The 71,795-nt window shown below is 45.6% G+C and overlaps 2 protein-coding genes across 2 annotated transcripts in view; one reads left to right on the forward strand and one right to left on the reverse strand.

Annotated features, from left to right (window-relative positions):
- Window positions 1–20,775: 20,775 nt before the first annotated feature.
- Window positions 20,776–44,171, reverse strand: RAMP3 (receptor activity modifying protein 3). Its single transcript, XM_054385132.1, has 4 exons — window positions 44,168–44,171; window positions 41,629–41,658; window positions 39,479–39,611; window positions 20,776–21,187 (listed from the first exon to the last, which is right to left on the reverse strand). Exons 1-4 carry the CDS (start codon window positions 44,169–44,171, stop codon window positions 20,932–20,934), a joined length of 423 nt encoding a protein of 140 aa, XP_054241107.1. The 3' UTR covers window positions 20,776–20,931.
- A 26,136-nt stretch (window positions 44,172–70,307) lies between these two features.
- The window catches only part of PDIA4 (protein disulfide isomerase family A member 4), a 12,408-nt gene continuing 10,920 nt past the window's right edge, over window positions 70,308–71,795 (forward strand). Inside the window, exon 1 of the mRNA XM_054384879.1 lies at window positions 70,308–70,404. Within this exon, the coding sequence (XP_054240854.1) occupies window positions 70,308–70,404 (97 nt within the window). The remainder of the gene's footprint in view (window positions 70,405–71,795) is intronic.

Below are 71,795 nucleotides of genomic sequence, written 5' to 3' on the forward strand. Positions count from 1 at the left end.
ACCGTGGCCCAAGTCGCCCAGAGAGGTGACAACTGCCCCATCCCTGAAACCACTCCAAGTCAGGTTGTCTGAGGCTCTGAGCAACCTGAACTAGTTAGAGATGTCCCTGCTCACTGAAGGGGGGGTTGGACTAGATGACCTCTGGGGGTCCCTTCCAACATCAAGTTTGATTTAGTGAAGCTGCAAAGCAATGACAGAGCAGAGGCAGTAGCTGCAGTCACTCATGAAGTTGAGCAGATGGCTGTGTTTTGTGCCAGAGGATGATTTTAAAAGCTCTGCAGTCAACATAAGTTGGTGTGAAACCAGGACCATCATTCACCTGGTGGGGATGGTATCTTTATATCTACCACAGATGACAGGCAAATGGATCTATAGGAAGCAAGGGATTCCTGAGTGCTCCTAAGCCATTGATATAGATTAGTTCAAGGTGCCCTTTCAGCCAAAAGAGATTACACTGAGGAGCATCTCAGCTTCCTAGCCTGCTTTCTGGTTGTAAAATTGTCTTGCTCAAGCACAGCCTCAGCTTCCAGAAAATAACCTCAGCCAACCATTAAGCCTTCTTAGAAGCAGAGCTGCAGGCACAAGCAGTAGGAGTTGGGTAGAAGAATGAGTTTTCTCTGAGTGCTATTAAGCTCACTGAAAGAAGACAGTAAAAAGAACAAAAGCTATGAGATAGCCAAGAAGTTTCTGTCCATCTCTGCTTGCCAAAGAGATAAAGATAATTCATCCTAAAACCTTGGGCTCTTATTCCTGGCAATTCAGGGACTAGAAAAGGGAAACAGCCTTAAAGAAATCCATTATTATTAGCCCTTCTAGTACAATTTCCACTTACTCTGCCATCAATATTTTTGTAAGCTAGTCATAAGAAGAAATGCATAAACCAATCCTGTAAGAAACAAAGACTTTGGGCATAAATCATGTTTAAAATAAAAGGGAAGGGAAATACATCTCAATGTCACTCTAATTCTTAGCCACAGCCAAAAAAATAAAAATACAGCCATAAAAAATACATTTATATTTTTGTTCATTGAAAGCCTTACTGAGTACTGCAAGCTATTAAAGGCAAAGAAGGTGATGAAGTGTCTGGAGATCAAGGCTTATGAGGAAAGGCTGAGGGAACTGGGGTGTTTAGTCTGGAGAAGGGGAGGCTGAGAGAAGACCTCATTGCTCTCTACAACTACCTGAAAGGAGGCTGGAATGAAGCCAGTGTTGGCCACTTCTCCCATGTAACTCCCAACAGGACAAGAGGTAATGGCTTCAAGCTGTGCCAGGGGAGATCTAGATTGGATATTAGGAAAGAAATATTTCCTGCAAGAGAGGTCAAGCATTGGAACAGGCTGCCCAAGTTGGTGGTAGAGTCACCATCAAGAAATGTGTGGGTGGACATTGCACTTTTGGACATGGTTTAGTGGTCATGGAGGTGTTGGGTAGAAGGTTGGACTCAATGGTCTTAGAGGTCTTTTCCAACCTTAATGATTCTATGACTCTAACATTCTAGATGCCTTTTGTTGTGGGTTAAATATTTATTCTGTTGAACTGAAAGAAGAAACCTCCAACAAACAGCAGAATTTTGCTCCCTGAAATGCTTTCACAGTGTATCCCAAGTCACTGCCATCATCACACAGTACCTCTTGTAGATATCAGATAGATTCCTTTTTGATTTAGTACTTGAGTGATGAAATGTGATTCTCCCACTCTTCATCTTCATGTATTTATTCACCTTCTCTCCTCTTTCCATTACTTCATGTATGACTATTTTTGTCCACACTGATATTCTTTTATTCTGGCTTTTTGTGGAGGCAACTCAGCACAGCTGAGAGGTAAATCAGAGGGATGAATCTAGTTAAATGCATTCAGCCTGCCAACAATCTGATCAGATTTGTTCTGTACCCAGTTTTGTCCCTCTTCTCAAGAAGGTCATTCAGAGCCTTAGGAGAGTGTGAACACTTATTCAGTCCCAGGTCAGCAGCTGTTCCTGATATCCTCATCAGTTTTAAGGTTTAAAACAGCTGTTTTGTAAACGCTGGTGCATTTGTGGTTGAGTTGTGTCATGGTAGGGACACTGCATTTTGCTATGTCAGGGAGTGCTCTATCAGTGGTTTTAAATCAGGAATATTCACTCAGATGTAGTCCAGAGCATCACAGGATTGAAAATCAATGGTGCATTCTTAATTTCACCTCCATTCTCACTGCAGCTTGATTTGACCTTGGGGCCATCTAGTATTCTTAGGCATGAAGCTGATCTGAATTTAACCTCTCTGGGGCAAATCTGTTTTACCTTTACACAACTGAGAGTGCTGGAGCACTGGGATTCAGCCTTTCCTCGTCAGAGAGATGCTTCAGTTCCCTCAGCATCTTTGCAGCCTCTCAACAGTAGTCCTCTGTCTTGATCTGGGGAGCCCAGAACTGGAAACAATACTTCAGATGTGGCCTGAAGTAGAGGGGAAGGAGAACCACCCTTGACTTGCTGACCTCACTCTTCTTACTGCATCCCAGGAGACCACCAGCCTTCTTGGCCACAAGAGCACACTGCTGCCTCATGATGCTCTTGCTGTCCAGCAGCACTCCCAGGTCCTTCTCCCCAGAGCTGCTTTCCAGCAGGTCACCCCCTCAGCTCTCTGGGTGCAGGGGGTTATTTCTGCCCAGGTGCAGTTCACTGTGGATGAAATGTAACATGAAATGTCTGTCCTAGTGCATACCCAAAGAGGACTTACACTGTAGGTCTGGAGCCAGAGTGAATCACAGCCAGCACAACAGGAACACCTGCACACAGCTGTAGGACAAGTCTTGGTTCAGGTTCACCTGGAGCAGAGCCTAAGCTGAGCAGCTGCAGCCTGCAGGGTCTGGCACCTGAGATGAGGAGTGTGGGACTTGCACTTGGGAAGTGTAGAAGAGGGAGATGTTTTTCATCCTTTCTCACCTGCACCTGCAGCAGGAGGGTGGAAATTCCTCTAGAAAACCCTTTGAAGCCCCCTCAGTATTTCTGCTGTTGGCTCTCTACACAGCTCAATCTTCAGAGAGCAATTATCATCCGTGCAAAATAATTTATAAAGCAATAACATGGATTTCTCTTGGAAAAAGCTTCTGCCTGTCAGGAATAGCTATGAGTTTCATCTCAGCCTCTCTAACCTGTTCATTACTTAGCTGTTACAAAAACAGAAAACAATGGGAAACAGATGAATAGGCCCTCAAATAACTTCACACCATAGAATCATAGAATTGTTTCAGTTGGAAAAGACCTCTAAGATCATTGAGCCCAACCATCACCACTTTGGTATCATCAGCAAGCTTCACCAGGGTACACCTGATCCCATCATCCAGATCACTCAAGGGAATATGAAACAGCATTGGGCCCAATATCAGTCCCTGAGGGGTGTCACTTGTGACTGGCTGCCAGTTTGCAAGAAGCTATTTGCCACCACCTGTCAGCCAGTTCCCACCCAGCACACAGACCACTTGGTCTAGACTCTAAAGCATCAGATTCTCTAGCTGTAGGGAACCACATCCAAAGCCTCGGAGAAACTCAGGTGGGCAATATGCACTGCTCACCCCACATGGGCTGAGCAGGTTACTTTGAGGGAGAAAGCAATCAGGCCTCGAAGCACAATTTGCCCTTGGTGAATTCATGCTGGCTTTCCCCAAGCACAGGACTCATTTGACTTGTGACAGTCCCTAGGAGGACTCATTCCAAAACTCTAATGAGTTCAAAGTGGCTCGCTTGAGTTTCAGATCAAACACAGATCTTCCTTTAAAATTACTAAATGGCTAAGCTCAAATAAGATGTTTTATGTTGACTTTATAGAACAGTTTGACTAATGGTTTCAGTTGTTCCTCCCAGGATTTGTTGGTTTTGTTGCTTTTGATCTTCTCAGACATTTTGGCAGGTTTTCTCACTTCGAATAATCAGATCTTTCTCTCAGCCCTCAGAGGCCAGCAGCTTATTTTGCACATCATTTTCAGTTTTCTGTGATGTGTTTGCCAGAATACAGCATCATCAGATATCCATAGAATGGTTTGGATTGTAAGGGACCTTAAAGATGATAGAGTTCCATGGGCATGGGCAGGGATACCTTCCACTAGACCAAGTGCTCCCTGGCCTTGAGCACTTCCAGGGAGGGGGCATCCACAGCCTCCAAGGGTCAACCTGTTCCAGTCTCTCACCACCCTCACTGTAAAGAATTCCTTCCTAATATCCAGTCTAAATGTCCCCTCCTCAAGCTTAAAGCCATTAATCTTCATCCTATCCACTACAAACCCTTCTAAAAAGTCCCTCCCCAGTTTTCTTGTAGGACCCTTCAGGTACTGGAAAGCTGCTATAAGGTCTAGCTGGAGCATTCTCTCCTGATTCTGTCCCCACAAAGGAGGTGTTTCAGCCCTTTGATCATCTTTGTGTCCCTTCTCTGGACCTGCTGCAACAGTTCCATGCTCCTTCTTGTGCTAGGAACCCCAGAACTGGGTGGGGTCTCAGGGTGGGGTCTCATGAGAGAAGAGTAGAGAGGAAGAAACCCCTCACTAATCCTGCTGGTCATCACATACCTGTTGCCTTGGTATTCACAGGCATCACTGTTGAAAATGATGGCTTCAGCTGATGCTGCACACAGATTTGAGGTCTGGTCCCCATGTTCACTTGGGAAGAGAGCTGGTGATCCATAATTTTTTTAATTATTTAAAACAGCTGTTTATGCACCTATCCCATCTCTGCCAGAAATCTGAAATGAATAAGCATCATGCAGGTGACCACAGCATTCCATGGACCTGTAAAAGCCTCCAGCTCAGATCTACCTCTCCTCAGTTCAGAGAGCAGAATAGGTCTGTTTTCCACATTCCTACTTAGCAGTTGTGACTCCTCAGTCATTCCAGCTGGAGAGATCTTTTCAAGTGGACTGCTCTGCACATTTCTCCTAACAGTTCCAAGTCGGTGAAGTGCATTTTCCAAAAGAGAGAAGCTGGAAGTGCCAAATCTACGATCTCTGCTCGTTCCATGACCAGAATTTCTCAGCTGTTCAACAGATAGATCAGAACTGGCAGCTGACAAATCTCTGGAAAGACTTTCCAAGTAGACTGAGGCTGCACCAAGGTCATCAAGGCAATGCATAATCCACCGAACTATTAAAAAGTTCATAAATCTTAGCCTAAGAAATGCTGGCATGGCGATCAAATTAATTTTTTAGCTTATTAATGTCATCCCACTGCTGTTAATAACAAGTCCTCCAAGCATCCTCAGTTATTTATTTGTGGGTTTTATCCTTCCTAAAAAATAGCTTTTATATCTCCACTTAATCATTGCTAAGTCAACATCATAAACTCATTACATTTTAATCTGCTTCACCAAACAATCTGTCCAATCTTCAGTGATTGCATGAACAGGGTGGGGGGAAATGAGGTTTTATTCCCACAGGAAAGTGAAAATCTTCCCATCCTGCTCTGGAACAGGAAACCCAAAATCTCAGCAGAAATTATAATGGTGAAACATCTCTAAACTGTTTTGATAACGTTTCTCTTTTGCAAAAATAAACAATAAAAAGGCAATTTGGATGCTTAAACCAGAACTTCAACGTTATCTGCATGGTCTTTTCCTGTATTTTAACATTAAAGAAATAGTTGTTGAAGCTAATCTTTTCCTGCAGGAAATGGAGTACAAGAGATGAACAGCTCCAAATGATACTCAGGTCAACACTGACACTCTTAACTGTAAACCTCCTTTCTTGGAGGTGTGTTGATGTTAAAAAGCAGGCATGGAATCACATCAGGAAAGAGCATCAGGATGGCTCCCACTAGTGTTGAATGGACTAGGGAGCCTGAGCTCGTCGCTTTGGCACATGAGCAAAACACACTCAGAATTAATTGAAATAGGATTTGTTGTGATGTAAACAATGAAACTTTCCTCAAAGACTTTCAGCACAACTTTTAGTTAAGCAGCTAACCAAAACAAGCCTCGAAAAAATCATTGTCACTCCAAACATGAAGGCTGTAGAAAAGAATCGCAGGAGTCAAAGAAAGCTGTTGATGTGTTTAAAGGTCTGGAGAAAGCTCAGCTCCCTGGCTCCTGGAAATGTAGAAAGAAGTTTTGCCACCCAAGACAGGATGTCAGTTTGACATTTTCTTTCTGTACTTCTCTCCAGAATGGTTCCATAGGGAACCATTTCATGGAAAGAGTGCTCAGGCATTGGAATGTGCTGCCCAGGGAGGTGGGCAGCTGGGGGGAGCACAAAGGGAAGAACTGGCATTTACTTAAGAAGGGATGTAGAGAAAGTGGCCTGAAATCCTAGGAAAGAAGGGAAAAGTAACCTTGAGAGCAATGCTCCTGCTCTCCTTCATACCTCACCTTTCCAAACAACACAGCTTTGCTTAGCAGAGCTGTCCCTTGTCCTTTCTTTGTCCTATCTGCTCCTTGCAGTTTGGTCCTCAGTGCTTTCCACCTTTTCACTCTAGCCATCTTTTTCTTTGCTTACCTGCCTCACTGTATTTAATTTGCTTCCCACAAACACTCATCCCTGCAGATTTCCCAACAGCCCTGCAGAACTGCATGGATGTGAGATGCCCAGGGTTTGGGTGGTCTGACCCTCTGGAGCAGACTGCCTGCAGATAAGAGTAATACTGAATTAGCCTTATGCAGTGACTGGTTGGTTCTCTGTCTTGGCTTTCCCAAGTCATTCCCACAGGTTGACTTAGGAAGCATTTCTTAACTCATGGTTTCTACTTCCCCCATTCCTTCCTTTCTTCCTTCAAAGATTTTATTTTCTTGTCATAGTGACACCAAAAAACACCTTAAGATCTTTAACCCATGGACATATTTGTGCTGACAGTGTTGCCTGCTAGCTGAAAAGCAGGACACATACTGCCCAGAGAGGCAGTAGAGTCTCCTCCTCTGGGGACATTCAAAACCTGCCTTGATAGTGTGACCTGCCCTAGGTGATCCTGCTCTGGCAGAGGTGTTGGACCCAATGGTCTTTTGAGGTCCCTTCCAACTCCTAGCATTCTGTGATTCTGTGACATCCAGGCACACATCTTAGCTCAGATTCTGGTCAGCTCTTACTACACATAAACCTCAGTGAGGCTGGTCCCACCATGCTGACCCCACGGCGAGGGAACCAAAGGCTTCAGGAGCCTGGATGTTCACAGCCTGGTTAAAGATCTTCATAACATGGATATATTGCTTAACATGCAATGTAGGTGTATCCTTAAGTCTCACAATAGTTGCTGTACCTCCTTTTCCACTGAGCTATCACCTCCATAAAGCATTTGCAGTGTGTTCAAAGGCTGACTGCCTTAATCAGTCACCCATTCCTATACACTGAACCATTTCCTTCTCTTTTAAACAGGCTGGATCACTTTTTCCCTTGAAAACATCTCACCTAAAGGGATATCACCAGGATTTTCTTAGTAGGAAGATTTATATGAGACAACAGCCATTCTGTGGTTGGGAAAAGCATTTGGAGTGTTGCTGACATCAAGTTTTGAATCATTACATGCAAATCCCTAGGAAATGTTCCTGGAGGTGTCAGGAAATGTGTGGACATGGCACTCTGGGACATGGTTTAGTGGCTATGGTGGTGTTTGGCTGATGGTTGGATCTGATGATCTTTAGAGGTCTTTTCCAACCCAAACAATTCTATGATTCTTTGTGATTTAAAAATACAATTAATATGGCATTCCTGTAATCTGTCATTCTCATTTACCAGCTTCTGACCTCAAAGGCTAGAGTAAAACTAAACAGGGAAGCTTCTACTTCAGAGAGCAGCAGCAGAAAGGGTTAGAGTCTTTTCCAGAGACTATGAGGTTCTCTTAGGTTTACATAAGATCATTAATTTAGCTGTACAAAAAATAACAAGAGCTGGGAACTCTGCCCTTTCCTGTTACTGTTTTTGTTTTTCCTCTCTCCTAATTGTGTGTGAAGTACCCAATAAACCAAGAAGCAACTTTCATCATGTCAGGGAAAACATTATCTTAGCCATATTTAGCCAGGTTGAATGCATGAGGAATCCCATCCCACCCCAAAGACCACAGTGTTATAGTAGCCCTTTCCCCTCTAGTTGTCATCAGCAGAAACAACCTTAGACCCTCCTTAGAAATTAAGAGTTTCTTTCCAAGCTGATTCCAAATTCCACTCCACTCCCCTCCTCCTTTTATCCCTCTTTGTCTTGCTCTATTTGGGATGGCTTTTTTAATTCCCAGCATATACAAATACTTGGCTTCCACACCAGGGTACATAAATCTTCACTGTCCATAGAATCATAGAACTGTTTTGGTTGGGAAAGATCTCCAAGATCATCAAGTCCAATCATCAACCCAACACCTCTATGGTCCCCAGGTGCCACATCCACATGTTCCTTGAACACCTCCAGGGATGGTGACTCCACCACCTCCCTGGGCAGCCTGTTCTGATGCCTGACCACTCTTGCAGGAAAGAGATTTTTCCTAATACCCAACCTAAACCTCCACTGGTGGCAATTAGAGGCCATTTCATCTCATTCTATGTGATACTAGAGAGAAGAGGGCCAGAAGACACAAGAAAGATGGAATATTTTCAGAAAGAGCTTCTTGTGGGTCCCTTGAGACTCAGAAGCATTCTTTCCATGTGCAAAAAAAGCTTTCCATTAACTGCTGAAATATCAGCCAGTTAATTAATTTTTTGATAAAACTGTTACGTCCTTGGCGAATCTGTTCACACTAATGAAACCAATCAGAGGCAGAACAAGACCTGACTGATCTTTGCACTCTGTCTGATGGAAAGTGTGCAGCTCTGGCACTTGAAGCATGAATCGCACATCTCCTTTTGAAGGACTGGTTTTCTTCTTCATGTAGTGAAATTCTGATCTGATCCGATGGCATCTGGGAACAGTTCAGAGCCCAAGACACCATGGAGCAGTGAAGAATGAGAAAGGACAAATAAGCAGGCTTAAAGCAGTTGGGATTTTGTGTGTGCTGCTGCTATCATTAAATAGGTCTCTGAAGAAGGGTGTTACATCATAAAGTATCATAGGATTATGGCATTACAGAATAATTTGGGTTGGAACAGACCTTAACATATACTTCCAACACCCTGACATGGGCAGGGACACCTCCTACTGGACCAGGTTGCTCAAGGCCCCACCCAACCTGCTGTTGAACACTTCCAAGCTTGGAGCATCCACAACTTCTCTGGGCAACCTGTTCCAGTGCCTCATCACTCCCATGGCAAAGAATTTCTTTCTATTTTCTGACCTAATTTGAGCTTCTTCCAGTTTGAAGCCATTGTCCTTTTTCTGCCACTCCATGCCTTTGTAAAAACTCTCTTCCATCTGTCCTGGACCCACATTCAAAAACTGAAAGGCAACCACATTAAGTTTTTTATTACTATAACACTGAAGATTTCAATACAGAATCACAGAATCCCAACATGGTGGAGGTAGGAAGGGACCTCTGGAGATTGTCCAGTCCAACACTCCTGCTAAGGCAGATGGGGCTGCCCAGGATCCCAGTGCCCAGGTGGGTTTGGGATCTCTCCAGAGAAAGAGACTCCACAACCTCTCTGGACAGTCTGCTCCAGGGCTCCAGCATCCTCACAGCAATGAAGTTTTTCCTCTGTTTACATGGAGCTTCCCGGGTTCCAGTTTGTGCCCACTGACCTTTGTCCCCTCCCTGGGCACCACTGAATAGAGTCTCCATCCTCATGCTCCCCACCCTTTAGCTCTTGATGAATATTTTGAAGATTCCCCTCTCAGGCTGCTCTTTTCCAGGCTAAACACCCTCAGGTCTCTCAGCTTTTCCTCCTCACACAGATACCCCAGGGCCCTCAGAATCTTTGAACCCTCAGCTGGACTTTCCAGTAGTTCTCTGTTTCTCTTGCAGCCTGCCAACAAGAACTTACCAAGTTCCCCAGGGAACTCAGGAGCCATTAATCAGTCTGTAAGAGCCTGTCTGCTGCTTACACCAGTTTTAGATCTCTTTGTTCAGGTCAATATGTTCCAGTGTTTTATCTTACATAGTCCAGTTCATTTTGTCACACACACACACCTCCCTCTCCCCTCTAAAAAAACCCAGAAACTATTGGAGGAAAAAGAGACTTTGTTTCCTTAATTTCATGGGAACCCCCAGAGCTTCCAGTTCCCAAAACACAATTGTCATTGTTGTGTGTTAGCATTCGTGTAAATACCAGGGCACTGAATTCCCCTCCATTCCAGGGGAACCTGGAATAGGGATGGAAATGGTAAGGGTTTATTTTCCTCACCACTCTCACAGTCCTGCCCACACTGCAGTAGCTACTGGGAAGGACCTGGTCTACATTTTTTTCTGTCTTTGCTGTTGCAGTGATAATGGTGAAGCCCTTTCTGTCACTTTTGTGTACCTCCCCTTGTGATGCAGACATGATGTGATCAGGCACATTCCTTTCCCACCTTAAAAGATAAATCAGCATTCTCAGCCTTGAAGCTTTGGTCTTCTTACCCCTGAAATCACAGAAACCAAACAAGTAGATCATGTGTATCACAGAATCACAGAATGCACTGGGTTGGAAAGGACCCTCAAAGTCATCTTGTCCAACCCCCCTGCAGTCAGCAGGGACACCTCTAACTAGATCAGGTTGCCCAAGGGCCACAGCAAGTTTGACCTTGAGTGTCTCCAGGGATGGGGCCTCAATCACATCTCTAGGCAACCTGCTCCAGTATTTCACCACCCTCACTGGAAAGAACTTCCTTCTAATGCCCAACCTAAGCCTACCCTGCTCCAGTTTCAAGCCACTGCCCCTCATCCTATCACTACAAGCCCTTCTAAACAATCCCTCCTCAGCTTTCCTATAGGTGCCCTTCTGGTATTGAAATGCAGCTCTAAGGTGGAGCAATCTCTCCTCCAGGCTGAACAGCCCAAACTCTCCCAGCCTGTCCTCACAGGAGTGGTGCTCCAGCTCTGTGATCGTCTTGGTGGTCCTCCTCTAGTCCAATTCCAGCAGGTCCATATCCTTCCTGTGCTGAGGGCTCCAGAAGTGGACTCAGTACTCCAGATGAGTTCTCAGCAGAGCAGAGCAGAGTGGCAGAATCACACCTCCCTTGGTCTGCTGGCCACGCTGCTATTGATGCAGCCTAGGATGCCATTTGCCTTATGGGCTGCAAGTGCACAGTGTTGGCTCATGTCCAGCTTCTCCCATAAGTCCTTTTCTGCAGGGCTGCTCTCAATCTCATCATCCCCCACCCAAACCTAGCTGCAGCACCCTGCACTTTGCATTGTTGAACCCCATAAGATTCTCCTTAGCTCCCTTCTCCAGGCTGTCTAGGTCAAGGTTTGGTCTAGGTGTGTCTAGGTTTGACGTGGCTGACATCAAATCAACGAACGTTTCATTGGATTTGTTCCCTGTTGTGACTGACCCACACAAGATGGTAACATTCAACTTGTGTTCTCAGATCCAAGCAGAGACTTTCTTAGCTTAAAGAGTTGGCTTCTCTGTTTGCAGTCTTTGCTCTAAGTTTTGCAGATGACTCAGAGGGCCTTCCTTTAGTGATGAAGTCTGCCTGCAATTCAAAGAGGGACATGCAGTCAGCCCTTGTCAGAAGTTCAGGTTACATTTGTTCACTTGCAATCCAGAAACTTTGCAAGGGACTTGACTTTGCTTTTAGATGAGAGCAAGTTTCAAGAAGAAAGAGTTACATTATTAAGAAAACTTGAAAAGGTTTTAACACTAAATCTGTGGAAACAGAACTGTCACTGCCTGAAAGACTGAGTGACACCATACCAAGAGTACCTGGCACAGCTCACCTGTCTTTCTCTTTACCAAGCTAAATAGCCCCAGGTCTCTCAGCCTCTTCTCATAAGAGAGAACCTCCAGTCCCCTCAGCATCCTGAAATGATACTCCAGAAAGGCCAAAAAGTATAAAAGAAACTCATGTGGAGTTCTATGAGCTGTGCCCTGGAAATACCTGAAGCTTGCATGGAGTCCATAGATTTTACTTTTTCTTTTTTCTTTTTTTTTTTTTTTTTTTTTTTGTTGACCACTTTTATCCTTTCTTTTCCCAAAAGTACAAAATGTCAGAGGTAATCCAGCAGTCACTGAATCAGAGAGGAGCACAAACTGTTCTGAAGAGTTACATAAGATTGCAGAGGATACATTCATCCACCTCACCTATCCACTTCAGTGGCTTCTGCACAGCAACAGAGGGAAATAGGAGAAATTCTACATCCTTCTTAAAACCCTGATGAATTTTCCACAATGAAGAGACACACACATCTATGCTAGCTGCATAACCATCTGTGGATCCTGAGCCTTTCTGTAAGCCTCTCACAACTTGATTTCATTCTTACCAAGTCTCATCACCTTGCAAGATTGAACCCTAAGATCAAGGGTCTGGAGAACAGGTCATATGAGAAGCTGAGGGAACTGGGGTTGTTTAATCTGGAGAAGAGGAGGCTGAGGGGAGGCCTTCTTGCTCTTTACAACTTACTGAAAGGAGGTTGAGACCAGGTGGGGTTGGTTTCTTCTCCCTACTACCAAGTGACATGATGAGAGGAAATGCCCTCAAGTTGCACCAGGGGAGGTTGAGGCTGGCAGGAAGTTCAACTCAATCCATGATGGTTGCTCGGGGCCACATCAAGTCTGATCTAGGGACAGGGCCTCAGCCACATCCCTGAGCAACCCTTCCAAATGTCCAGCCTAAATCTAAGGTCTCTCCAGAGCTGTGTCCAGCTATGGGACCCCCAACATAAGAAAGACATAGACCTGCTGGAGTGGGTGCAGAGGAGGGCCACAAAGATGATCTCCAGACCTGAAAAGAGGCAGAGATTTGGTGCTGAGCAACATGGATTAGCACCAGACTCAGTGAAGTTAGATAATGGTGTAACTAGATGACCTTGAAGATCTTTTCCAACCTAAATCATTCTATGATTAATGCAGGAATACAGGCATTTCATTACTCCATATCAGCTGCTGCAGATGAAGAATTATTTCACCCAGACTCTGACTCAAGCATGATTTGGGTTCAGAAGGCTTTGTTTTTGTTCACATGCTGGTTGAAAGGCAACAACAGTGTCACAAATGCTTATCTTTGCAGTATTTGTTTGGGAGAACAATGCTCATGGAGGTAATGCACTATCCATCAACCCTGCTGATACTGCAGGGAGCAGTAAAAAAAGAAAGTGGTTTGTTTGAGGCTGATGGAGGAGATAATTTATTGAAATAATGGTTCTTTTGTTTATTTACTTCCCTGCTAGCTCCATTAGGGCACTGCAATGGCCACTTGCAGCCCAGAAGGCGACCCTATCCTAGTCTGCATCAAAAGAAGTGTGGCCAGCAGGATGAGGGAGGGGATTCTGCCCCTCTGCTCTGAGACACCACCTGGAGCACTGCATCCAGTTTTGGGGGCCCCAGAACGAGAAGGACATGGAACTGTTGGACCAGGCCCAGAGGAGACTATGAAGATGATCTGATCAGAGGGCTGGAGCACCTCTCCTCTGAGGACAGGATGAGAGAGTTTGGGCTGCTCAGCTTGGAGAAGGCTTTGGGGAGACCTTAGAGCAGCCATCCAGTACCTGCAGGAGCCTACAGGAGAGCTAGGAAGAGACTTTTTACAATGACTTGTAGTGATAGGATGAGAGGGAATGGATTGAAGCTGGAAAACTGAGACTGGATATTAGGAAGAAATTCTTTACAGTATGGTTGTTGAGACACTGGAACAGGCTGCCCAGGGCAGTCATGGACATCCCATCCCTAGAGGCATTCAAGGCCAAGTTGGACAGGGCTTTGAGCAATCTGGTCTGATGGAGGGTGTCCCTGCCCATGGCAGGGGGAGTTCAAACTAGGTGATATTTAAGGCCCCTTCCAAGCCAAACCATTTAATGACTCTATGATAAACTTCCCCCTTGCAGTAAAGTAGTTGCTGCAGGCAACCCAGTGCCAAGTGGAAGTCTGTCTTTTTGAGGAAACCACAGGCAACTGAGGATTTTGCATTGGGATGCAATCAAACAGCATGTTCTTGTCCTTATCTGCAGGAAAACTACAGCTAAGACACTGATTAAAGCTGAAAGGGTTCCTTTTGCTGGAAGCTTAATCCTTTTAAACTTAGCTTTCATACTGAGTTTGAAGTCTTATTTATTTTCTAACTTTGTGCTGCAGGAAAACAAGTAAGAAAACAAGCCTCTAAGTATTGGTTTTATTTTCTTTTCGACATGTTTCCTTACAGCAACAGAGGTGCTCTTTCAATTTTACTGAATCTCACTGGAAATTTGATTGTGGCAGTGCCATTGCAGCATTACACTTCAGAATCTTTCTTTCTGGTGCTTTTGTTCTGAACCTCCTGGGATTTATAGGTCAGTTATCAACATTTGTTGTGCAACCCCCACATGCCTTAAAGTGACTGAATATCTGTGGGATGCTGTCTGTGCCCATGCTGGAGTGCAGTGCATTCAGAAAGGTTGGAAGTTTCACATAGAGGAGCACATTTCCTTCTTGGAACAAGAGTGAAGAACTCAGAAACAGAGAATCACACACATCAGATTGGAAGGGACCCTCCAAGGTCACTGCTGTCAGCAGGGACATCTCCAACTAGGTCAGGTTGCTCAAGACCCTAGCAAGTTTGACCCTGAATGTCTCCAGGGCCTCTACCTAACCTCTCTGGGAAACTGTTCTAGTATTTCACCACTCTCATTGTGGAAGAACTTCCTCCTAATGTCCAACCTAAATCTACCCTGCTCCAGTTCCAAACCATTGCCCCTTGTTCTATCCCTACAAGCCCTTCTAATCAGACCCTCCCCAGCCTTCTTGTAGGTCTCCTTCAGATACTGAAATGCATCCAGAAGTTATTCCTGGAGCAAAACATAATACTTAAAGACATTGAATCATAGAATCATAAAATGGTAGGGGCTGGAATGGACCTCTGGAGATTGACTCCAACCCCACAGCCAGAGCAGGATCACCTAGGGCAGATCACACAGGAACACATCCAGACAGTCTTGGAAGTCTCCAGAGAAGGAGATTCCACAACCTGTCTGGGCACAGTTGAAAAGAGCCTGGCCCCTTCTTCCTGACACCCAACTTTCAGATATTTATAGCCATTAATAAGATCTCCTCTCAGTCTTCTCTTCTCCAGGCTAAACAGCCCCTGGTCTCTCAGCCTTTCCTCATCAGACATCAGTGCCTCTGCTGGACTCTCTCCAGTATATCCCTGTCCCTCTTGAACTGGGGAGGCCAGAACTGGACAGAGTACTCCAGATGTGTCGTTCTCTCTAGACTCTGTGACGGAATTATAGAATCACAGAAAAGTGGGGGTTGGAAGGGACCTCTGGAGATCATCCAATCCAACCCTGCTGCCAAAACAGGTTCACCTAGGGCACATTGCACAGGATGGTGTCCAGGTGAGTTTTGAAAGTCTCCACAGAAGGAAACAATTACAGCTGATCTGTGCTGCAGTTTTGCTATCCCCATGAAGCCGTCTGAGTAGAGGATTTAAAGCTTAGCTTTACAGCTACTTCAGCTCAACCAGGAATTGAAAAATAAGGCAGCTGTTTTGCAGCATTTTCCAAAAGAGAATGGCTTCCAAGGCAGAGACACCATAAACTCCCTGAGAAGAGTGAAATTACATTTGGATCCAGCTTTTCCATTGTAAATCCTGTAGGAAATTATGGTTTGCAGATGGGAAGTAAATATCTCAGTGAGATATGATCTAAGTAGTCCAGCTAGAGGTTTTTATGAGAAAGGAAACTGAAAAAAAACCTGCAAAGATTTGACTGCTTTTTTGCTTCATTTCTACCCTTCTCTCACACATGTTCGAAGTCAGACTCCATCAAACAACTCTCACTTTACAAAGAGTTTTAATTACTGTGCCACAGAAGAAATGCAACATGTTTTTATTAACCTGAGGTCCCCCAGTCATACAAAGTGATAATACAAGAGGAAATGGCCTCAAGTTGCACCAGGGGAGGTTTAGGTTGGATATTAGAAGAAACTTCTTGACTGAAAGGGTTCTTAAAGACTGGAACAGGCTCCCCTGGTTGAATCTTCATACCTGGAGGTGTTCCAAAGAGGCAGAGATGTGGTGCTGAGGGACATGGTTTAGCACCAGACTTGGTAGAGTCAGAGAACGGTTGGACTCGATGATCTTAAAGGTCTTTTCCAACTAAAACCATTCTATGATTTCATGACTATGTTTGCTCATCACTGAGTAAAATTGCAGGTATGCATCTCATCTTTTCAAAGATTGCTCTGCTGCTGTTTGCAGAGGTACAGAGGAGCCATAGGTGAAGTCACCATGCACACCCATGCACAGTAGTCAGCCAGGCCACATGACAGCACCCCAAGTATCAAGAAGCTTTGAGAGAGTTGCATCACAAATACCTCCGGATGTAGAAGACCACAGACCCCTGCAAAGATACGCTTCATTCAGAGTCTTAAATCATCAGGTTTGAAATCACTAATGGTAAGAGTGGCAATGAAGCTTTCTCTTTCCTCTGTAACCTTCAACTTTCTAATTTCTCAGACCAGAAACTCAGCTTCAGTAGTTAGCTCTCCATAGTCAGGCCAGCAGTGTCCTGGAGTTCATTAAAAAGAGTGACTGACAGATCCAGGGAGGTTCTCCTCCCATTCTACTCTGCCCTGGGAGTTCACATCTGGAGTATTGCATCCAGCTCTGGGCTCCCTGATTCAAAAGAGGCAGAGAACTACTGGAGAGAGTCTGACAGGGAGAGCTCCAAAGCTGCCGAGGGCACTGGAGCATCTCTGTGAGGAGGAGAGGCTGAGAGACCTGGGGCTGTTTATACTGAAGAAGAACAGCCTGAGAGGGGATTTTCTCAATGTAAAGCAAGAGCTAAAGGGTGAAGGGCAAGCGGGTGGGGCCAGACCCTGCTCAGTGGTGCCCAGTGACAGGACAAGGGACAGTGGGTGAAAACTGGCACCCAGGAGGTTCCACCTAAACACAGAGAAAAACTTCTTTGGTGTGAGGGTGCTGGAGCTCTGAAGCAGACTCTGAGATGCTGGCCATTTTAAGGTAACAGGAAATCACACACCACAGTGGTTGATTCTGGGAACAAAACACAGCCAAGTTACAGTTCTGGATTCATTTGACTACGATCACTTTATGTGCTCTCCTTCATGTGTCTCTTTCCCAAGAGATCTACTTCTTTATTTCCCCAAAGGGGTCACGAGAGATGCAAGAACATCAACAGTGGCAAAGGGCACAAACTAGAACACAGGAAGTTTCACTTGAACTCCATGCCCATCAAGTGCATTGTGTAAGTGCAAGCTAGAGCCAACTTTTGCTGGACACTCACCATAGTGTATGGTTGGTCGTTTCTAAATTCCACCAAACCCAGTTTGAACATCCTCAAATACTGAAAAAATGCTCCATAGCAGACACCATTGATTGCTTTTTGTTTGTTTGTTTGGGGGGGGCTTGTTTGTTTGTTTTTGTTTTATTATTCCAAGGCTTTATTTCTGGATAGAGCAAATACAGAAAGGGAAAAAGCGAAACATTCCCTTTATAAGAAATATTTGGAAGATCACCAACCACATTTTCCCCTCCAAGTAATTACACTCATGAGCTAAAATGGAATATATTCAATAAAGAAAATGCTGCTTCTATTTTTGCCTGTGAGCTGGGTGGTACAATGGTGTAGTGCATTGGCCTTTCTTCTCTAGAGAAGGCTCTGGGGAGACCTTAGTGTGGCCTTACACTCTACCTGAAGGAGGTTAACTTTCCCTGCAGAGATTTTGCTATATGAACATAGCATTGTTTTACTTGCCCACCTCAGGAAAAAAGAAAGAAAAGAGAAAAGAAAAGAAAAGAGAAAAGAAAAGAGGAAAGGAAAGGAAAGGAAAGGAAAGGAAAGGAAAGGAAAGGAAAGGAAAGGAAAGGAAAAGAGAAAAGGAAAGGAAAGGAAAAGGAAAGGAAAGGAAAGGAAAGGAAAAGGAAGGAAAGGAAAGGAAAGGAAAGGAAAGGAAAGGAAAGGAAAGGAAAGGAAAGGAAAGGAAAGGAAAGGAAAGGAAAAGGAAAAGAAAAGAAAGGAAAAGAAAAGAAAGGAAAGGAAAGAAAGGAAAGGAAAGGAAAGGAAAGGAAAGGAAAGGAAAGGAAAGGAAAGGAGAAAAAAGAAAAGAAAAGAAAAGAGAAAGACTCTTTTTCCCTTCAAAAATCTCAAGTCCTGGTTACAAATTAGCATGACAATTCAAGCTGCATTTCTCACTGGGGCTTTTCTAACTGCAGTTTTGCCTTCACTTCTGTAGACCTTTTCCTTCTTTGGCCTTCATCCTTGCTATTTTTCTTGAAAGAGGTGGCAGCCCTCTCATCCTTTCTCTTTCTCCTGCTACTCATCATATTCTTCTGTCAACCCTTTGCTGAAACTCTTATAACCCCATGAAAACACACCCCCACCCTGTTGTTCCTGAAAGCAGGAACTCCCACAGCTCGCAGCACTGAAGCAATGTGACCCAGCTGTTCAGCAGGCCTGGCACTTTTCTGGCTCAAGCACTGCTCAGACTCAGCCACTATTCCATTTCTAGGAACAATTTTGTATGGGTTATTTTCTTTGTGTTTGAATCTCTGCCCATCTTCCCCTGAATCTCTGCTGCAACATAGAATCAGTTCAACAATTACAAAACAAGGCAGATTTTTGGTCCCAGACTTGATTAGCTTGGCAAAGGAAACACGCTTTGGGGGATGAAAATGATGAAGAGAGTGGAACATCTTCTTATGAAGAGAGGCTGACGGAGATGAGGGCTGTTTAGCTTGGAGAGGAAGGGACTAAGGGCTGACCTCATGAATGTTGATAAATACATAAAGGGTGAGTGCCAAGAGGCTGGAGCCAGGCTCTGCTCGGCGATGCCGATGACAGCACAAGGGGCAATGGTGGAAGCTGAGGCATAGGAAATTCCATGGAAACATGAGGAAGAATTATTTCCCTGTGAGGGTGACAGAACACTGGAACAGGCTGCCACAACCCAGGGGGGTTGTGGAGTCTCCCTCTCTGGAGATATTCAAGACCCACCTGAACGCGTTCTTGTGTGGCCTGGTAGAGGTGATCCTGCTCTGGCAGGGGGTTGGACTAGATGATCTCTCCAGGACCCTTCCAGCCCCTAACATTCTGTGATTCTGTGAAAGGCAACAAGCTCCATGTAGTAGAAAATATCCCCCAGCTCTGGCTACCACAGAGTACAGGTCATACCAGTCAGTCACCATTCGAGTTCCCTGTGGATGCAGGCAGCTGTTAAGGACTGGACACTGCACATGTTCTCATCATCTCCAGGTGAGGTCTCCCACTCTGCTCTAGTAAGATCTCATCTGGAGGGCTGTGTCCGGTTCTGTGCCCCCAACACAAGGACATGGACCTGCTGGAATGGGTCCAGAGGAGGCCAAAAAATAATCAAAGGGCTGGGACACCTCTGCTATGGGGACAGGCTGTTCAGCCTGGAGAAGACAAGGCTTTGGGGAGACCTCAGAGTAGCCTTCCAGTACCAGAAGGGGGATAGAGGAGTGTTGGGGAGGGACATTTTACAAGGGCCTGTAGTGATTGGATGAGAGGGAACAGATTGAAGTTGCACAAGAGGAGATTTAGACTGGATACTATGAAGAAATTCTTTACAGTGAGGGTGGTGAGACACTGGAACAGGTTGCCCAGGGAGGTCATAGATGTCCCTTCCCTGGAGATGTTGAAGGCCAGGCTGGATGAGGCCTTGAGCAACCTGGTCTAGTGGGAGGTGTCCCTGTCCACTGCAGGGGGTTGGAACTTGATGATCTTTAAGGTCCCTCCCAACCCAAACCATTCTATGAATCTATGACTATTCATTAGCATTCAATTGAAGGACATTTTGTGAAGTGACAAAAAAGTTTTACTACACAAACACACAATTTGGTTTATTTTGGGCATATGATCTTTATTTAAACAGTCACTTAGGAATAACTTTATAGAATAAGGTTTCTCAGTCAACTTTTTTCTCTTTCCTCCTATATCTGCTCCAGGTTCTGATGTTCAGACTTTAGCTCCCACACTCTTCACGGGATGAAGAATTATTTATGTACAAAATTACATCTTGAAAGGCACCTCAGTCAAGACGAGACCTTTGTATTCATTTGTGGGATATCACTTGCACAAACTGATGTGGGAGAGGGGAGCACACAGTGAACACAAGTCGTCAAAAAGAATAATTATAAAAGAGGAAAAATCGTTTGGTGTGTGAAAGTTTCTTCACTACTCCTTAGTAGATTTATAATCCATTTGCCCTCATGTTTTCCAGCTCTGTGAAATGAGACCTCTGGCTCTCCCCAGGGCTTGTTGGTAAGCCATACAGTCCCAAGCAGCCATCCTTAAAGGTGTTTTAGAAAGGATGGTACAAAGTGGCATTGTAATTCCCATGCAGGCACAGTCATTGGGCACAAGGCATTGTTCCTTTGGCAGGACAATATTTTCAGTTCTGGACAATGATGCTTTTGGCTTGCTTCCAGGAAAAGCTGCCATTTCATTAGATCCATGTTCCGCTCCTTTGCCAGGGATCTTCTACCCCAGTCACAGAGATCACAGGTGAAAATCTCGAGTGCCCTGCACACAAACTCCAGAGATGTCACCTGCCCTGCAGTCAGTGTCACACCACGCCTACACACACTCACATACGGTTTTGTGAAACCTACGTTGACAACCAGCATTGCCCACAGGAAAGTCACTTTACTTCTTCTGCAGCTAAAAGGTCCAATCCCCTGGGAACTCTCCTGTTTCTGGGAGCTGCTTCTGAATTCCATGATGATGAGGTCCAGCGGAAGTAGCAAGCTTTGCACCAGCAACACTGATGGCCAAGCTCAGGAGCAGTGACCTTCGGCAGCAGGCAGGCAGCTCTTTGCTCACAGGAGCATTGTCTCTGTCTCAGTATCTCACAGGTCCATGTCAGCAGATCTGAAGTCTTTATGCCGAGTTTCTCTCTTTGTCCTATTTCCTTAGCGTTTTTTGAAGGAGGAAATGGAGGAAAAAAAAAAATCAGCCTTGTGGAAGAGCTCACACCAGGATATCGCTTCTCTTGCTGCACCACACTACCAGTGTTATCATGGCACATGTCAACATGACTGGGATTAAGATCAGAGTGATGAGAATTTCATCTGGTGGATCTTCCCAGTGAACCTTGTCTGAAGTACAGTTTGAAAAGAATTGTTTATGAATTCCAGTGATGAAGCCCTCAGCAAGGGGGTTTGGCCAAAAGCAACTGGCACTGTTGGCTTCACGCTCTGTGCACTGGGTAAAGTTGTCATAATACCTAGGAGGAGAAGAAAAGCAAGAGAAGTTTAAACAGGACACATATGCACTTGGGGAAAGCTACAGAGGGTGCCATGGAATCTGTAAGAGTGGGTTTGTCATGTAGATACTCAAGGGAAGGACCTTTAATAGAAGCTGTGGGTATCAAACACTGTACAATGAGCCAGGAGAACTGATTCACAGTGTGGGAACTAATGCCTGGATGTACAACAGGGAGATTTCATGTGAAATTCTGAGATCCCAGATGGACAGTGGTCGAAACTCTATCCTTTGGGTGCTGTTACTACAGCCAGGACCCCCTAACACTGCTTAACTAGAATTAGAACCCACTCACTAGAGACATCTCCAGGGATTCTCAAAGAGGCTGGTGAGAGGTCTCCAGCACAAGCCTTATGAGGAGAGGCTGAGGGAGCTGGGACTGTTTAGCCTGGTGAAGAGGAGGCTCAGGGGTGACCTTATTGCTCTCTACAACTACCTGAGGGGAGGTTGTAGCCAGGAGGGGGTTGGTCTCTTCTCCCAGGCAACCAGCACCAGAACAAGAGGACACAGTCTCAAGCTGTGCCAGGGGAAGTTTAGGCTCAAGGTGAGGAGAAAGTTCTTCACAGAAAGAATGATCTGCCATGGGAATGTGCTGCCCAGGGAGGTGGTGGAGTCACTGTCCCTGGAGGTGTTCAAAAAAGGATTGGATGAGGCACTTGAAGCCATGGTTTAGTTAGTCATGAGGTGCTGGGTGATAGGTTGGACTTGATGATCTCTGAGGTCTTTTCCAACCTTGTTGATTCTATGACTTTTCACAAGGGCTTGTAGCAATAGAATGAGGGGCAATGGATTTAAGCTGGAAGATGTAGACTGGAGATTAGGAAGAAATTCTTTGCAGTGAGAGTGGTGAGACAGTTGAACAGGGAGGTCATAGATGCCCCCTCCCTGGAGATGTTCAAGGACAAACTGGATAGGGCCTTAAGCACCCTGGTCTAATGGAAGGTGTCTCTGCCCATGGCAGGGGGGTTGGAACTAGATGATCTTGAAGGTCCCTTCCAACCCAAACCATTTTATGATTCTGTGAGCCTATGATCTTTAAAAACCAAATGTGCCCAAGAACAGGACATACTGAGCAAAACATGGGTAATTTGTGCATCATCTGCCACTGGATATGATGTTGTGGTGAAAATGATGTGAGACTAGACTGAGCCGCGACACACACCACTGTGCAAACATTTTCAGTTCTGTTGTAAGAAGACAAGGGGAAAATAAACTCACAGAAAGTTAGCTTGTGACAACCTTTATCTTCTTTCCAATTCCAGCAAATGCCCAGAAGGGGAAAAAAAATTAAAAATATCTAATTACACATTGGCAACGTTCACAAAAGATTAGGAACTCCTGGTAATGCCTGACACTTCATTGCAATACAGCATCTGCTAAGCTTTATAAGAACTCACCATCCCTCAGGAAAAAAAAAAAAAAAAAAAGAGAAAAAGGAAACAATAAGCCTGGACAAGGACTCTGATGGGTTTTGTGGTGTTATCACAAGCCAAAGAAATTCAGGAAGCAAATGGAGTATGGGGGAGGAGACTGGAAATGGAGAAGACATAGGGTGTCTGGTCAGGACATGGACAGGGAAAGAAATGAGGAAGCTGAACGATTGTCTGCTGTGGTTTTAAATATTCCTTTCAGTCCTGCATGACTCCATAAGCTCACTTCAAAGGGAAATTAAAAATAGAAAGGAAAGAGCAAGAAGCCAGATGACACCTCAAGGGACAGCATCCTGCACCGTTATCTGGAGGCCCTGCCCTGCCTTTCAGTAAGCAGAGCTAGGGTAACTCCTGCTGAATGACTCAGTCTGACATCAAGCACCACAGGGCCCTAACATGGAGAGGTCATGGGGGAGGGACATTCAGGGCTTGGGTCAAGGCTAAAGTCCACTGTCTGTTGCCTGTCTCTCAGGGCAAACATCTGCCTGCCCGTGCTACAAGCACAGAGGGTGAGAATACAGGTTGCAAAACAGCTGTGTATCAACCCACCACACAGGGCTGTTCATGGAAGAAGAAAAAGCCCCAGAAAGATCCCTCCGCAGCCTCCTCGTAGTTCTCATTCTCAGGGAGTTTAAGCTGATGCCACTTTACTCATAAGCAAATGAGCTGGACAATCTGAAAACCATACCAGGATGCTCTGGCATACACTTGAGGTTTAACAAAACCAACTGCTGAGTCCTGCACTTGGGTCACAACCACCCCATGAACACTACAGGCTTGGGGCAGAGTGGCTGGAAACAGCCCAGCAGAGAAAGACCTGAGGGTGCTGACTGACAGCCACCTGAACATGAGCCAGCAGCATGTCCAGATGGCCAAGGCCACCAGCATCCTGGCCTTGACCAGCAATAGTGTGGCCAGCAAGAATGAGGTTGAGATTGTTTCCTGTATTCAGCACTGGTGAGGCTGCATCTTGAGTTACAGGGTTCAGACTTGGGGCCCTCGCTCCAAGAAGAACATCCAGATGCTGGAGCAGGTCCAGAGAAGAGCAACGTAGTTGGTGAAGGGTCTGAAGAACAGGTCTTGTGAGGAGCAGCTAAGGGACCTGGGGTTGTTTAGTGTGGAGAAAAGGAGGCAGAGGAGAGACCTCTAGAACTCCAGCTGAAAGGAGGTTGGAGCGAGGTGGGCCTTGGTCTCTTTTCCCGAGTAGCAGGTGATAGAACAAGAGGAAATGGCCTGAAATTGTACAAGGTGTACAAGGGGAGGTTTAGGTTGGATAGCAGGGAAAAAAAAAAAAAAAAATCTTTCTTGAAAGATTGGTCAGACACTGGAACAGGATTCCCAGGGAGGTGGTGGAGTCACTATCCCTGCAGGTGCTCAAGAAATATATGGATATGACACCTGGAGCTTAATGGCCATGGTGCTCACAGGTTGAGGGTTAGACTAAATGATCTTAGAGGTCTTTTCCAATCCAGTCCAACTCTGTGATTCCATGACATATGTACAATGTACATATACTTTAAGCAAAGCTTAAAACTGGAAAGGAAGGTCTTGTGACAACACCAGCAGCTGCAGGGAAATAACAGGAAATAAGCTAAAAATAAAGCACAAATATTAGCTGGGTGTTATTTTTACAGTGTCATTCTTCCGTGTGACCTGGTAGCATCCATTCTTTATGTCCTTGGACTAAATTAGCAGCTGAAAACATCTAGCAGAATGTGGCAGAGACAACCCAAGAGGACCTGAAGAATAATACATCTAAAGGCAAGCCTACAAGGTCTGACAGCGATTCAGAGGCGGCAGAGCCAGCAGCACAGACAACTCAGAGCTCTGTCTGGCACAGGCACCAGGCAGGGCTCCAGAGAACCCCAGGCTCTGCTCCAACCCTGCTCCAGGACATGTTCTGGGGAGGAAGCTTGTCCCATCAACAGCAGCTCCAAGTCTTCACAGCCACCTCATCTGCCCATCTGTTGATGCAGAATACCAAAACTAAGAAGAAACCCAGGTCACCAGAGCAGACTGCACATTGAAGTACTGCATAATTTAATGACAGAAAATGTTTCTTTTTACTTCTTATCTTTCTTTTTATCTTTTTTTTTTCTTTTGTTGTAAAACCCTGTAAAAGTTCCCTGTTTTTCCACCAATTCTGTGGATTTCTTTCATAAATGCTCTTTTGAGGAGCTGCTGAGCTGCTGAGTTTTTAGCCTGGAGAAAAGAACGCCTAGGGGATACTTTGTGGCTCTCTGCAACTCCCTGAAAGGAGGTTGGAGCAAGGTGGCAGTTGGTCTCTTCTTCCAGGTAACAAGTGATGGGATAAGAGGAAATGGCCTTAAGCTGCACCAGGGGATGTTTAGGTTGGACGTTAGGAAAAATTTCTTTCCCCCAGGAGTGGTCAGGCATTAGAACAAGCTGCTCAGGGAGGTGCTGGAGCCACCATCCCTGGAGGTGTTAAAAAAAAAAAAAAAAAGCAGATGGCTCCATACAATGATCTTAAGAGTTTTTTCCAACCTTAATGATTCTTTGATTGTACAATGGTGTAAACAAAAACATTTCCCACTGATTTTGCATTTCTATCACAGCTAGAAAAAGCTGGTTAAATGTTGCCAAAGGCCAGATAAAAATAATGAGGGGATTACATTGTGTTTGAAAGACTGAATCCCTAGAAATGAAAATAAAAGGTGTTATCCTCATAGCTTGAATTCTTCTCAGTTTTCTCTTAATGCCCTCTCTCACCAGAAAAAAATAAAATTAAAAAAACTGCAAAACAACTGTTCCTTCACACAATTGTGAGAATGTAAGAAAGAAAATGGTCTCAACTATTTCATAATTAGATGTCTGCTAGAAAAGCTCAATTCACTGAAATATTTACCTAATTTAGCAATTTAGAGTATCTGCACTGCAACACATAGTTCACCTTCAAACATCCTCTTTGTGGTGTTGGGTAGCAGCTGCCTAAGAAAGGAGCAACTGGATCCTCCTACCTATAGGGTGGGCATTTCCATCAATTCATCTGCAAGTTGTTGGGGTTTTATAAGAGGAGGACAGGGGTTAATAAATGTTTGATTCCAATCAGATTCCATAGAATCATGGAATTGTTTTGGTTGGAAAAGCCCTCTAAGGTCATCGAGTCCAATCATTACCCAACAGCACCATGGCCATTAAAAGATGCCCCCAAGCACCATGTCCACACATTTCTTTAACACCTCCAGGGATGGTGACTCCACCATCTGCCTGGGCAGCCTCTTCTAATGCCTGACCACTCTTGCAGGAAAGAAATTTTTCCTATTGTCCAACCCCAGCATCTGGTTGGGTTGGTGCAGCTTGAGGCCATTTCCTCTCATTCTATCACCTGATACTTGACCTGTGCTTGTGTATCTCTTCAGCCAGAAGAAAATAATGCACCACAAAACATGAGGAAGGAAATGAATGTAGAGCTGAGAAAAGGCAAAAAACCTCAACCCTTACTGGTTTAATGGCAACATTCTAAAGTATAGTTTACTCTCATGCCAGCAAATAAGAGGCACTGTGACAGAGACAGATTCACTCGGGTTGAAAATAAACACAGTTTAGTGTCCTTCACCATAATTACAGATCTCCACCTGTGATTTCACATCAACAGCTGTCTGGAAAATAGAAACCTAACTGAAAACCCTAAAATGTGCACCTCTTACTAAATTGTTGTTAACTTCCTAAAGATACATCAAGAAAATGTAAATATAAAGAGCAACTGTAGAGGCAAGCAGTAGTCTACTTACCTAATACCTATCTCCAATGAGCAACAGAGACTACTACATCAAGCAAATTTGGAAGAAGAGGGAAATGTAGCCTGACATGTAGTGTTATGTAATTAAGATCAGAAATGGAGTAGCACTGGAATTTCACCAAGCCAGAAGCTTCTACTAGAGCAAGTGACTTCTGCCTTCTGCTGCTCCTGAGCTACATTTTAATGACTTCTTAGTTATAAACTCAGCCCATTTGGGGTGACCATCATTTTCAGAGGAGAGGTATTCTCTGAAGCCATCACTACCTCATGTCTGTAGGAGCCAATATGAATTAGACAAAAATCACAGAATTGTTTCAGACCTCAGAGGATCACTGAGTACAACCATCCAAAAAGTAAGCAAAGGCAAATCCTACTCCCACAAAAACTTCAGCATATGTATCCAACTGCTCCTATGCACCTCCTAAGCAGCCATCACTGTCATCAGAGATGAATTGTGATGTCATCTCTTAATACAGGGAAGAGTCTATTCCAGGTTGCAGAAGCTCTCAGCCACTTGGCAAACTCACACCTGTCCTGTCGAGAGAAACGCAGGTACAGGGAATACATTGGGGAGGGCACAGGGGAATGCAGGATGCAAGGGCAGCACATGGATCTGACACCTTGCAAGCCAAGGGCTGAAAAGCTCTGCAAACATCTGCCTTGCCAATGGTTATTCACAGCCTGTGTCCTCCAGAGAAGAGTTGCTTTTGCTCCTTAGAGATGATTACAGCATCATGGTGCTGCTCCGGTGATACCATGCAGTGACTTGGCTCAAGAAGTGTGGTGTTAACACAGTTTGTCTAAACTATTATTTCCTCTGCTATTGCATGAACAATGACTCACATCGGAGCACATTACTTCATCATGAACTCAACAGGGAGAAAGACTGAAATGAAGAAGGCTGGAAATGGCCAAAGAAATCCTTCTTGACCCAGCTTTCAAAGTAACAATGAAGACACCTGAGCTATTTTAGTGGGGAAGTGGAATTCTCTGGGAAGTTGACAAATTGAGGCAAACCCCTTCATCAGTTTCACAGAATCTCAGCATGGTAGATGTTGGAAGATATCTCTAGAGGGCATCTAGTCCAACCCCCCTGCTAAAGCACAGCAGTTTGCCCAGGATCACAATGTCCAGGTGGGTTTGGAATCTCTCCAGAGAAGGAGGCTCCAAAACCAATCTGGGCAGCCTGCTACAGGGCTCCAGCACCCTCACAGCAAAGTTCCTTGTCATATTCAGATGGAATCTCCTGGGTTCCAGTTTGTGTCCATTGTTCCTTGTCCTGTTACTGGCCACCGCTGAGTAGAGTCTGTCCCTATCCTCCTGCCCCTCACCCTTTAGCTCTTGCTGAGGATTGAGAAGATTTTGCTCTCAGGCTGCTCTTCTCCAGCCGAAACAGCCCCAGGTCTCTCAGCCTTTCCTCCTCACAGAGATGCTCCAGGCCCCTCAGCAGCTTTGTAGCCTCTGCTGGACTCTCTTGAACTCCAGATAAAGCTTCATCAGGGCAGAATGGAGGGAAGGAGAGCCTCCCTCCCTGGTCACACTCCTCTGAAATAACTCCAGGAGACAAATTGCCTTCTTGGCCACAAAAGCTCATGGTGAACTTGTTGTCCATCAGTACACCCAGGTCCTTCTGCACAGAGCTGCTTTCCAGCAAATCAACCCCTCACTTGTACTGGAGCAAGGGGTTATTCCTCCTCTTTTGGGGTGCAGGAGGCTCTTCCTCCCTGCTGGTCACAACAGTTACTGAGTTACCATGTCAGTTAACACACCCACCACCCACTTTGCATTTCTGGCTTAAAACTGTACATTTCTTTATGACAAGAACAAGGTCATCTGTGACTTACTGCTTTTAAATCATCACTGCTCAGTTTCTAAAGTTCACTTGAATTATAGCTTTGATGATAGAGCAGCTGATAAAGACCCCAGCTAAAACCACAGCTCATTTCTGTGGAAGCTCCTGAGACACAGCAAAGCTGCTCGTTAACAAGTGCCTTGGTAAAGAGGTCCCCAGGTCTGCAGCAGCAATTCTGCTATCTCCACTCAGGATCAGCTTAACATGGAACAGTGCAAGCAGGGCTGTGGAGTTAGGACTATTTTAGGAAGTCCAGTGCCTGCCCTCTGCTCTGGTCCAACACCAGCAGCTGTGTTACTAACCCTGACATCTGATGGAAAGCAGAATGGCAGGGGGGCCCTTCATTAGGCACTGAAAGCTGAAAGCAAGCAGATGAATTCTTAAAATAGAATTCTGTGTTTTGAGCTAAAAAAACATCTACAGGTCTAAAACTTTGAGGAGAAAGCTTAACCACAAGGTGGTATCTGGATAGAGAATGAGACCGTATGTGGAGGAGAATGTTCTGTCTAAGCATGAACCAGCATCTGCCCAGGTGGCCAAGAGGCCACCAGCATCCTGGCTTGGATCAGCAACAGTGTGGCCAGCAGGATCAGGGAAGGGATTGTTCCCCTGAATGCAGCACTGGTGAGGCCATACCTTGAATACTGGGTTCAGTTTGAGCCCCTCACTACAAGAAGCACATTGGGGTGCTGGAGCAGGTTCAGAGAAGGGCAATGAAACTAGAGAAGGGTCTGGAAAACAGGTCTGGTGAGAAGCAGCTGAGGAATAGAGTTCCTCCTTCACCAAAACATCCTAACCCATCCTCCAATTCAGGAACAAGAAAAACAAAAACACAGCTAAAGCATTGATCTAGAATGGAATCCCTCAACAGCAACCACACAAAATCAGAGAATGGTAGGTGCTGGAAGGGACCTCTGGAAATCATTGAGTCCATCCCCCCTACCAAGGCAAGTTCACCTAGAGAAGGTCACACATCCAGGTGGGATTTCAGTGTCTCTGGAGATGGAGACTCCACCACCATTCTGGGCAGCCTATTTCAGTGCTCCATCATCCTCCTCATGTTTAGATGGAACTTCTTATGTTCAAGTTTGTGCCCGTTACCCCTTGTCCTATTGCTGGGCACCACCGAAAAAAGATTGTTCTCATCCTCCTGCCACCCACCCTTTAGCTATTGATCAGCATTTACAAGATTCCCCCCTCAGTTTGTTCTTCTCCAGACCAAAAAGCCCCAATTTGCTCAGTCTCTTCAGGTAAGAGAGATGCTCCAGACCCCTCAGCATCGTTGTAGCCCTTTGTTTTATTTCTATTCAAATCCACTTCCAGACCCAGGCAAAGGAGGAGCTGTTCTTAGAGGGGATGGACTCCATAGTAAAAAAGCTTCCATGTAAACAATCTACATAATGCTGTCAAAATCCTCCTGCCTTCAGTACCATCAAATGAAAAGAGATTGAACTCTGGCCAAGTAGCAAGATAATTGTTCCTCACTAATCATTCCCTGGAAAGGCCTTTGGTAACCCCTAACACTGATACTTCCCCTGTAATTTATTTAACAGAGGACTAAAGGTTATGGACCAACCATGTACATGCATGGTTAGTCCATAACCTTTAGTCCTCTGGTAAATGAATCTGAAATAAAAAGATGCTTTTTTCTCTCTGCAGATCACTAAGCCACTAAAGCAAGGCAGTGCAATGCTGCAATACCACGGTTAGAAACAGTACAGCCTCCCCAACACACACCTCAAAACAAGCTCATGTATCTCCTTTTGCAGACAGCTGTACTCAGCTCCATTCTCCTGGGGAGTAGACTGGTATCATTCCCAATCCAGATGGTTTTACAGGAAGATGACAAGCTGGGGTTGCTCAGCCAGCAGGTGGCCGAGGGCAGATCTCTTTGCTTGCTACAATTCCCTGAAAGAAGGTTGGAGCCAGGTGGGGGTTGGTCTCTTCTCCCAAGGGGCAAGTGACAGGGCAAGGGGAAAGAGCCTCAAGTTGCCCCAGGGGAGGTTTAGTTTGGACATTAGAAGAAACTTCTTGACTGAAAGGGTTCTCAAATCCTGGAGCAAGCTGCTCGGGGAGATGGTTGAATCTCCATCCCCAGAGGTGTTTCAAAGCTACAGAGATGTGGTGCTGAGGGCCATGGCTTAGCACCAGACTTGGTAGAGTTAAAGAACAGTTGGACTGGATGATCTGAAAGGTCTTTTCCAACCCAGAGGATTCTGATTCTGTGACATTTCACTGCAGCTGGTACTGAGACTTTGTGTGGACATGTCCACCGTAAGGCTCCTTTAGAATCACAGAATTGTTTTGCTTGGACAAGACCTCCAAGATCATCAAGGCCATCTGTCAGCCCAATACCACCTTGCCCACTAAACCAGGGAGGTTGTGAATGCCCCCTGACTGGAAGTGTTCAAGGCCAGGCTGGATGAGGCCCTGAGCAATCTGTTCTAGTGGGAGGTGTCCCTGCCCATGGCAGGGGGTTCAAAGCAGATAATCTTCAAGGTCCAACCCAACCCATTCTATGAATCCATGAATATCTGATGATATCCAGCTCTGAAACAGAAATCACAGCTCAACCAGGCTTCTACTCTGAAAAACTCCCACGGCAGCATCTGCACAGAGGGAATAGGCACTTGAACAAATAAAGCACAAAATTTAGCTGCTTCCTAGCTGAACTTTCCATCATAATTTCCGTAGCCCTCCTTGCATAATGCTGATGAGCATGCCAAGTCTCTGGGGGTTTTTTTCCTGATTATTTATGGAAAATGGGGCTTTTATACACCAATTAAATTCCTGTAAGGACAAACCACATTTGCTTTGTGTGGAGAATGGTAGCTCTTTTCTTCTCCAAGCAGAACACAAACTACAAGAGTTAAAAATGAGGTGATTCATTACAGATCTTAAACTTCAAATCACATCCAATACTCGTTTAAGAACCAGTGATCTTTTGCAGTTTGTAATAATAAAGACTTCCTTTACAGCTGCAATCTGGACATGGACAGTTCACATGTTTCTTGAACACCTCCAGGGATAGTGACCCAATCACCTCCCTGGGCAGCCTGTTCCAGTGCCTGACCACTCTTGTAGGAAAGAAATTTTTCCTAATAACCAACCTAAACCTCCCCTAACATATCTTGAGGCCATTTCCTCTCATTCTATCACCTCATACTAGGGAGAAGAGACCAACCCCCACCTCACTACAGGCAAACACCCATTACAGATTACAGTGCAAGTGATAAATTATACATAACATAGACTACCTTAAGATCATCCTGCTGCTTAACCTATCTTTCTGCAGATAAAAATCAGACTCACAGCCTCAGTGGTTCATGGCCTGGTTCCACAAGCTCTGTAATGGAGGCAGCCACAGAACCCACCTCTAGATGCCAGAATGAACATGACCCTTCCCAAAACCCATCTATGTTATGAACTGATACCTTACTATGAAATAGTCCACGTCAGCAGTCACTGAAATGTGTGAAGGACATTTGTACAACCAAGACAAACATCCATTTCATGGAAGCTGAACAGAATGGTGCTCTCCAATGTTCACCTACACACCATGCTGTGGCAACATTTGTTCATCCCACACCCCTTACAGTTTCAGACCTTATCAGAGAAATAATCTAATGCAAAAAAACCTACTGTACCTCTATTATTTTTCATAGGCATCACAGTCATTTCATTCACTGCCATCATGCTGAGCAATGAAGTTAGCAACATCTGGGTCTGCCCATTGCAAATCACACAGTAGGCTGAAGAAGGTGACACATGTCTTTAAGAGTGGCTGTCTTGGGTATTTTGTTGTCTTGGCTATCTTGTTGTCTTGTCATTCAGAGAGATCTGGCCAGGCTGGAGAGCTGAGCAGAGGGGAACCTCGTGAAGTTCAATAAGGACAATCACAGGGTCCTGCACCTGTGGGAAATAAAAGCCTGCACCAGTACAGGTGAGGAGTTGACCTGCTAGAAAGCAGCTCTGCAGAGAAGGACCTGAGAGTGCTTGTGGACAAATTCACCAAGAGCCAGCAATGTGCTTTTGTGGCCAAGAAGGGTGTATTAAGAAGAATGTGACCAGCAGGTTGAGGAGGTTCTCCTCTCACACTACTCTGCCCTGGTGAGACCACATCTGGAGTATTGTGCCCAGTTCTGGGCTCCCCAGTTCAAGAAGGACAGAGACTGGAAAGAGTCCTGCAAAGGCTACAAAGATGCTGAGAGCACTGGAGCATCCCTCTGAGGAGGAAAAGCTGAGAGCCCTGGGGCTGTTTAGCCTGAAGAGCAGCCTGAGAGGGGATCTTCTGAATGCTCAGCAAGAGCTAAAGGGTGGGGGACAAGAGGCTGGGGCCAGACTCTTCTCAGTGGTGTCCAGTGACAGGACAACGGGCAATGCCACAAACTGGAACACAGGAGGTTCCATCTGAACATGAGGAGAAACTTCTTTGCTGTGAGGGTGCTGGAGCTGTGGTGCAGGCTGCCCAGTGAGATTGTGGATTGTCCTTCCCTGGAGAGATTCCAAACCCATCTGGACATTGTGATCCTCAACAAGCTGCAGTGGGTGCCCCTGCTTTAGCAGGGGGGTTGGACTGGATGATCTCCAGAGGTCCCTTCCAACCCCACCATGTGAGATTCTGTGATACACTTTCCAACTCTGAAGTGCCTACTGTTCTGCAAGGGTATATAATAAAGTTGGAGACTTTTCAATTAACCATGTAAACCACTTTTCTCAGCATGGTTAGATGATACAATTCTGTGATTGCAACAAAGCCCCAAATACAGAACAAATGGGTAGGATTAATTCATACCTTCTTGTGCTGTCAACAGTTAACCACATGACTAATACCAGATGTAGCTTGAAGCAAGAATATCTGGGGGCTTGCCTCTGCTGAGTTAATCTGGGTTATTACATGATCATGGTTGATCCATTTAGAAAACAAGAATGTAGAAACTGTCTTGCAAACCAAAACAGAAGGAACAGAAGTTTTTATTATGTGCTTGCTTTCCTAACACATTTATTTTCTTTTGTATGTTCACTGCCTCTAAAAATCTACTGTTCAAGATGCTTGCACTGCAGAATTGATGCCAGTCTGTCAGCTCACAGAATCACAGAATGGTAGGGGTTGGAAGGGACCTCCAGAGATCACAGAGTCTAACCCTCCACACACACCAAAGAAGATGTACAGTATTGTTTTACCACCAAAAACTTTATGTATTGCTTACTTTGAGATACAATCTTTAACAATAAGCTCCATGAAGATTATTTTGTACTACTGATGTGGCTGCCACAGTGAAATTCAAAGAGGTTATGAAAGGCATTGAAAGGGCACATCAGCTGACAGCCATGAGACCAAACTGCAGAGTCCTTTCCAATATCACCTCTAAACTGCTGGCACAGTTCCTGCAAGGAATACTGCATCCAGTTCTGGAGCCCCTATTACAGGAAGGATCTAGAGGTGCTGGAAGGTGTCCGGAGAAGGGCCACCAGGATGATCAGAGGACTGGAGCTCCCCTCCTATGAGTACAGACTGAAAGAGTTGGGGCTGTTCAGTCTGGAGAAGAGAAGGCTCTGAGGTGACCTTATTGTGGCCTTCCAGTATCTGAAGGGGGCTACAAGAAAGCTGGGGAGGGACTTTTTAGGATGTCAGGGAGTGATAGGACTAGGGGGGATGGAGCAAAAATAAAAATGGGTAGATTCAGATTGGATGTTAGGAAGAAGTTCTTTACCATGAGGGTGGTGAGACACTGGAACAGGTTGGTGGTGGAAGCCTCATCCCTGGAGGTTTTTGCAGCCAGGCTGGATGTGGCGCTGAGCAACCTGATCTAATGTGAGGTGTCCCTGCCCATGGCAGGGGGGTTGGAACTAGATGATCCTTGAGGTCCCTTCCAACCCTGACAATTCTATGATTTTGTCATCTTGAGCTATTTGCTGTTTCAGTTGGTAAATGAGTACTGACAAACTGAGCCCACCTTCTGGGTGCAAGCTACCAGCCACCAGTCCAGTGCATCTACTGCAGTACACATCTACTCACAGCAACCTTACTAAAGACCTGGGGGTGCTGGTTGACAGCAGGATTAACATGAGCCAGTGTGTGCCCAGGTGACCAAGATGGCCAACAGCATCCTGGCTTGGAATAGTGTGGCCAGCAGGAGCAGGGAAGTCATTGTCTCCGTGCACCCAGCACTGGTGAGGCCACACCTTGAGTCCTGGGTTTAGATCTGGGACCTTATAACTACATTTCAATATCTGAAGGGGACCTACAGGAAGGCTGAGGAGGGACTCTTTAGAGGGGCCTGCAGTGATAGGGCAACGGTTTGAAACTGGTGCAGGGGAGATTTAGGTTGGACATCAAGAGGAAATTCTTCACAGTGAGAGTGGTGAAATACTGAAACAGGTTGCCCAGGAATGTCCCTGTCCTTGGAGACACTCAAGATCAGACTTGATGTGGCCCTGGGCAGCCTGATGGATTTGGAGGTGTCCCTGCTGATTGCCAGGGGGTTGGACAAGATGACCTTTGAGGGTCTCTTCCAACCCAATACACTGAATCTATGGATCTGAACCTGTGAAAGGAGAAAATATGAGCATTTCACTGACTGATTAAAAGAAAAGCAGCAACTCTGTCTGTCTGGAAAGCCCAAAGGAAGACCATCCTGTTAAAGAAGTAGAAAATTCCAGCATCTACGACAGCAGTCCCTGGTTTTCAAGGCAAACACCTCATGAGAAATAAACTGCACTGACACGAGGCTACGTAAAGTGCAGGTTCCTTCAACCTTTCTTCACACAGAAACACCTTGACAGGCTTTAAAAGTTTGATCTTAATTTACTGAAGAAAAAAAAAAAAGAAAAAAGTGATCATGTAGTTACTTCACAGTGACTTGCTTGTATTTAATTGGGGAAAAAAAAAGATTTCTGACAACAGAAGGAATTGTACTGTACCAACAAAAAATGTAAGAAGGTGCAATGGCTGCTAACTGGAATCAGACATACTGATGAGAAAGAAAACTCATTTCCCCCTGACTGTGAAGAGCAAACTCTTTGGAACAACTCAGCTGCAGAAGGAATGGATTATTAGTTATCTGGTATCTTTCAAATGAAGAATTGATACCTTCCCCTAAGATACTCCTTCCCTCTCAGGTGGTATAAAACAGTGACTGCTGGGCAGATGACATGGCCTGGATCATACAGCAGTGCAGAGCAGATGTCCCTAATGGCCATCTCTCCAGGCTCAAAAATCACTGAAATGCTAATAAGTACACTCAGAACCATTTCGAAAATGAGGATTCAGAGAAGGAAGGAGATACTGATGCTTGGGAGGAGGCCAAAAGCTTAATGAGCCACTGAGAACCAGCATGAGCACATTTCAGTCCCAGATTTCCAGAGGGGTTAGGGCTGGGAGAAACATGGAGATTTGTTTAGAGACTCTCTGTTCTTGCTAAATTGCTTCCAGGACCTAGTTGGAAGCAGTTAGAAAGCTCTTTCATTACCTAAGAACAGAAAGTAATCCATGCAGCTAAAATAAGGAACACTTCTCCAGGTTCATGGAAGTCAGCTCTGGGCACTCCCATCTTCATCTGGGCTCTTACTTTTAAATATCTAGCTGCTGTTGCTAAATACCCCTGTCCCCTGTACTCAACACTTCTGAGGCCACACCTTGAGTACTGGATTCAGTTTTGGGCCCCTCACTCCAAAAAGGACATTGAGATGCTGGAGCAGATCCAAGAGAAGAGCAACAAAGCTGGTGAAGGATCTAGAGAACAGGTCTGGTGAAGAGCAGCTGAGGGAACTGGGATTGTTTAGTCTGGAGAAGAGGAGGCTGAGGGGAGACCTCATTGCTCTCTACAACTCCCTGAAAGGAGGCTGGAGTGAGGAGGGAATTGGTCTCTTCTCCCTAGTATCAGGTGATAGAACAAGAAGAAATGGCCTGAAATTGTGCCAGAAGAGGTTTAGGTTGGATCCTAGGCAAAATTCCTTTCCTGAAAGAGTGCTCAGGCATTGGAACAGGCTGTCCAGGGAGGTGGTGGATTCGCTGTCCCTAGAGGTGTGTATGAAACATGTGGACATGACACTTTGGGAAGTGGTTTACTCAGCATGGTGGTGTTAGGTCAAAGGTTGGACTCAATTACCCTAAGAGGTCTCTTCCAACTATGATTGTATAAATGTTAAGAACATAATACAGAAGTATTACAGAGATGTTATTATATACACCAAGAATCAGAAGCTTTCTGCACTTCCCTGTCTCCTGGCAAATAAAAAGTCCATTTGCTTTTGTTAACTCTGCAGTTTGCTTTCTCCCACACTTCAGTCTCTGCTTGCTCACTTGCCATGTACCATAATTTCCTGTCATTCAAACCACTCAGCCACCTTTTCATCCTCAGGGCTCCCTCTGAATAGCCTAAAAGCAACAGCAAACCTGTGAATGGCTCCAGCTGTTTTTTGAAGGTTTTACCTTTCTTGTGAAGTATTTCTGGCTGTCCACATTCTGCTGTCCAATCACGAACCACAGAAACTCACAACGTCTAAATGGCTTAAAAGATTGTGAGATCCACTTGGATCCCTCACCATATTTAAGTTTTCAGATACTTTTGACAAGTCTGTCCCCAGCCCTATTTTCTATATTAATCCTCACAGAAAAATGTGAGGACTAATGGTGGATAAAAACGGTGGATGAAAAGCTGGACATGAGCTGGCACAATGTGCTCACAACTTGGAGCCAACCATTTCCATCAAAACCAGAGTAGGCAGCAGGTGGAGGGAGGGGATTCTGCCCCTCTGCCTCACTCTGCAGAGACCTCACCTGGAGCACTGCTTCCAACTCTGCAGCCCTCAGCAAATGAAAGACATGGAACAGTTAGAGCGGGTCCAGAAGATGCCACAAAGATGATCAGAGGGCTGGAGCGCCTCTCCTAGGAACACAGGCTGAGAGAGTTGGGGTTGTTCAGCCTGGAGAAGAGAAGGCTGCAGGGACACTTTAAAGCAGGGTTCTAGTATTTGAAGGGGGCTACAGGAGAGCTGGGGAGGGACTTTTGGAAGAGGCATGGAGTGACAGGAGAAGAGGTAATGGCTTCAAACTGGAAGAAGGTGGATTTCACTTAGACATTAGGAAAAAATTCACCACCACAAGGGTGGTGAGGCACTGGAACAGGTTGCCCAGAGTTGTGGAGGTTTCAGACCTGGAGTTGTTCAAAATCCAGGTTGGACAGGGCCTTGAGCAACCCAGTCTAGTAGGAGGTGTCCCTGTCCATGGCAGGGCATTGGAACTAGATGATCTTTAGGGTCCTTTTCAATCCAAACTATTCTCTGATTGTGAAACATTATCAAGCAGTGAGACATCTCAACATGCATGTCATCAGTAAGAGAAACATGGGGAACTGCTGCCACGTAGCAGAGCACTCCAACTTTTCATTAGCTGTCAGGTCTGTTTGTGATCAGCTAGTGCAAATCTTGCATCAAGTGACTGCAGACTCTTGCATTACATGAAGTGATACTAAATAGGAGATAAGACCAAAGGTCACATGAGACAAGCACCCATGTGAGGCTAAATGATACCGTAAGAGACGTGGTGACAGGTAGCTTGTGGCCACCCTGCCAGCCCCTGAAACAGCAAATCCAGGAAGATGTTTTGCTTCACACTGGCTCACACCACACCAGGCCTAATTCACTTGAGCCTCATTTTCTAAAGTGCTGAACACCTGCAGCTTCCTCTGATTTCAGTTGGTGTAGAGGGTACTCAGCACTTCCGAAAACCACGCACGACGCATGAGCAGACATGCTCGGGAGAAGTAGATGCTCCACAGAGACAAAATGCCACCAATTACACAAGCCCTGCAAGTTTCCTTCAGAACAGAGTGTGCAGATTGATAGAGAGATGTTTAAATACCTCCAGCAACCACAGGACATAAGAGGTAAAAAAATAGAAAGGGCACCCTCAGTATAGCCAGATCACAGACCTTCAGTCACAGAATCACAGACTGCCCTGAGTTGGAAGGGACCCTCAAAAGTCATCTTGTCCAACACCCCTGCAGTCAGCAGGGACATCTCCAACTACACCAGGATGCTCAGGGCCACATCAAGTTTGACCTTGGATGTCTACATAGTGAGGCCTCAACCACCTCTCTGAGCAACCTCTTCTGATATTTCCCTACCCTCATTGTGAAGGACTTCTTCCTAATGTCCAAACTGAATCTACCTTGCTCTGGTTTAAAAATTAAAATGGGTGGTGCTCACCTTCTCCATGTTATCTGGCAGGCAAAGAAAGAAACTGCATCAGTTTTAGTAGGACACCTCATTTAGAAGGACAAGACAACTTCACACAAGAGGTGGAATTGTGAAAATCTGTCTGGGGAAATATTCCCAATTCCTTTTTTTTTTTTTTTCATTAAGATGACAGAGGCTGAAAGAGTTGGGGCTGTTCTGCCTGGAGAAGAGAAGGCTCCAGGGAGGCCTTAGAGTTGCATTTCAATATCTGAAGGAGACCCACACGAAGGCTGGGGAAGGACTATTGAGAAGGGCTTGTAGCAATAGAATGAGGGGCAATGGTTTGAACCCGGAGCAGGGTAGATTTAGGCTGGACATCAGGAGGAAGTTAGGTACAGTGACAGTGGTGAAATCCTGGAACAAGTTGCACAGAGAGATGGTGGAGGCCCCATACCTGGAGACATTCAAGGTCAAACCTGATGTGGCTCTGGGCAGCCTAATCTAGTTGGAGGTGTCCCTGCAGGTGGCAGGGGGATTGGACAAGATGACCTTTGGGGGTCCCTTCCAACTCAATGCAATCTGTGACTATGTGAGGGAACTGCACTGCTACCAACAGAGGAAATAGCACATCACTTCAGTGGTTTCACAGGAAAAAAAATCCTAATTTAAGTACCATTTGCCTAAAATGCACAAAAATATGGGTTAAACATAAACCAGAACTGCCTGAGTTGAAAGCAATAGCAGTTAGTATTGATTAGCCCATGGGTTAGCTCTTACTGAAGTGCTCTGTTCTGGGCACTCTTCCAGTTCGGAGCTGGGTCTCTGTTGCAGGGACTGAAGAGCTGTAGCTCAGCCCTCTGCAGCTGGAAAGCAAATACAGGAGGATACTAATTTATCTGGAAGACAAACACTGCATGCATTAGGGATATATCAAGGGACTGTTCTCAGGTTTTTGAGGTGATTCATCTTTTTAAAGGACAAACATCATTATAAGGTGAGAACTATCAAAACCAAAACTAAGAGTCTTACATGATGAATTCTGTCAGGTTGCACCATTTTTTGGAGTCCACTTTCTTCATCATCTCTTCAAAGGACTTCCCACAGGCAGGCAACTTTTCTAACATGAGAGATTCATTGCAGAGACGAGTCTGTTGATATGCCCCTGGGTAAAAATCAGAAAGCACCCTCAATCTCAAACACTGAAATGGAAGTCTGAACACATCCTGCACATCCAAACTCCTTCACATAACTCTGCCTGCCACTTACACTGCTGCAAAATGTAAAACATTCAACTTGCTCATCAATTTTACAAAATAGATAAAATACACCTTTATGTAAATGTATTTAAAACACAACTGAGTGTGAAGTGCTACAGGCTACCATCACCTTTTAGACCTAGCATCTAGTCATGTTTCTAACCTTACTTAGCTTTTACTCATACCAATGTACAATGGCCCATTTGCAGCTTTAGCTAAAAGCTAATTGGAGCTAGAGATCACACACTGCAGTGCAGAGAGAGTTTCTCAAGCTTACACACTTGAACCTTGCTCAACTAGCAACATGACACCATCAGAAACATCACTGTATGTTACCAGCTGAAGGGCTTTAATTCCCACAGTCACAATTCAGCTTTTTCATTACTATATACAGTCACAGAACTGTTTTGGTTGGAAAAGACCTCCAAGATCATCCAGTCCAACTATTCCTGAACTTGACCAAGTTTGGGCTAAATCATGTGTTCAGTACCATATCTCTGCCTCTTTTCAACCCCTCCTGGGACAGGGATTCAACCACCTCTCTAAAGAGCCCATTCCACTGTTTAAGAATTCTTTCAGTCAAGAAATTTCTTCTAATATCCAACCCGAACCTTTCCTGGTGCAGCTTCAGACCATTTCCTATCACTTGTTACTAGGGAGAAGAGACCAACACTCAGCTCACTCTGTCCTTTCAAGGAGTTGTAAAGAGCAATGAAGCCTCCCCTCAGGCTCCTCCATGCTGAACAACCCTAGTTCCCTCAGCTGTTCCTCACCAGACCTGTTCTCCAGACCCTTCACCAGCCCTTCTCTGGACACCATGCAGCATCTCGCTATCCTTCTTGTCATGAGGGGCCCAAAATTGAACCCAGTACTCAAGTTGTGGCCTCACCAGGGCTCAGTACAGGGGGACAGTCCTTTCCCTACTCCTGCTGGCCGCACTATTCTTGCGTGCGTGCTTGGATAGAAGTTAAGCAAATGTGCTTTCCCTGGCAGAGTATTTTAAACAGCCACCCAGCACTTGATTTATAACCCTGTAAATCCAACAAAATACAAGTTTCTCCTCCACTATCATGTACACTGACAGTTTCCTCCAGCCCATTCCCAGCAGAATGTTTAAATGGATTTTACATGGCCTTGGTTTTGGTTCTTCAGAACTTCAGTATTTTGCAGGGTTATAGAAAAAGCTCCAACAGAGTCATGTAATTGGAGCAACCCAACAACACGAGAGTTCTATGTCATTGATCAAAGATGTTCACATCCAGAGAAGGGCAACAAAGCTGGTGAAGGGTCTGGAGAACAGCTCTGGTGAGGAGCAGCTGAGGGTACTGGGGTTGTTTTCTCTGGAGAAAAGGAGGCTGAGGGGAGACCTCATTGCTCTCTACAACTCCTTGAAAGGAGGTTGGAGCAAGATGGGAGTTGGCCTCTTCTTCCCAGTAAGCAAGAAGATGAGAGGAAATGGCCTGAAATTGTGCCAGGGGAGTTTTAGGTTGGATATCAGAAAAAATTTCTTCACTGAAACAGTGGTCAGGCCATGCAACAGGCTGTCCAAAGAGGTGGTGGAGTCAGTATCCCTGGCAGTGCTCAGAAAATGTATAGATGTGACACTTAGGGGCATGGTTTAGTGGTGGTCTTGGCAGTGTTGCCTTAACGTTTGGAGTCCCTGGTCTTGAAGGTCTTTTCCAACCTTAATGATTACGTGAGGATTCTGTGAAAGCATGAACATCCCTGTAGTTTTACCATTGCTATTGAGACTGGCCTTTACAAGGACAACAACACTCCCTGTTGATCAGGCCAACAGACAAAGCCAGCTGTAAAAAATACATGAGAGCTGATCAGTTGAACTGAGATGGGGTGGAAGCACTTCTCAAATGGCGCCATCAACAGAACAAAAAGAGGAGTTTTCATTTTAGAAGTAAAGCTCACCTGCAAATCCAAGCATCACTAGACCATTAACTAGAGGGGAGAAAAAAGAAGAGAGATGAGTTAGATACCTCCACACTGTTACATCAAAGAATTAGTGCAGACACAAGCCAACTTGAGCATAATTGAAGGGGACCTACAAGAAAACCAGGAACGGACTTTTTACATGGGCTTGTAGTAATAGGATGAGAGGCAAGGGCTTTAAGCTTGAGGTAAGCAGATTTAGACTGGATATTAGGAAGAAATTCTTTACAGTGAGGGTGGTGAGACACTAGAACTGGTTGCCCTGGGAGGCTGTGGATGCCCCCTCCCTGGAGGTGTTCAAGGCCAGGTTGGATGAGACTTTGAGCAACCTGGTCTAGTGGAAGGTATCCCTTGCCCATGGCAGAGGGTTGGAACTAGATGATCTTCAAGGTCCCTTCCAATTTAAACCATTCAGTGAATCCATGAATAATCTAAATTCCAGCAGAATACTAACAATGCTCATTCTCACACTAGTTTCAGTTTTGATAGAGTGTGTTTGAATAGAAAAATGAACATTTAGAGAGCGCTATGTTTCTGAATTCCTTTTCATCTGCCCTTTAAATGGCTGAGTCACACAGCCTTGCTATGGGGCTGTCCATGCCATGCTTTCCTGGAGCTTCCAACATTAAGGATTAGGGACAGGGAAGTTTTTACTTTAAGCCCTCTGTTAAAAATAAGCTTTATCAACTGCAAAGAACTGAAGATCCTATTTGAAGCACATACATTATGAAGAAGCCAAGCCCATCTACTCTGAGGAAACACTCTAGATGCACACAAGTGCCCTAGGTGCTCCTCTTGAGTGACACAGGCTGCACCTCCAATCCCTGTTCTATCAGTTTCTATCACTGGTCATTCATAGTTATTGCTGCAGTAATCCCCATGAGACCATGGTGAGGCAAATAAAACAGGACTTACAAAGAGAGAGAACCAGAAAGAGGAAACAGCCTCACCATGATTTACAGATGAGAGGCTGAGCGACTACCCCAGTGCCAAGCAGAGAAGCTGTGATGAACCAAGCACCAAGTGAAGACTCAGAGGTTTGTGCTCATAGATTCCCCTGCTCACAGGAAATCTGGCTCAGAACATGCTCACACGAGGTATACTCACACAGACTATTTTGCACCTAGCCTCAAACAAAAAGCTCAAAATACCTCCAGAGATGGGTAAAACAACAATCTAGACCACCATGTGCTACCATAGAATGGTTTGGGATGGAAGGGACCTTAAAGATCATCCAGTTCCAACCACACCAAGATGGGCAGCAACACCTTCTACTACACCAGTTTTCTCAAGGCCCCATCTAAGGCCTTGAACACCTCCAGGGAGGGGACATCCACAACCACTCTGAGCAACCTGTTCCAGTGTCTCACCACCCTCACTGTAAAGAATTTCTTTCTAATACCCAGTCTAAATCTCCCCTTTTCCAGCACAAAGCCATTGCCCCTCATCTTATCACTACAGTCCTATCACTGTTTACCCCTTCAGGTACTGGGATACTTCATGCCCACCCCTCTTTGTTTTCTTTGCTCCCAGATACTCAACTCAGCACAAAGATTTAGTCAGAAGACTACAACTTGTTGGCCATTACAGATTACACAATAAGTATGACCCATCCAGCACTTATTTTAGGAAGGTGCAAGTTCCCATCTTCCTGGGCAGCCTGTTCGGTCTTTGAGAACACTTTCAGTCAAGCAGTTTCTTCTAATATCCATCCTAAGCCTTCCCTAGTGCAACTTGAGGCCATTTCCTATCATCCTACCTCTTGTTATGGGGAGAAGAGACCAACCCCACCTCACTCCAGCCTCCTTTCAGGGAGTTATAGAGAGCAGCAAGATCTCCCCTCAGCCTCCTTTTCTCCAGATTAAAGAAGCCCAGTTCCCTCAGCTGCTCCTCACCAGACCTGTTCTCCAGACCCTTCGCCAGCTTTGTTGCCCTTCTCTGGACCTGCTCCAGCACTTCAACGTCTTTCTTGGAGTGAGGGACCCAAAACTGAACCCAGTACTCAAACTGTGGCCTCACCGGTACTGAGTCAGAGGGACAATCCCTTCCCTGGTCCTGATGGCCACACTACTGCTGATCCAGGCCAGGATGCTGGTGGCCTTCTTGGCCACCTGAGCACACACTGGCTCATCTTCAGCCATCTGTCAACTACACCCTGATGTCCTCCTCTGCTGGGCAGTTTCCAGCCACTCTGCCCCAAGCCTGGAGCCTTTATGGAGTGGTCATGACTCAGGTGCAGGACCCAGCACTTGGCCTTGTTGAATCTCACACAAGTGACCTCAGCCCATCGATCCCCTCTGCCCAGGTCCCTTTACAGAGCCTTCCTAGCCTCAAGCAGAGCAACACTCCCTCCCAGCTTAGTGTGATCCACAAACTGAGTGAGGGTACCTGGATCTCCTCACCCAGATGTTAAAGAGAAATGGCCCTAGTGCTGAGCCCTTGGGGACAGCACTCATCCCTGGAAGTCAACTGGATTTAAGTCTATTCCCCACCACTCTTCCATCACCCAATTTTTTACCCATCTCTTCAAGCAGTGCATATCCCCACAGCCACACAAGACACCTTACCCAAGTGCTGAGGTTGCAACAGGACTAGGGGGAATGATTTTAAGATGAGTAGGTTTAGACTGGGTATTAAGAAGTTCTTCAGTAAGATGGTAGTGAGACTGTGGAATAGGTTGCCCAAAGTAGTTGTGAATGCCACTTCCATGGAGGCGTTTAAGGCCAGATTGGATGAGGCTTTGGACAACCAAGTCTAGTTGAGAGTTGTCCCTGCCCATGGCAGGGGGTTGGAGTAGATGATCTCTAAAGTTCCCTTCCAACCTAAGCCATTCTATGATTTGGTTCTGTCCCTTTGACACTTCTCTTTATAAGCAGAGCAGGACGGGGAGGTGGGGACAGGATGCAAGAAGGTCACCACATCGTGTTAAAGCAGCCAAGGAAATGAGGCACCTGGAGTTCACAGATGGGCAATGACAGGAACCCAGCACAAAGGAAGGATGCTGGGAATCTGCAGGACCTTGTAATAAATATAGTACTTGAAAAAAGGGCTACACTTGTACTCAAAACTAGCCCAAAAAAACCACACCTCAGCAGATGGACAGGCAAGGAGCAAGGGAAACCCTCGGGCAGGGGGGATTGGTCTACCCCTGAGTCCAAGCAGTCACCTAGAGAGCTTGTGTGACACACAGCAGCTTTGCATTATCCCCTGCCTTGATGCTGATTCCTTTCTAATACTTTTCTTTTTTTCCCCCTTCTTGTGTCAGCTGCACAGAAGATATATCTTAGCCATGGAAGTGTCCTGATCAACACTGAAAGCTCAGCTCAGCACTGCATTTTATCACAGTTTGAGGCACTGTGTTACTGCTTGGGAACCAAGAAAGGCAATTTCCAACAGTTAACAATTTTGGACATTAGAATCTTCTTCCTGCAGAGCAAGAAAAGCATGAAAGGAAGTAATTTAAGCTTTTTCATTTCATCAGTGCAAATCAGCAGGGAGTATTACTGAGGTTATCAACTCTTCAGTCTCATGTAGGTTCAGAGTTCCCCAGCCTGCCCATGACTGCAAAGAAATGTGGCAATTATTCTGAACTCTGACTTCAATGGGGTGTTTTTCAGAGCAGGAATACAGATGATTGTCCTTTCCATTTCTTTGTGAAGTTCTTAAATCACTGCTGGCAGCGTATAAATAACACTTCACCATTTTGGAACAGTCTATGTCTAGTTCCAGAGGTGTCAGATGGGTTTTCTGCTACGTTATTTCAAACTACTATGTTTTATTTAAATAAATACATAAGCAATTGCAATTTTTGTTATTTATGTTCATATTAATGCATTAAATACATATAAAAATTAACCATACCAGTTCAATGATGTATTTAGGAAAGGGACTACTTAGCAGTTGACCAAATGCTAAGATCTGTATGGTAAAGTCACAGAGAATCACAGAATGTTAGGGGTTGGAAGGGACCTCCAGAGATCAAGTCCAACCCCCCTGCCACAGCAGGATCACCTAGGGCAGGTCACACAGGAATGCATCCAGACAGGTCTTGAAAGTCTCTTGAAACCTCTCTGGGCAGCCTGCTCCAGGACTCCAGCACCCTCACAGCAGAGAAGTTTCTCCTCACGCTGAGGTGAAACCTTCTGTTTTCCAGCTTGTGTCCACTGCCCCTTGTCCTATCACAGGACAGGAGCCTGAAAGAGAAGCCAGACAACTTGTTTTAATTTTTTTTAAGGGGAAATGACCCATAAAGGTTTCACAGACGAGGGTCATGGCACACTCCCTCCTGAGGAAACGTTTAAAACCACAGGATACTTGAAGATATGAGAAGTTTCTTCATCCCTTGACAGCCAGAACATTTAAATCAAGATACTGCCATCACAGAAGGCCTGGGAAAACGTTCTGAGTGGCTGGGGTTTTTCATTTTCAGGTCAACAAAAATCCCCAATCTGTACATCCACCTTCTCTCAATGCTACATCTTGTCCTCTTGCAGACACCTAGTGCTGTTAGGTACCATGCAGAGTCATGACATCAGCATCATTGCAGTGGAGTCATCCTTTCAGTGAACTCTACATCTACCATGACATAGTAAGTTGGCCTGACTCTTCAAAGGTGGGTCATTTTTCTTCAGCAGCCCAGCTTGCCCAGCAGTGTGGGATACTCAATGATGTGACCACAGAGTATTTTAAATGTTGCTGTGAAGAACTCATAAGAGCAATAAAACACTAGCAAAATCTCAGAGCTTCACATCTACTTCTACTGTTCTATATGTACCTCTTCATGGCAGGTGTGTATGGCTCTTCACAACAGCATCCCTGCTTCCAAGAACGAACACTGACAACAGATCCCTGCCCACCATCATTTTCCCTGGCTGGATACACAATCATAGAATCATTAAGGCTGGAAAAGACCTTTAAGATCATCAAGTCCAATGGTTACTCAGCTATCATGACCACTAAGTGATATCCTGGAACACCACATCTACATGTTTCCCCAACACTCCCCGGGACAGGGACTCCACCACCTCCCTGGGCAGCCTGTTCCAATGCCTGACCACTCTTGCAGGAAAGAAATTTTTCTAAATAGCCAATTTAAACCTCCCCTGGCACAACTTAAATCCATTTCCTCTCATCCTATTGATAGCTACTTGGAAGAAGAGACCAACCCCCCCACACCTCACTCCAACCTCCTTCCAGATAGTTATAGAGAGCAAAAAGATCTCCCCTTAGCCTCCTCTTCTGCTGGCTAATTATCCCCAGCTACCACAGCCACTCCTCCTACAACATGACCTCCAAACCCCTCACCCACCTCACTGTTCTTCTCTGGACACTCTCCAGGACCTCAGTGTCTTTCTTATGCTGTGGTACCCAGAACTGTTTTTTTTTTTTTCCTCATTAATAAAAACATTTCATTAAATGCTAGAACAATTAACATTTCTTCCTCAAATCTTAAAATGCAGAAAGACATGAAAACACAAATATTCTGAGGAGTTTAATTCTCCTTTGACCTTCATCTTCCATTACTCTGACTTTGATGGCTTTTCTGGTTTACACTTGAGCTAGTTCAAGAGGAACTGAATCAATGCTTATTCCAGTAACACTACTTCTATTTTATTGTGCCTCACAAAATATTTTATGGCAGAATACTTCCCATCCAAAAAGTATCCCTGGAAATATTTTCAGTAGCAATATCAACTAATGACAAAGGCTGGCTTGCTTGGGTGCAAATCCAGCCTAGATCAAAAATTAGGAAGATTTACATCATTTTTTAATACAATGTGGCTAGTTCTAATTTTGAGTTAGTTTGCAGTATGCCCCTAGCTTAAAACAAAATATTGATCTGCTTTTCTAAAAATAAAATAGGAACAGATGTCACATGTACTGTGACAACAATCAATGTTTCTATGGACATACTAGCTTTGAGTTTCTAGTTGAGTGTCTCCAGATTGAAAGCCAAAAACAAATCTATTTTTCCTATTTCACTTGAACACACAAGCTTAATCATAGAACCACAGAATGACAGGGTTGGAAGGGACCTCCAGAGATCATCAAGTCCAACCCCCCCTGCCAAAGCAGGATCACCTAGAGCAGGTCACACAAGAACGCATCCAGACAGCTCTGTAAAATGTCTAGAGGAGACTCCACAACTTCTCTGGGCAGCCTGCTGCAGGACTCCAGCACCCTCTCAGCAAAGAAGTTTCTTCTCAGGTTAGGATGAAACTTCCTGTGTTCCAGTTGGTGTCCACTGCCCCTTGTCCTGGTCACAGGACACCAGTGACAAGAGACTGGTACCTGCTTAAAGCTGTCCCAATACAAGTGTACATCACACGGTGCTGAATACTTTTAAAGAAATCCCTTCTAATATTAAACTGGACAAGTTGTGTTCTCCATACACTGAGATCCTTGAGTGGTAAAGCTGGAACAACTCATGAACTCAAGGGGTGCCAAAGGACAGCAAAACACCTGCAGCAACTCGTCAAGAACAAAGGAGAAGAGAAAATCTATTGCACAGCCCCGTGTGGCTACCAGGCAGCAAAGCCCTGATGCCAAGGCTGAGATACCCTTCAAGCAGAGGCTGCAGAACATGCCTGGACACCCCAGAGACAGCCAAGTCTCTTCAGAAAATGAGACTAATTGCAAGCATTCACGTGGCCTTTGCACCACCACATCAGGAGCCTTCTTCCTCAGAGCCTTGCAGACATTCTTCCATGTGCAGAGAGAACTACAGTCCACAGCTCAGGAGCTTCAGTTTTGGAATAAACCCAAACATTGGGTCCTATTGCTGAACATCAGAGTGATTACCACAAGGTGCTGTTTCTGTCCCAGTACCTCCCAGGCTCTTTGCAATACCCTATGGCTATGAACTCTCCTTTCTACTGAGGGCCAGAAGGTCACGCAGATCTAGAGCAGCACACCCTCTCAAAACCCAAACTACATATTTTGAGAAATATGTAAATGAATGTAAATGAAAAGAAGTATTTTCTAAACATCAGAGTCTCTAGCATCATCTTTCTGCACACCAAAGGAGGCAGGAGAAAGCTGTCACTTCCAGCCTTTGGAAACAAAGCCCTGAATTCCCAGAAGAAGTGACAGTCATCCCTGGCCAGCAGGAATTACAGTGCTTCCCCTCACACCACCCACAGAACTTTTGCCCAGATCGTGCTCTCCAAAAAAAAAAGGGCAAATCACTCACATTTGTGAGGGTGTAACAGGACTAAGGCTGAGACTTCACCACAGGGCGTGGTGCTACCACACAGTCCTTTGCTTGCTCAGCTTCCTTGGTCAGCTTGGTGCTGTGCTAGCACACTGTCACAGCCTCCCTGGCCTGGAGCCTAGGTGGAACAAGTAGCATCCCATCTGCAAAAGGACATAAATCTGGTTTCACTGTGTGGTAGTTTTAGGCTGTGCCTAGAAAATTTTCCACAGATCTTGAACAGAAAGTAGTAGAATGTAAATAAATTACAGACTAAATCCTGCATTCCAGGAGCTGAACCAAGGCCACCAGCTCTTATGCAGATGTCCTACATGTTCAAGCCTACACCACAGGTCACACAATTACAGATTGCATCCAGTTTGAAGGGAGCCTCAAAGGTCATCTTGTCCTGTTCCACTGAAGTCATCAGCAACATCAACTAGATCAGCTTGCCCAGGGCCCCAGCAAGTTTCACCTTGAATGTCTCCAGGGATGGGGCCTCCAACACATCTCTGGGCAACCTGTTCCAGTGCTCCACCACCCTCATCGTGAAGAACTTCTTCCTAATGTCCTACCCTGCTCTAGTTTCAAACCATTGCCCCTTGTCCTTATGACTACAAGGCCTTCTAAACAGTTCTTCCCCAGCTTTCCTGTAGGTTCCCTTCAGATACTGAAACGCAGCTCTAAGGTCTCCCCCAGAGCCTTCTCTTCTCCAAGCTGAACAGCCCAAACTCTCTCACAGCCTGTCTTTACAGGAGAGGCACTCCACCCCTCTGTTCATCTTGGTGGCCTCCCCTAGACCTGCTACAGCAGGTGTGTGTCCTTGTTCTATTGAGAGACCCACAGGTGGGCACAGTACTGCAGATGAGGTCTCACCAGAGCAGAGTGGCAGGATCACCCCTCTCCATCTGCTGGCTATGCTTCTTTTGATGCAGTCAAAGGCCATTTGCCTTCTGGGCTGCAAGTTCCCATTGTTGGCTCTTGTCCAGCTTCTCAATCCACTCTCAGGACAAAGGTTGGGACCCTCTCTAGCCTTCAGACCATTTCTAACAGCAGCAACCCACTTTCTTTCAAAGCCTTTAGAGAGGAACAAAACTGCCTTCACGTTTCAGGCTGGTTTCAGGGAAGCCAGCAGATGAAGCCTAAAAACTTGTGAAAAAGAAGGCTTTCTCCAATTCTACTTTCCTACTCCTTTATTTTTTTCTTATCCACACATCTTCATGCCAAATGACCCAAAAGTTCCTCAGGCAGATCTTTAGGCTGTTTCTACATACACAGCCACATTAAAACAACATCTTTTTTTTTCCTATTTTCCAGTATATCTCAATGCAAGCCTGGCTGTGAAAAGATTGTTTCTTATTTTAGGAGAAAAAGAAAAGGAAAAAAAAAAGAAAAGCACAGGCTGTTTTCATAAAACAACAAACAATACACTTCTGAAATAAGGTGGTTCGTGTGACAGCTTTTGCTGAAACAAAAAGAGGTGTGAATTAAAGCAAGCTTCATTATGTTTCTGAAAATTAAGCTCTTTACCAGCCCTAAATGAGAACACAGTTTGCTTTCTTCATAGCTCTCTCTCAAGCACTAATTTCAATACCAAAGACACAGACGGTGACAAATGTTTTGTAAGGGTGGTGTTCCCCCACCCCCCCCCCCCCAGCCTCCTCTCATCATATCTCTTTGGTAGGACAAACTGCAGCCTCATTCCTTGACCTCCAATCCAAGCCATAAATCATCTCTGTTATCAATAGGGAGGTGGCAGGCACTGGAGCAGGCTGCCCAGAAAGGTTGTGGAGTCTCCTTCTCTGGAGACTTTCAAAACCCAGCTGGACATTGCAATCCTGGGTAACCCGCTGTGGGAGACCCTGCTTTAGCAGGGGGGGTTGGACTGGATGATCTCTAGAGGTCCCTTCCAACCCCCACCACGATGAAACAACAAACCACACAAAAACCACTGCTGCTGCTGGGCAAAAACATCTAGAAGTTCCCTTGAGCCCACCCAGTCATGCTTAAGACCCTTTCCTGCATGCATTTGCACCTACAGTAGTACCTGGCTATCTCAGCAGATATTTCCAGCTTCCGTTCACAGCCTCTGACTGCTTGCCTCAAGTTCCACTAAAACAAACCCAAAAGGTAAGGCCTCAGACCTCAAAATATTTAAAGACCCAGCTATGTAGGTAGGAAAATCTTTCTCACTCAAGAGCAAGCTCTTAAATTTTACTAGCTAAATGGTTTCCAGTGCTGAATCCCATTGGTGTAAATCAGGTTCAGAAAGCCTTTTTTCTTCCTTCCCACCTTCAGTCTGGAGATACCTTGAAAAACATAGGGTCACTCCTCCCAGCTGCTGGGACCAAGCCAGCTGGAGATGCCTTCTCATGCTCTGTGCTACCATCTGCAGTTCACTTGCAGTAACCACATACAACCCAAAGCAAGCTGCTGCTGGCCCTGTCATGTACCATCTGAACCTGCCTCCTGCAGTCCATGCAGACCTCAGGAAAAGGGCAACACCTTCCCGAAATGGGAATCAGGAGATATGAGAAGAGGGAAGCCTGGTGAGCAGGCTGTCTGGATCCATCAGCAAGTTGGAAAAGAGGCTGCATTCACACCCTATGTTCTGCTCTCAGGACAGATGCTGCTGGGGTCTGCCAACTGTGTTTCTGTTTGCCCTGTATTGAAAATCACATCTTTAGAAAACACAGCATCGTTTTGGTAGAGAGGTGTTTTTGTTACAACTCTTTGGTCTCCCTCAAAATCAGATGTTCTGCTTTGCAAATGTTTATTTGTCTTACATGCCATTCACCCAGGCCTATTAAATTCAGGACTCCCACCAGCAGTTTTCCCTTTCTTGATTCCACCCTTTGCAGCTGCAGAACAGCATGATAAGAAAACAAACAAAACCAAGCTTTGGTTTTCAACCCAATGTAATTCTTTCCTGTTTGTTTTTTTTTCCCCCCTCATTAGAGTCCAAACACCCCAGGAGTTATGTTCCACGTAAGGGGAGCTTAGGACTTGGCAGAATTTGCACTTTACTACACAAGTCTTCCATTATTGTTCTGTGGGATAAGAGGGAATAGCTTTAAGCTTGAGGAGGGTAGATTTAGACTAGATATCAGGAAGAAATTGTTTACAGTGAGGGTGGTGAGACACTGGAAGAGGTTGCCCTAAGAAGTTATGGAAGCTCCATGCCCACAAGTGCTCAAATGCAGATTGGATGGCGTCTTGAGCAACTTGGGTCTAGTAGGTGTTCCTGCCCATGGCAGGGAGATTGGAACTAGATGGACTTTAAGGCCCCTTCCAACCCAAACCATTCTGTGATTCTATGATCTTTCAAGTCATATAGAAATAACACCACTGAAATGTAGACACTGTGTAAAAGGACAAAGGAGCAAATGCCTGGGCAGTTGTGCCAAAACAACAGCTTGTGTGAAAAACTGACTTAGTCTGTTAAAATCTTGGTCAAACCCTTAAGTTTCTCCTTGCCTCAGTTTCTACACAGAAAAGTAGGATAAAAGAATCTGGTATTACAGATTCTGTAACCACATCATTCTTCCTGAGGTGCTTAGCTCCTACAGTAGATAGATATCTTCTAAGTATCTACAGCTCTGCTAAGCACAGTAGAGAGGATTTCACCTGACAACTGGCATTCCCAGCTCAGCATCTCACCCCATTCTGGGTGTTATCAGCACTTGGTAGGGGAAACAGCACTGATAAGGTGCCTGTGTACCAGGTTCCCTCAGTTCACACATTCCTTCAGCCCCCAATACACCCCCACATAGGCACACACACAGCAAGTACAACCTCTCCTACAATCCCTGTGCTCCCAGCGAGCAAACACGCTGCCTTGGGCCTCCCTCTCTAAGGAGGGTCAACACAGCAGATGGTTCTACATAGCAATAATGTTTCAAGAGCTCTAGGCAGAATGATATGCAGAAAGCAACGGTCTGAGGTTAGGGAAGTATGGTCCAGGTCCCCACCCAGACAGGCTTCATACCAAATTCAGCCAGAGCTGACAGAGAGGAATCCTGGCAAGAGTTTTACTTTAATGAGAGAGGTCCTGGATCTCTGTCTAACCAGAGGGAGGAAAGCACACTCAATTCAACTATGAGTCCTTCCAAACTGATAAATGTCTGTATTACTCAGAAAACTTCAGCTTTCTATCACTTAAAGCTTTCTTTACCAAAACACCTCAGTTTCACATCATAAAACTTCCAAGGCTTTTCTACTAGGAAATCAATCTGATTTCATTAGTTCTTGATCGTACCAACCCTTTCCAATTCCAGTAGAAAGCAACACATTATCAGTTAACAGACATCTTTCAACTCACTGGGTTGGTGTTATTCTATCAAGAAAGCCAACACCACAGTCAAAAAATGTCTAAGCACACACATCTTTCTGTGGTTTTCAGTGCTACAGGGACATTGTCCCTCACTTCACTCTCTGAAATCTCCAGTGCACAATTTTTCTGAAAATAAATCTCCACTGCACAATTTTGCTTTGTCAAAAGTCACAGCAGCATCAGGGTGTCTGTCTCCCTGTACACAAAATGATTGCTGCCTCATTCTCCCAGTTCAAGGCAGGTGCCTGCCATTTTTTAATTCTTTTTCAGCTGAGAAATAAATAAATATTTAAACAAAAAAAAAAAAAAAGGCAATTGAGGTAAGATTTTAGCCACAAAGAATCAGAAAATCTATGCACTTGATACATCATTCTTTTGACAGATCAGATCAAGACAGTTGGATTCAATGATCTCAGAGGTCTTTTCCAATTTCCAAACAATTCTACGATCCTGTGGTAAGACAACACTACTAAACACTGTCAATGCAACCACCCATTTCTTTTGGGGATCTTCCCAAGGAAAGATGTCCAGGGTTTACCAGCTTCATACTTTGGAAAAGGCACAAAACAAGCACATAAAGTTATCGAGTCCTCAGATAAACCTCCTTAACACACGAGATCTGATTTTCTCCTCAATCTGTGACTCGTAGGGAGGTTAACTCCATCTCTGGGTTTACTGCTGAGTAAAGACCAGAACTGACTCTTCCCAGCAACTTTTGGCCTGACTGAAACACATTAAACGTGATAGTCCTAAAAGAAGCTACCCAACCAGAAACAAAACATCATTTTTCTAGCAGCAGAGTTACCTATATATTAAGGGAAAATCCGAAGCTGACCTGCGCTTTTTGTTGCCCGTTTGCAACTCAGCCACTTCAAGAACCATCAGCCCTTCGTCTGCAGCAGAAACCTTCCCCTTGGCCAAACCTGCCTCTCCAGAAGCAGCTCTGGGGTCAGAGAGGTAAAGCCTGACATGGGTAAGCTCGGTATTCCTGGGGGACTGCCAGCCCTGTGCTTTATTTCGGGGTTCCCTGACCACATCCTCCCCGGGAGCGGGCAGCCGGCGGGGGCAGAATGCTGTCGCTGGAGCAGAGGCGCAGAGGCTGCGATGCCGAAAGCCTTTCGCCTATTCGGGACGGGAGAGCCCTGGAGGGAAACCCACCCTCCAACCCCGCAGCACGGCCAGACCAACCCGCCAGGGCCCCCCGGACAGATCCCCCCTCCGCAAAGGGTGCTCCTGCAAAGGAGCTGGTGCGGGAGCTCACTCTCCTCCCGAACTTCAACCCCTACGCACACACCCCGGCACAAACCGCTGCCCGAAGGGGCCGGTCCGAGCAGCTGTCCCTGCTGGGGGAACAGCGGCCAACATCCACCCCCTCGCCACTTACCCCACAGCAGCAGGACGGGGAGCTGGCGGCGGCGCAGGCAGCAACCGCGCATCTCCATCCCGGCGAGGGGCCGCGGGGGGACGGAGCCCGCATGGGGCGGCCGGTCGGCAGCCGTGCAGGGCCTGAACCCGCCTCAGCCCCGCTCCCGCCCGGGAGCCTCCTCTTCATGCCTCAGCGGCCAGCCCCGGGCGGCGGCGGGGGCGGGCGCGGAGGGGAGCGGCTCTCCCGCCCCCCCCCGGGGTGCTCCCGGAGCGAGGGAAGAGGACGGGCCGGGCCGCTCCGCAGCGGGAAGAGACGGGACGCTGCCGAGGGAGGGCAGGGGACGGGCAGGAGGTGTGGGTGCCTGAGGGTGGTGTGCGGGAAGGGCTGCCTCAGCCAGCCCACGTGGCCAGGTGGGGGAAAGGACCCTGCCCTTCCACAGGGAAGGTACTAGTCCGAAGGGTTCAGGGGCTCTGCCCTCCTGCCACAACGCCCTGGCAGTGGGTGTGAGGGGCTGAAGGGCCACCTGTGTTCAGCCACCTACAGCCCTTTAGGTTTGGCTCGTAGGATACTGACATAAAATCATAAACGTTGGAAAAGACTTCTGAAGATCATCGAGTCCAACACTTAACCCGACACTGCCAAGTCCACCTCTAAACCATGTCCCTCAGCACCACATCTCCAAGTCTTTTAAACACCTCCAGGGACAACGACTCCACCATCTCCCTGGGCAGCCTGTTCCAATGCCAGATCACTCTTGCAGGAAAGAATACTCAACCTAAATCTCCCCTGGTGCAACTTTGAGGCCATGCCCTCTTGCCCTGTCACCTGTTCCTTGGGAGAAGAGACCAACACTCACCTCACTCCAGTCTCCCGTCAGGGAGTTGTAGAGAGCAATGAGGTCTCTCCTCAGCCTCCTCTTCTCCAGATTAAACAACCCCAGTTCCCTCATCTGATCCTCACCAGACCTGTTCTCTAGACCTTTCACCAGCTTCCTTGCCCTTCTCTGGACCTACTCTGGAACCTCAATGTCCTTCTTGCAGTGAGATGTTAGCATGCTTAGTGCTGAGAGCTGAACATGGGCAGTGAGCCAGCCTAACCCCACAAAGCAGCTAGGAGCTCAAAGAAAATCATAGAACTGTAAAATGCTTAATGTATTTTTATGTTGTCATTTCATCTCTGCATGGCTCTTCTCAGAGAGTGGTACAGCTCTTACTTTTCATCAATATTTAAAGGCTGTGTTCCTGGAGTTCTCTCTCTAGGAAATTAGCATCTCCAGCAAGAAACACAAGACTGAGAAGCCACTAGAGAAGCCTTTTCTTAGCTAAAAATAATTGTACTGCTCAGTAATAAAGAGCCAAGATGCATTTCTAGGTGAGTGGACACTCCAGTAACTGCTTTTCAGTAGGACATTAAATCACTGCCATTGTTAAAGGCCAAATGTACCATAAAACTTCAAATTTCAAAATTATTTTCATGCCATACAGAAGAGCCAGGGGTACTTTTGTGTGTCAGTTCAGGCTGTGCCCATCGACTCCATACGCTTGCATAGCACAGGACCAACACTGCAGCACAATTGCTCATTGCATGTGCCTCCAAAACCAAAGTAATCAATACATAAACTCCCTCTCATCTGTGCTGCTACCTAGGCTGAAGGAAATTGAAAAACCTGGAAAACTACAGAAAAGGCTGGGAATGCATAGTGTAGAAATAGCTTTGCAGAATTTGTGCCAGTTTTAACAAGCCTCCTGCCATTTGTGTGACTCTTAGCTGAAAGCAAATCTTGCAAACTACCACGAACCATAAATAAACCATAGCTCAGGGAAATCATCCTTCCACAGAGGGGCTGCCACTTCTGCTTTCCATGGAGCCTCTGCAAGCTGTCCCTGCCAGAAGAAACTATGGTGACGTGACAAGCATGATGGCACACAGGCAGCCTAATTGCTATAGCATCCTTCCTAACTGTAAGATCTCAATTTCCTTCATAAAATCTGACCCTAGCAATATCTGGTGACAATTAGTATTTTCATTACTTCAGACTGATCTTCAGGAGGGTTAGGGCATATTGGTGCTTTATATTACATGATGTACAGTATCTTACACAATATACAGCATGCAGACAACATTTTTTTGTCTCAAAGGCTAAGGAGATAAATCTGACAATTGTCCTTTATATCTTTTGTGAACGTTCCTGCTTCCAGCCATCAAGGTTTAGCAACCACTTTCCATTTTCTGCCTGCAGCAGGTAGTATGAAGGTGCAAACAGTATCTTTGAGAAACCTCTTCAATTTAAGGGTGATGGAGCACTGAAGCAGGCTGCCCAGAAAGGTGACGGAGTCTCTATTTCTGGAGAGAATCCAAACCTGCCTGGACATGTTCCTGTGTGACCTTCTCTAGGTGAACACGTCTTGGCAGGGGCATTGGAATTGATGATCTCCAGAGGTCCTTTTCAACCCCCACCATGCTGGGATTCTGTGATTCTTGAGGTCAAACAATAGCTAAAATTTATAGGCAAGCACACTAATTTAGAGCATTGCATTGAATCACAAGCCAGCTGTGATAGGTGACATCTTCAGCAATGTGATCTTAAACGAGTCTGTTTCCCCCTTTCCTTTGCCCTGGTGAGGCCACTAGCAGATTGAAGTATCCCAAATCCCCTCTAAGGCTGCTCTTCTCCAGGCTAAAGAGCCCCAGGTCTCTCAGCTTTTCCTCCTCACAGCGATGCTCAAGGCCCCTCAGCATCTTTGGAGTCTCTGTTGTACTCTGTCCAGTAGTTCCCTGCCTCTCTTGAACTGGGAAGCCCTGAACTGGACCCAGTATTCCAGCTGTCATAGAATCATAGAATGGTTTGGGTTGGAAGGGGCCTCCAAAGGTCATCTAGTCCAACTCCCCCTGCAGTGATAATCCATATCAAAGGAACACAGGTAGATTTTATGGGAGAATGGCAAACACTTTCTCTTCTCTCTCAGCTGGAGGGAAGCTCCCCAGCCAAGCATCCTCCCCTTTGTTTTACATCTGGCAGTACAAAAGCCTCTCAGAAAAGGACCCCAAGCATGAATCTGTAAAAGCTGGGATGTCTCACTGATTCCCAGGTGGTTTTCTTTTCTCAAAATGATCATTCCAAGGCTGCTGAAAGTGTACATCATACACTGCATGATCTCTTCCTGTTGAACATGACTATTCTTCCACACCAGGCAGAAGCTTTAGCATAACAGAAAGTCCGTTTGCCTCAGACAAGGGAAAATTATGTCTTGGGTTTTAATGTAAACATTAGCAAAATGCACACAACCCTCTATTCCTTCTAGACTAAATAAAGGCAAAATTAATTTATGGGTTTTTAAACACTTCACTGTCAGTTATGTTCTAGAGGCCCTGGATTTTTACTCAGCAAATGCATTTATTTTTCCATGACAGGTTGTCTGAGCAGCGTTGGAAATGCCAGCAAGAGGATAATATGTGGACTGTCTCCATATATGGTGTGTCTCAGAGAAATAACTCAGCTTGGAAAATCAGGGAAAAAGGTACCAGGAGATGGAAACACACACCTCTTTTTCTTTCTTTCTTTTTAAACACAATAACACTGCTACAATTCCTCTTCCTTCAAAATCTTGCAGAGCTGCAGCCTGAACTCTAACAGGACTCAGTCACCAATACTTTTGCAGCCATCTGAAGAAATATTTAAGGATCATTTTATGGCCTTTGAAATTCAGCTGAGTTTGCAGACACTGGCAAAGGAGCAATCATTGCAATTATGAACTATCCAGCATCTCCTTAACATGAAACCAGACAAATTGTCCTTCTGAGGTGTGTGAAAGACTGGCTCTAGGGCTGAGCAAGGCAGACCGTGGGACACTTCTCAGCCAGGATATTTGATACATTTCCATTCCATGGAAATGTGCAGCACTATATAAAATGGAAAGTATTGCTATTGTAAATAAAAGGTTATTTGGAGCCACAGAATGAGTGCAAGATATACCATTTCCAATTTTCCAGTCCTACCACAGTTTGCCTTCCAAAGCAAACCAGAAATTAAAAAACAAAAACAAAAACAAGTTCTTAAGGCTGAGTTCAGTCCTCTATTACACTCACACAGTCTGATTTCTACCATAATAAATCATCCTGTTTTCCTCAGCCTTGGGGCAGAGTGGCTGGAAAGCTGCTCAGCAGAGAAAGACCTGGAGGTATTGATGGACAGATGGCTGAAGATGAGCCAGTGTGCCCCAGGTGGCCAAGAAGGCCAACAGCATCCTGGCCTGCATCAGGAACAGTGGGACAAGAAGGACCAGAGAAGGCATTGTCTCCCTGCTATCAGGTCTCCCCAGAATTCTTGCAGCTCCAGCCCTCTGATCATCTTCACAGCCTCCTCTGGACCTGCTCCAACAGCTCAATGTCTTTCTTGTGTCAGAGGCACCAGAACTGGATGCAGTGCTGCAGGTAGAGTCTCACCAGAGCAGAGTAAAGAGGCATAATCACCTTACATGGCCTCTGCTCAGGTTCTGCCAACCCCAAACTCAGTGTGCCAAGTGACTCCAACTTTCCTTTGAGCAAATACCATGCCACAAGCACCTGGAACAGCACAAAACCAAGAAGAGGTCATGAGCAGAAAGGGCGAGTTGAAGACTAATCTTGGTAGCACTCGCTCTCTGTGCCCTGCATTGTACTGCAGTGTATGCTGCTGGGATGGGTGTGCTCAATCTGCTTCACTGGGAGTTAAACTGCCTTGTAAGGAAATTCCACCTATTATTAAGAAAAGTGTAATGATTCCACGATTCCAAGAAGGAAAGCAAAGTGTGTGTATATGTGTGTGTGTTTAGATTAGTTAACATGACACAATCTCAATCCTCAAATAAAAGTCTACAGCATGGAAGAAAGGGAAGATTCTCTTTTCAAAGGTTGACTCTTTACAGAAGGTTTTGATCTTCTCAAATTTACCTTTAGCAGAATATTATTTAATTCATTATTAAAGTACTTCATTAATTTGCTGTTTAAAAAATATTTAATTAATTTGCTCTTTAAAATCTCTTGCTGTTTTCATCTATAGAAGTACAATATTCTGTATCTCATGGAAGTTTCAGTGAAATCTCACACAGGATCTCTTCTTACCATCGCTCCTCTTTGTTTTTGTCTTAGCAAAGATCAGAAACCACCAAACAGGTAGCAGCAGTCCCCATAGCAGATTAAATTTACCAGAAATTAAATTGTTCCATGGAAAGGAAGTGACCAACTAATAGAGATGAGCAGGAATGCATTCAATAACTTAGTTAACTGAGACAGGCAGCTCTTCTGGTGGTAGACACTGACATAAAATAGTCCAAAAGCAAGCTATCTTTGCCATTGTCTCCTGAGGTTTCTCATCCAGAGGAAGGATGTGAGTCAGTGGATGGCATGCACAGGAAGGGGGTGTACCATCAGAATGCATGCACGCTCACCAGCTCCATCTACTAGGTCAGCCAGATGATTAATTAGTTGCAGCTCAGTGATTTCAGGTGGAATTTACTGCTTGATTTTGGCAAGGGTAACAAGAATACTTGAAGCAAAGCCCAGGGTAAAAAGTACAGTGCTACACTAAGAAGTAAGAGCTATCAGAATATGAAATCTCCCCTGGCCCAAAAGTCAAACCAAGATTTAGAGTTTAAAGTAAAGTCAGTGTTGAAGGCATGCAAGGTGGGTTTTTTTCTGCAATGCTGTTGCAAGTGGTGTTTGCCTCAGAGTCATCAGAGCTTCAGATAAATGGGAATTTCAGGACCAACTGCAAACAGAATAACCCTCCCCCCCCCAAAAAAAAAAAAAACAAACAAACAAACTACAATTACACTTACTTGAAAGTGCTTAAAGCATGTGTTGAGGGGAAAAATAAAGCATTAATATTTCACCTAAAAGATGTACTTCTGCACACCATAAATTAGACAATTACTTCTAAAAGACAGTATTACCTCCAATTATTTTTAACTTGTTCTGTCTTCTGCACACGTGCCCCAACTGCTTTTCTGTCAGAACAATCTCTGCTTGTTTTTTCTCTTACTCTTCAGAACATTTCTATTCTAATTCTGAACAAAATAAATGCCTGTGATTGAGCTCATTAGGAAAGTTGTTTTCATGCAATACGATCCCATGGATGCTCCAGGCCTGGGGCATGAGTGGCTGGAAAGCTGCTCAGCAGAGAAAGACCTGCAGGTGCTGGCTGACAGTTGTCTGAATATGAGCCACTGAGTGCTCAGGTGGCCAAGAAGGCCAACAGCATCCTGGCCTGGATCAGCAACAGTGTGATCAGCAGGACCTGAGCAGTGATTGTCCCCTTGGACTCAGCACTGGTGAGGCCACAGCTTGAGTATTGGGTTCGGTTTTGGGGGCCTCACCCCAAGAAAGACTTCAAGGTGCTGAGGGATATGGTTTAGCACCAGAATTGGTAAGAGGTAGAGAATGGCTGGACTCAATGATCTTACAGGCATTTCCAGTCAAAATTCTTCTATGATTCTGTGATTCTAAGGTTGGGAAAGCAATTCCATCTCTTAAAGGAAGACATTTCATTTGACAGATTTCTTGTACCATTTCTTCCTTTCCTGGAAGATATGAATAAAAAGATGAGAAAGGTCATAATTTCCTGCACAACCTGTCTTTCATTTGTCTGTTTTGCTGAGCATGAAATCAACATTTTGAGTAGCACTGAGAGAATCTGTGAGATGGGCTAAGAAAGCCCAAGCATGAAACTGTTTCTTAGGTGAATGCTTCCATGTGTTTACATTAAATTGGTCTATGTAAGAGGTTCATAGATTCATAGAATAGTTTAGGTTGGAAGGCACCTTAAAGATAATCCAATTCCAACTCCTCCAACATGGGCAGGGACAGTTTCCACTAGACCAGCTTACTCAAGGCCTCATCTAACCTGGCCTTGAACACCTCCAGGGAGGGGGCACCCACAACCTCCCTGGGCAACCTGTTCTAGTGTCTCACAACCCTCACTGTAAAGAATTTCTTCCTAATATCTACTCTAAATCTCTCCTCTTCCAGCTCAAAGACATTTTCCCCCATCCTCTCACTGCAAGCCCTTGTAAAAAGTCCCTCCCCAGCTCTCTTGTAGCCCCTTTCAAGTACCAGAATGACATATAGATTTACGTGCCTCAATTAATTTCTTCTTGAACCTAGCAAATACTAAACAATTGTTAGAAGGGCTTCCATTAAACTTAAAAACCCTCTGATGTTCCTTAATGAGCTACAGAAAAAATATGCTGTCCAAACAGTGACTGAGAAGAGTCAAGCAAAGAAGCATAAGTGTTATCTAGAGATCATATTAATGGATTTGCTTAATCAAAGAAACTCTTTGAAGGGAATTTTCTTGCCTAAATAAGAGAAAGCAGTTATCAGTCCAGAGACAATAAAGGTCAGAACAGACAGAACACCAAACTCTACCAGTGAGAGACACCCTGTGGTGCCAGCCTGAACTGTCACTCTTGCAAAGCCAGCAAAAGAATGGTTTACAACGATTAAGTAACACTTTAGAAAGCCACCCTTTTCAATAACACACGTAACAACAGCACAGATCTGCTGTAGAAGTAGCAATTTCTGCTTCCAAAATGCTGCTCACAAATTTGAGCACATCTTTCAAGGTCACCAGTCAAAGGGTTGCTTCACACCACAGTAGCTCATAACATTAGGAAAATCCCACTGCTTACATTGCTTGTTATTCAAGCTTCTTTTCATTTACAAGATCCTTGCTAAATTCTACCCTCCTCTGTATCAGCAACACCAGCATATGGTTACATCACCCCTAGATTTCTCTAATCCCCAAACAAACAATGAAAGTGAAGGAAAACAAGGTTCCTCCAACTCTTAAGAGCCAGAAGGACTCCCACTCACAAACATCACTGTCACTTTGGCCAGAAGTGGTATCACGATGTGCCCAAGCTGCATGACGAGGTCTCCTCACTTCCTCTGCCCTCTGCTCTCCTGTTCAGAGAAGAGATGCTGCACATGTCTAAAATGGCAGGATCAGGTAGGGCTGCTGCCAGATAGGTCATTTTTCTAACACAGCCAAAGGACAGTGAAGAAAATGAAGCATTTTGGGTTTTCACAAGCTTTCCTGATGATTCCTGTGTGTATTGGAAATAAACACTGATCAAGGGACTTTCAGTTTGAGTGTGCATGGTGCCTGTAGCTCTGGGAAGGCAAGAGGCAACACTGGCTTCTATTTTCTTCCAGATCTAACAGATCAGGTAGACATACCCAGTTTTACCACAATGGACTGAAAATCCATAGTTCAGCCTTATGGAGGTGGCAGAAGGAGACATTCTCAAAACAGGCTCAGGGGAAAGTACACTTGCCTTTCTACTGGCAGCTTGGATGGGCTGAACCTCAGGCTTGGCTGAAAACAGCTTAGCAACTAAAATATATAGACTAAGGGAAAAAAAAAAAAACAACCAAACAAAAAAAACAACAGAAAAACAAACAGATAAAGAAAAAAAAAATAAAATAATCTGAAAAGATCATAGGATCATGGAATCACAGCATTAATTCCATTATCTAACTCTACCAAGTCTGGTGCTACACCATGTCCCTCACCACATCTCTGCCTCTTTGAAACACTTCCAGGTATGGGGATTCAGCCACCTCCCTGGGAAGCCTGTTGCAGTGTTTAGGAACGCTTGAGGTAAAGAAGTTTCTTCTCATATCCAACCTGAACCTCCCCTAGTGCAATTTCAAGCCTTTTCCTCTCATCCCCTCACTTGCTATTAAGGAGAAGTGACCAATACCCAGCTGGCTCCCACATCCTTTCAGGGAGTTGTACAGAACCAGATGGTCTCCCCTCATCCTCCTTTTCTCTTGAGTAAACAACCCCAGGTTCCTCAGCTGCTGCTCACCAGACCTTTCTCCAGACCCTTCTCCAGCTTTGTTGCCCTTCTCTGGACCTGCTCCAGCACCTCAATGTCCTTCTTGGAGCGAGGGACCCAAAACTGAATCCAGTACTCAAGGTTTGTCCTCACTAGTGCTGAGTACAAGGGTACAATCACTGCCCTGGTCCTGCTGGCCCCATCATTCCTGATCCAGGCTAGGATGCTGGTGGCCTTCTTGGCCACCTGGGCACACATTGGCTCCTCTGCAACCTGATGTCCTCCTCTGCTGGGCAGCTTTCCAGCACCTGGGTGAGCCGCATGTTGCCTCTACTCTGCTGTCTTACATTCTGCATGGTGGTGCTCTCAGGTAAGACCATTAATGCCACTGACTTAAAATCCTCTGACTCATTTAACTTAATAGCTCAGACTAAACATCTATCACCTTCCTGAGGTGCAGACACCAAAACCTCATCCATTATTCCACTCACATTTCTTAGCTTTGCAAGCAACAACACACTGGACATGTTTATCAAACCTTCAGCTCCCTCTACTGTGCAAGCATCTTAAATAAGAAGCTTAGTGGTTTGGGTTTTAAAAGGATGTAGGAATGAAGAGATTTAGATCCAAAAAATCACGTAAGAAAACAGTTATTGTCTTGGTTTGCCTGGTGTTGAGCATAGAAGAGAATTTTGGCATCATGGAATCGTTTTGGTTGAAAATCACCTTTAAGATCGAGTCCAACCATTATCTAGCTCTACCAAATCTGGGACTAAACCCTGCCCCTCAGCACCACATCTCTGCCTCTTTGAAACACCTCCAGGGATGAGGATTCAAACACCTCTCTGGGCCTAAAATTGAACCCAGTATTCAAGGTGTGGCGCCACCAGTGCTGAGTAAAGTGGGACAATTACTCCCCTGGTCCTGCTGGTGACACCATCTGTGATCCAAGCCAGGATGCCCTTGGAATTCTTGGTCAGCTGAGCACACACTGGCTCATCTTCAGCTGCCCATCAATCAACACCCCCAGGTGCTTCTCCACCAAGCAGCTCTCCAGCCACTCTACTCCAGGCCTGTAACATTGCATGAGGTTGTTGTGGTCCGAGTGCAGCACTCAGCACTTGACCTTGTTGATCTTAGAGGTCTTTTCTAACTGAAAAAAAATCTGTGGTTCTATGATTCTTTAGCACCCACAGACATGCTTCTTGAGGCCAAGGAGGCACAGATGACCTCTCTCATAACTTTTGCCTTAATTTTGTCCAGAAGAAGTTAAGAACATTAGACAAAAATAAACACACTATGGATCACACTTAATAAACAACGGTCTTCATCCCACCCAGAAACCCCAGAAAGAAAAATAAATCATAGAATTATAGAATCGGTCAGGGTTGGAAGGGACCACAAGGATCATCTAGTTCCAACCCCCCTGCCATGGGCAGGGACACCTCACACTAGAATGCTTTGCACTAAAGTATGAACAGACTTAAATGCACAGATAACTACACTCAATACAAATACACAAGCATCTCCAAGGTCACCGTTTTCACTCTTTCTAAAATAAATGTTTTCTCAGGATACTGCAGTGTAAACTCACCACGTTATTTTAACTAAGCAGGAACTAATCAATAACCAGGGAAACCTAAAGTTTTGATGATACCTTTAAAAGGAGCTGGAAAAATCCTGCCTAAGAAGAAGTCTTAATGTTCATGTCTGCCCACTGCTATTCCTGGCAGAAAAGGAATCCTCAGGCACAAAGTAAAATCAGACTTGTTTTGGCTGGGAAATACCTTTAAGACCATCGAGTCCAACCATTGTCTAACTCTATGAAGGCTGGTGCTAAACCATGACCATCAGCATCACATCTCTGCCTCTTTGAAACACCTCCAGGGCTGGGGATTCAACCACCTCCCTGGGGAGCCTGTGCCAGTCTTTGAGAACCCTTACAGTCCAGAAGTTTAATATCCATTCTAAACCTCCCCTGTTGCAACTTGAGGCCATTTCCTATCATCCTATCACTTGTTACTATGGACTGACACACACCTCACTCCGTCCTCCTTTCAGGCAGCTGTAGAGAGTGAGAAGGTCTCCCCTTCAGCCTCCTTTTCTCTAAGCGACCCCAGTTGTAGTAGTCTATATTTAGAAAAGATAATCTTTTTTTTCCCCAGGCAATAAGTAATTACTTGTGTGTGCCACGGAGTTAATCTTTTAAAAGCTATGCACTCTAAGAATGCAACACGGTGTTCTGGATTTGTTATAGGATTTTATTTCTGTTTCATAAAAATCCAGCACATCATACAAGCAAAACTGGGTTCATAAATTTCTCTGTTTCTGAAAGAGTGTTCCAGTCACATGAAAGGAAAAGAATAATGAAAAATGTGGTTTGCTTTATTTGAACAACCAATGAATATCACTTGCACATTGCAACAACTTTGATGTGCTCGTGTAAAACAAAGCAGAGTGAGGGCACACCTGAGTCTCAACAATCTCATTAAATGCTGCAGGCTTGGGGCAAAGTGGAAAGATGCTGAGTAGAGAAAGATCTGGGGGTGATGGTCAACAGTGGCTGAAGATGAGCCAGCCTGTGCCCAGGTGGCCAAGAAAGCCAAGAGCATTCTGGCTTGAATTAGGAATGGTATGACCAGCAGGACCAGGGAAGTGATTGTCTCCCTGTGCTTAGCACTGGGGAGGCTACACCTTGAGTCCTGGGTTCCATTTTGGGCCCCTCACTCCAAGAAGGACATTGAGGTGCTGGAGAGTGTCCAGAGAGGGGCAACAAAGCTGGTGAACAGTCTAGAGAATAGGTCTGGTGAGGAGCATCCCAGAGACCTGGGGTTCTTTGTCCTGGAGATTGGGAGGTTGTGGGGAGACCTTCTGACTCTCTCTTGCTCCCTGGGAGGAGGTTGGAGCCAGGTAGGTGTTGGTCCCTTCTCCCCAGTAACGGATGATAGGACAAGAGAAAATGGTCTCAAGTTGTACATGGGAGGTTTCAGTTGGGTATTAGAAGAAACTTTTTCTCTGAAAGGGTTCTCAAAGACTGGAACAGGCTCCCCAGGGAAGTGATTTCCTGGAGGTGTTTAAAACAGGAAGAGATGTAGTGCTGAGAGGCACAGTTTAGCCCCAGCATTGGCAGAGTTAGGGAATGGTTGGGCTGGATGACCTTGCAGGTCTTCTCCAGCCAAAATGATTCTATAATTTCTTGCTCTTTTACAAAAGTAAATAGTCTGTAACTCGTGATCTTCAGTGTGTAAAAGCACAAATACAAAAGGACATTATCATTTATATGTATATTGTTAGTTGAGGTTTAGGGAATTTTTAACACAGTGTTTATTTAAAAAAGGATCTAACAATATTTTTAAACAAAAACAGTGAAACACAACATTTTGTGATGCCACTTTCCTAGTGGTTTTGGAGGGGAGAAATAGAACTGTGGAACATCACAGCTCTACAGGTATTTTTCACAACTCTGCTGTACTTAAACTAATCTCTCACTAAGGCACTTAGATTGTTTCAGAAAAGGAGAAAGGCAAATTCAAACCACTGAGACCATTGTTATCACAGTTTAATGTTTCTTAGAATTATAGGAGAAACCATGCTGCAAATGATCAAAACATTGAAGACATGAATAAAACATGTAGGGCAGGCAACGAAAACAAAGCACTGTAAACAAAGAAATAAACACTGATGGTGCCAATATTTGCTTTCCCCTTTTTTTTATAACTTATGTATCTGAAAACACAAGAGCATTGAATAGGAGCTTCTTTGACTGGGGAGACAACTGCATTTGAATTATCAAGACAGAATGGTTAATGATTCCTGTTGTTTTCAGTGATATTTCCACCTCCAGAATACAATACAGTACCTTGAAAAGTGCAGTATCTTCTGGCAGCATTGGCTGCAGATGCCCTATTTTCTTTCTTTCACTCCTAAGAAGCAACTTTTTTCCTCCTGTAGCCCACCTGAGGCAAGTTCTACCCTCTCCATAGAATGGAAGATACATTGCTCTAGACACAGTTTTTCCATTGTTTAAGAAGTGGTGGGAGAGACAAGAACCCCTTTGGCTACAGCCTAATCAGCACTTCCAGCCTTTCCAGTCTGTGGCAGCAGCTTCCACCATTTCCAAGCAGAAATGTAATTATGATTTTAGTTCAGTCATCATCATCATAGAATGGCTCAGGTTGGAAGGGGCTTCAGAGAGCATCTATTCCAACCCCCCTGCCATGGGCAGAGATGCCTCTCAACTAGACTTGGTTGCCCAAGGCCTCAAGATGGAAAATCTTAGTTTAAGAATACATAGATTCATAGAATGGTTTGGGTTTGAAGGGACCTTTAAGGTCATGCAGTTCCAACCTCCCTGCTATGGGCAGGGACACCTTCCACTAGACCAGGTTGCTCAAGGCCACATCCAACCCGGCCTTGAACACCTCCAGGGAGGGGGCATCCACAACCTCCCTGGGCAACTTGTTCCAGTGCCTCACCACCCTCACTGTAAAGAATCTCACCATGCTGAGATGCAGGCAGAAATGTATCCAAGAGCAAGGGTTCCCTCCCAAGGATCAAGGAGACAGTTTTGGCTCATTGTATTCCCCCAGCCCAGCCATGGTGCCAGGAGCAGGCATCCTTAACCTTTCTACACTTTTGATATGGAAATAAAGCAAACATTTTGGCTTTTGTAAAGTGCTGTGAACCACAGAGGAAGCTGCTAAATAATAGATGTTATTGAATAATTTATTTCAGTACAGTCACTGAATTCCTACTGAATAGGTCTTCCCATAGGAGTGTCTGCAAACCTAAGCACAACCCTTTGGAAGCCTTTCCTCAGGCAGGCAGAGAAGGACCAACTGCTTCAAGTCAGCTATTGTCTGTTGGAAAGTACCATCTAGTGGTGATTTCGTAGAATTGTTTCACTTGGAAAAGACTTTCAAGGACGTCAAGTCCAGCCATCAATGTGAGAACACCACAGCCAGTAAACCGTGTCCTGAAGTTCCATGTCCACATGTTTCTTGAACGCCTCCAGGGACATTGACTCCACCACCTCCCTGGGCAACCAGATGGCATCAAATACTCTAATAAATGAATAAAAAAATCCCACTGCAAGACAAAGAGGTTTGTCACAGTCCTACTGAAAATGCTGCACAGCAGAGTCCAGCAACCACCTTTGTTAACTGACTTGGTGCTATGACTGACACATCCTACTGAAAAGAATTTCCAATCCTTTAAGGACCACCAGGAGCTTACTACAGCACCCAGACATTAAATTCATATCTCAAAATAGGAAATTAATTCGAATTCACTTTTTCTACTGTAATGTAATTTAATAGCAGAAGATAGACTAAGGTAGCCTAGCCTGGTATACCCTGAAATCTGCATGATTTCAAGAGAACATTGGCTACAAGGATGAGAGAACATGGGCTGTGAGGATGGTGAAGGGACTAGAACATCTGTCTGATGAGGAAATGTTGAGAGACCTGGGGGTGTTTATCCTGGAGAAAACTGAGAGGAGGTTTTATTAATGTCTAAAAATATCTGAAGGGTTGGTGTGAAGAAGAAGCAGCCAGGCTCTTTTCAAATGGTGTCCTGTGATAGGACAACAGGCAATGGATACAAACTGGAACACAGGAAATTCTGCCTCTACATGAAGAAAAACTTCCTTGCTGTGAGGGTGCTGGAACCCTGGAGCAAGCTGCCCAGGGAGGTTGTGGAGTCTCCTCTGGAGACTTTCAAGCCATGTCTGGATGCATTCCTGTGTGATGTGCCCTAGGTGATCCTGTTTTGGCAGGGGTGTTGGATTCAACAATTGCTGGAGGTGCCTCTCAACCCCTACCATTCTGTGATTCTTTGACAGTTACTGCTGATTGTGCAAATCATAACCCATTTTATGGAGTATTGTGTCCAGTTCTGGGCTCCCCAGTTCAAGAGAACCAGGGAACTACTGGAAAGAGTTCAGCAAAGGCTATGAAGTGCTGAAGGGCACTGGAACATCTCTGTGAAGGGAGGCTGAGAGACCTGGGCCTGTTTAGCCTGAGACGAGCAGCCTGAGAAGATCTTCACAATGCTCAGCAAGACCTAAAAAGGGGGGTGCAAGAAGATGGTGTCCAGTGATAGGACAAGGGGCAACGGGCGAAAACTGCAAATTGGTACCCAGAAGGTTCCACCTGAACGTGAGGAAAACCTCACAAAAGCAAACCTCTGAGGACACTGGAGCCCTGGAGCAGGCTGCCCAGAAAGGTTGTGGAGTCTAGTTCTCTGTGGATATTCCGAACCCAGCTGGACATTGTGCTCCTGAGCAACAGGCTGTGGGTGCCCCTGCTTTAGCAGGGGGGTTGGATTCGATGATCTCCAGGGGTTCCTTCCAACCCCACCGTGCCAGCCACCCTGCCGCCATCCCTACAGCAAATAAACGCGGGAGCCCCAGGCCACGCCCAGCCCCTGAGTAAAGAAAGCCCACACCCCCCCGCGCACGCGGCGCGCCCTCATAGGCTGCCGTGCCCACTTGGCCCCGCCCCCTTCCCCGCCTTGCGCCCGGCCCTTCGCGGCTCTCTGCCAATCCTGAAGGGCCATGACTCCTCTCGCCCCGCCCCCTTCCTCCTGGTCGCCTCCTCTCGGCTCTTAGGGGCGGCTTCGCCCGGAACGCGTGTCGGCCGGCGGTTGGCGGGTACCCCGGCAACCAATGGGGGAGCGGCACCTCAGAGCAAGGCGTCTAATTACACGAGTGGACGGACGCACCCCTCCTCTTCGTTCGGCCGTGCTCGTCTCCCGCCGCGGCGGCCCAAGCGCGTAGCCCGCAGCAGCTGAGCAGCGGCGGCGGCCGGGGGCGCTGGGGGCTGGCGATTGGCGGCCGCACCGTCGCGTCGCAGGGCGACAGCCAATCAGGGCCGGACGCGGTGTCCCGCGAGAGGGCGCGGCGGGTCGGAGCGAAGCGGAGCGGGCCGAGGGGCAGCGGGCGCGATGAAGCCGAGCAGGCTGTGGGTGCTGCTGTTGCTGCTGGGGCTGGCCCAGATCACCCTCCTGGCGCGGGGGGCGGTGGCCGAGGAGGACGATGGAGGTGAGTGCGAGGGATAGGCTGTTGTGATGGACCCCTGAGTGCCGATGTGGAAGTGAGTTGACGGGGGCAACCCTTGGATGCGGGGCCTAGCTACCTCGGCGAGATCCCGCTCCTCGGGGGTGCGTTGGTACCGTGCTGGTCGCTGAGCTGACGTAGGGGCCGGGCCGGCAGGCGGATCCCCGCAGGCCTCTGAGCTGGGCCGGTGGGCGTGAGGTGCTCGCCGCAGGTCGTTCCCCTCCGCCCATGCGGGCTCCGGCCCTCTGCTGTCACTGTGCAGGCCTCTAGTTTCCTCCCTACCTTTCTGTTCGGGGCTCTGGTCGCCCCGCCCCTCAGCTCCTTTCTGTGCAGGGTTGTGGTCATCTCACCCCTCTTTTCTGTGTAGGGCTCTGGTCACTCCCCCATCGCTACAGGGCTAAAGTCCCCGTCCCGTCTCGTTTCTCCTCCACCCCGTGCAGGGCTCTCATTCGTCGTCGTTTCGCCCCGTTCGTTTCTCCTTCGCTGTGCCTGGCCCCTTCTGAACGCGGATTTAAAAGGAGCCATTAGCCATGCTGCAAGAAAAAGCCTGTTAATTTCCCGTTTAGTTATCCTAGGGAGCTCTTTTCCTTGCCCCTCAGCTGAGGAGTTCTCCGTGTTTCAAACAAGATTTGTTTTTTCCCAGGAGGAAGGCCATGTGTTGGTAGTTTGTTGGTGTCTGTTCCCATTGTCTTTATAATTCGCTGGTGTGTGTCTTTGCCTTGCCAAAACTGGCTGAAACAGAGGTGCTCTAAGTGAAGTGCTGCTACATAGAAGGCAGACACTTGAAAGTGCATCTTTTACAGGGATTTTGAAGAATCTCACATCATTCTTATTTCCTGCATGACCACTGCTTTCTGTTCAGTGTTAGAGAACAATTACAGAGTCACAGTATGGCAGGGCTTGGACAGGACCTTTGGAGATCATCCAGTCCAACCCCTCTGCCAAGGCAGGGTCAGCCACAGCAAGTTGCCCAGGACCACGGTGTCCAGACGGTTTTGGAATCTCTCCAGAGAAGGAAACTCCATGACCTCTCTGGGCAGCCTGCTCCAGGGCTCCCACACCCTTACAGCAAAGAAATTTTTCCTCATGTTTAGGTGGAGCTTCCTTGTTCTAGTTGGTGCCTGTTGCCCCTTATCCTGGAGATAATCCATTTTTACCTGTGAAATGCAGGCCTGTGTGAAGTGAAATACATTTACTTCACACCAAGAAAGTAGCTTATCTAAACTGTACAGAAGATGAAAAATTTAGATGAAACCAGACTTCTGCACTGTATGGATTTGGAATTGAAATTTGACTGGAGCAGTGAGACAGATAAAATTGCAGCAGAATCAGCTTAAGCCATGACTTTTGCATCCTGGTGAAGGAATTAGGAAGGA

This window comes from Indicator indicator, chromosome 11 (genome assembly GCF_027791375.1).
Source record: "Indicator indicator isolate 239-I01 chromosome 11, UM_Iind_1.1, whole genome shotgun sequence".
NCBI lineage: Eukaryota > Metazoa > Chordata > Aves > Piciformes > Indicatoridae > Indicator > Indicator indicator.

Bases quoted from the DNA above. Each gene is read 5' to 3' on its own strand.
- RAMP3 (XM_054385132.1), bottom strand. The intron at 39,612-41,628 runs GTGAGCTTTACT...ATTTTTACCCAG, and splicing joins AGTGATGCTTGGATTTGCAG to GGGCATATCAACAGACTCGT. The intron at 21,188-39,478 runs GTAAGACTCTTA...TTCTCCTCCTAG, and splicing joins AACCTGACAGAATTCATCAT to GTATTATGACAACTTTACCC.